Source organism: Tachysurus vachellii, chromosome 6 (assembly GCF_030014155.1).
Source record: "Tachysurus vachellii isolate PV-2020 chromosome 6, HZAU_Pvac_v1, whole genome shotgun sequence".
Taxonomy (NCBI): domain Eukaryota; kingdom Metazoa; phylum Chordata; class Actinopteri; order Siluriformes; family Bagridae; genus Tachysurus; species Tachysurus vachellii.
Genome location: NC_083465.1, coordinates 8010399 through 8082487, shown reverse-complemented (window position 1 = coordinate 8082487; position 72089 = coordinate 8010399). Strand labels below are relative to the sequence as shown.

At 38.1% G+C, this 72089-nt stretch overlaps 1 protein-coding gene and 1 pseudogene across 2 annotated transcripts; both read left to right on the top strand.

Moving 5' to 3' along the window:
• The first annotated feature begins 18079 nt into the window (after positions 1 to 18079).
• Positions 18080 to 19715, top strand: LOC132846772 (uncharacterized; annotated as a pseudogene).
• Positions 19716 to 40319: 20604 nt separating this feature from the next.
• On the top strand, positions 40320 to 71023 carry mlh1 (mutL homolog 1, colon cancer, nonpolyposis type 2 (E. coli)). 2 transcript variants are annotated; one of them, XM_060871997.1, is made up of 19 exons: positions 40320 to 40584; positions 40711 to 40801; positions 45337 to 45435; positions 45823 to 45896; positions 50354 to 50426; positions 53295 to 53386; positions 53470 to 53512; positions 53643 to 53731; positions 55250 to 55362; positions 55479 to 55572; positions 56254 to 56407; positions 56501 to 56799; positions 64095 to 64225; positions 64374 to 64482; positions 64865 to 64928; positions 66961 to 67125; positions 69554 to 69646; positions 69911 to 70024; positions 70665 to 71023. In XM_060871997.1, the coding sequence occupies exons 1-19, from the start codon at positions 40478 to 40480 to the stop codon at positions 70812 to 70814; spliced, it is 2154 nt and encodes a 717-aa protein (XP_060727980.1). In that variant the 5' UTR covers positions 40320 to 40477; the 3' UTR covers positions 70815 to 71023. The 2 variants fall into 2 exon arrangements, with proteins under 2 accessions (XP_060727980.1, XP_060727981.1); XM_060871998.1 differs by lacking the exons at positions 45337 to 45435; positions 45823 to 45896.
• The last annotated feature ends 1066 nt before the right edge of the window (positions 71024 to 72089 follow it).

Sequence of the window (72089 nt, the reverse complement as noted above, 5' to 3'; positions counted from 1 at the left end):
GCATTTGATTTGCGACATATCCGAGAGCATTCAGGCACACTGCAATGGTACATAAAGTCGGGAGCATTACAATGCAGTTTTGAGTGTTGAATAAACTCAATAACTGTCTGAGACACATGTTCACACAAACCAAATTTATAGTTGAACATTGTGTTTGAATAAAAAAGCTTTTTCCCGAGAATTCTGACATAAACACACTGTGTCCTATCATGTTTCATGGAAACAAGGTGAAACTGCCCTTTTCAAGCTTGTCAGATGTGTGCTTATATAAGGATGCACGAAAAACCACGAAAGGAAGGCGCTAGAGCGCTGAGACTGCGGGAAACGCGTTTTCAGCTCCTGAGAAGCACTTTTGTACATGCATGCAGGGATTCACTCAAAACACATGCTGATACGTAAGATTGCATGAAAATGATCATACCACACACAAATCATCAGATTTTCGAGTTGAAATCATAGTTTCATCAACATATTGGCCTTTAATATGAACTATTATAGTTTATATTATTTTGCATAAAATAATGTAAAAAAGCTTTTTCCCGAGATTTCTGACATAAACACACTGTGTCCTATCATGTTTCATGGAAACAAGGTGAAAGAGCCCTTTTCAAGCTTGTCAGATGTGTGTTTATATAAGGTTGCAAGAAAAACCACGAAAGGAAGGCGCTAGAGCGCTGAGACTGCGGGAAACGCGTTTTCAGCTCCTGAGAAGCACTTTTGTACATGCATGCAGGGATTCTCTCAAAACACATACTGATACCTAAGATTGCATGAAAATGATCATACCACACACAAATCATCAGATTTTCGAGTTTAAATCATATTTTTATCAACATATTGGCCTTTAATATGAACTATTATATTTTATATTATTTCCCATAAAAAAGCTTTTTCCCGAGAATTCTGACATAAACACACTGTGTCCTATCATGTTTCATCGAAACAAGGTGAAACAGCCCTTTTCAAGCTTGTCAGATGTGTGCTTATATAAGGTTGCACGAAAAACCATGAAAGGAAGGCGCTTAGAATGCAGGAAACGCGTTTTCAGCTCCTGAGAAGCACTTTTGAAAATGCATGCAGGGATTCACTCAAAACACATGCTGATACCTAAGATTGCATAAAAATGATCATACCACACACAAATCAGATTTTCGAGTTGAAATCATAGTTTCATCAACATATTGGCCTTTAATATGAACTATTATATTTTATATTATTTTGCAAAAAATAATGTAAGAAAGCTTTTTCCCGAGATTTCTGACATAAACACACTGTGTCCTATCATGTTTCATGGAAACAAGGTGAAACTGCCCTTTTCAAGCTTGTCAGATGTGTGCTTAAATAAGGATGCATGAAAAACCGGCGGTAGAGCGCTGAAACTGCGGGAAACGCGTTTTCAGCTCCTGAGACGCACTTTTGTACATGCATGCAGGGATTCACTCAAAACACATGCTGATACCTAAGATTGCATGAAAATGATCATACCACACACAAATCATCAGATTTTCGAGTTGAAATCATATTTTTATCAACAAATTGGCCTTTAATATGAACTATTATATTTTATATTATTTTGCATAAAATAATGTAAAAAAGCTTTTTCCCGAGATTTCTGACATAAACACACTGTGTCCTATCATGTTTCATGGAAACAAGGTGAAACAGCCCTTTTCAAGCTTGTCAGATGTGTGTTTATATAAGGTTGCACGAAAAACCACGAAAGGAAGGCGCAAGAGCGCTGAGACAGCGCGAAACGCGTTTTCAGCTACTGAGAAGCACTTTTGTACATGCATGCAGGGATTCACTCAAACCACATGCTGATACCTAAGATTGCATGAAAATGATCATACCACACACAAATCATCAGATTTTCGAGTTGAAATCATATTTTTATCAACAAATTGGCCTTTTATATGAACTATTATATATTATATTATTTTGCATGAAATAATGTAAAAAAGCTTTTTCCCGAGATTTCTGACATAAACACACTGTGTCCTATCATGTTTCATGGAAACAAGGTGAAACAGCCCTTTTCAAGCTTGTCAGATGTGTGCTTATATCAGGTTGCACGAAAAACCACGAAATTAAGGCGAAAGAGCTCTGACACGGCGCGAAACGCGTTTTCAGCTCCTGAGAAGCACTTTTGTACATGCATGCAGGGATTCACTCAAACCACATGCTGATACCTAAGATTGCATGAAAATGATCATACCACACACAAATCATCAGATTTTCGAGTTGAAATCATATTTTGATAAACAAATTGGCCTTTAATATGAACTATTATATTTTATATTATTTTGCATAAAATAATGTAAAAAAGCTTTTTCCCGAGATTTCTGACATAAACACACTGTGTCCTATCATGTTTCATGGAAACAAGGTGAAACTGCCCTTTTCAAGCTTGTCAGAGGTGTGATTATATAAGGATGCACGAAAAACCACGAAAGGAAGGCGATAGAGGGCTGAGACTGCGCGAAACGCGTTTTCAGCTCCTGAGAAGCACTTTTCTACATGCATGCAGGGATTCACTCTAAACACATGCTGATACCTATTATTGTAAAAATCCCTTTTCAAGCTTGTCAGATGTGTGCTTATATAAGGTTGCACGAAAAACCACGAAAGGAAGGCGCTAGAGGGCTGAGACTGCGCGAAACGCGTTTTCAGCTCCTGAGAAGCCCTTTTCTACATGCATGCAGGGATTCACTCAAAACACATGCTGATACCTAAGATTGCATAAAAATAATCATACCACACACAAATCATTAGATCTTCGAGTTGAAATCATATTTTTATCAACAAATTGGCCTTTAATATGAACTATTATATTTTAAATTATTTAGCATGAAATAATGTAAAAAAGCTTTTTCCCGAGATTTCTGACATAAACACACAGTGTCCTATCATGTTTCATGGAAACAAGGTGAAACTGCCCTTTTAAAGCTTGTCATATGTGTGCTTATATAAGGTTGCACGAAAAACCACGAAAGGAAGGCGCTAGAGCGCTGAGACTGCGGGGAACTCGTTTTCAGCTCCTGAGAAGCACTTTTGTACATGCATGCAGGGATTCACTCAAAACACATGCTGATACCTAAGATTGCATGAAAATGATCATACCACACACAAATCATTAGATTTTCGAGTTGAAATCATAGTTTCATCAACATATTGGCCTTTAATATGAACTATTATATTTTATATTATTTTGCATAAAATAATGTAAAAAACCTTTTTCCCGAGATTTCTGACAAAAACACAGTGTCCTATCATGTTTCATGGAAACAAGGTGAAACTGCCCTTTTCAAGCTTGTCAGATGTGTGATTATATAAGGATGCACGAAAACCCACGAAAGGAAGGTGCTAGAGCGCTGAGACTGCGCGAAACGCGTTTTCAGCTCCTGAGAAGCACTTTTGTACATGCATGCAGGAATTCACTCAAAACACATTCTGATACGTAAGATTGCATAAAAATGATCATACCACACACAAATCATTAGATTTTCGAGTTGAAATCATATTTTTTTCAACAAATTGGCCTTTAATATGAACTATTATATTTTATATTATTTTGCATAAAATAATGTAAAAAAGCTTTTTCCCGAGATTTCTGACATAAACACACTGTGTCCTATCATGTTTCATGGAAACAAGGTTGAAACTGCCCTTTTCAAGCTTGTCAGATGTGTGCTTATATAAGGTTGCACGACAAACCACGAAAGGAAGGCGCTAGTGGGCTGAGACTGCGCGAAACGCGTTTTCAGCACCTGAGAAGCACTTTTCTACATGCATGCAGGGATTCACTCAAAACACATGCTGATACCTAAGATTGCATGAAAATGATCATACCACACACAAATCATTAGATTTTCGAGTTGAAATCATAGTTTCATCACCAATTCGCCTTTTATATGAACTATTATATTTTATATTATTTAGCATAAAATAATGTAAAAAAGCTTTTTCCCGAGATTTCTGACATAAACACACTGTGTCCTATCATGTTTCATGGAAACAAGGTGAAACTGCCCTTTTCAAGCTTGTCAGATGTGTGCTTAAATAACAATGCACGAAAAACCACGAAAGGAAGGCGCTAGAGGGCTGAGACTTTTTCCACCAGAGAAAACAAAGGTAGTTCCGATCAATAGTTCCGATCAATTTCACATGAAATTGGTGAAACATCCTTTCAACATCACACAAGAGCAACGGGATGTTGTCTGAACCTACAAGAACACCAGTTAGATTATTAATTAAATCTGGGCCTTGGAGCAAGTGATCATTGAGGCTGGTCCCCTGGTACTTGGCAGAACAATCGAAGACGACTCGGAGCTTGTCTGGCTTCTTCGGGTGATACACCCCATGATGTGGGATGTACCACTTCTCACCATCCTTTCCATTATCTCGCACTTCTTCTGCATCACCTCTCTCAATGACTTCTTCCATAAACTTCAAATAATGTTCCTTGTAACTTTCATCTTTTAGCAGCTTTCTTTTGAGATGATTGAGCCTTACGATGGCCAACTGCTTATTGTCAGGCAAATGGGGTCTTATTTTGAAGGGGAGAGGCATCTCGTAATGACCTTGGTCGTGGTTCCTTATGCTTTGCTGCAGTTTGTTCAAGAAGAGGATGTCGTCCTGTCACACAGTTTTGCTATTTTCACCAGCGTCCTTGTCAGACTCCAATACTTTAATAACTTCTGCTGGAGTCACTGGGGGAAGCTCTTTAATGTTAACTCTATGACAGATGGTGTTAAAGCCTTGCGATTCATGGTGTGAAGACAGGCGACCAACAATGCTCCATCCCAGGTCTGTGTGGACTGCGTAAGGTTCATCGTCTACTCCCAAAATCACCTGTTTTGGTGCCAAAGCCCTTTTGCAGTTGTAGCCAATCAAGAGACCAATCTCACAATCCTGCAGAGGGGGAATTTTGTCCACTATTGTAGATACAGTAGATGCTTCCACTGTCGTGCTGTGTCACAAGTAGGGATGTGAGTACGGTTCACTGGAATAGAGTCCTTAGTGTAGGCAGGGGGCAAGCTGAGGACAACGTTGGAACTGTAGGCTCTTACATTTAGACCGGACACCCTTTCACTTGACATGACAACATCCTTTGCAGTCATTCATTCATTCATCTTCTACCGCTTATCCGAACTACCTCGGGTCACGGGGAGCCTGTGCCTATCTCAGGCGTCATTGGGCATCAAGGCAGGATACACCCTGGACAGAGTGCCAACCCATCGCAGGGCTCCTTTGCAGTCATGGTTGTCAATTTCAGTCTCACAGGACAGGAGTCAGCTTGTAGCTTGTTGCTCAGCTCACGATCGATAAACACAGTATCACTCTGGGTGTCAAGCAGAGCATAAACAAGTATTTCAGAGCCTGGATTCCTCTCGGTTGATACCCACACTGGCACGATCATGGAAGTATGGAGCATGGAGGTGTGTCTCTTAAGTGGCTCACTAGCGCCCCCGTTTGTCTAAAATGTGAGGTTTCATTTACCTACAGTCCCCAAATGGGTCAGTAACAACATAAACTAGTCAACTGATATTTACCCACTTGATGCACTTTCCCACCATGCATTGTTTTCTGGGAGGCACCGTATAGCGATAAAAAAACGTGTGAGGGCCCGCCATCGCTGCTTGCAGCTATATTTTACTGTGAATTTACAGTCAAATAATTTTCAGTGCGCGTTTTCCGCAGTCTCAGCGCTCTAGTGCCTTCCTTTAGTGGTTTTTCGTGCAACCTTATATAAGCACACATCTGACAAGCTTGAAAAGGGCTTTTTCACCTTGTTTCCATGAAACATGATAGGACACAGTGTGTCAGAAATCTCGGGAAAAAGCTTTTTTACAATTTATGCAAAATAATATAAAATATAATAGTTCATATTAAAGGCCAATATGTTGATGAAACTATGATTTCAACTCGAAAATCTGATGATTTGTGTGTGGTATGATCATTTTCATGCAATCTTAGGTATCAGCATGTGTTTTGAGTGAATCCCTGCATGCATGTACAAAAGTCCTTCTCAGGATCTGAAAACGCGTTCCCGCAGTCTCAGCGCTCTAGCGCCTTCCTTTAGTGGTTTTTCGTGCAACCTTATACAAGCACACAACTGACAAGCTTGCAAAGGGCTGTGTCACCTTTCATCACAGGACGCGGCTGTGAGTTTCCTCCCGCAATGGCGCTATCTTTAAGTTCTCTCATCTCTGCGGATTCAGTGGTAAGTTGTCCAAATTTGTCAATTAAATGACTGATTTTTTTTTAAATATATGTGATAGTGCATGAAGTATCAGCCAAATTTCGTTAGTTGTAGGTTTTGTTGTCGCGCTGTTAGTGATGAACACACTCGTGTAGGTTGGACCGCGGAATGTAAAAAAGAAAGAAAGGAACAGACATTGGTAGTGTTAAGTGTACTGTGAGACCATATTTTAAGCCTTATTTAAAAAAAATAACTATCTGTTAACTTAAGCTTTTCTTGGTGCTTACAACGTTCTCTCTTTCTTTACTGTAGATTCTTCCCACAGCATGTTTTTGCGGTAAGTTAACCACTGGGGAATAAAGTTGTGAGGTAACATTATTCTGTGGCCTGAATGTATATAAATTAGACATTGTGGCTGTTATTATCAGATAGAAAAATGAACGTTATATGCCTGGCTTCAGTGAAACCAGGTTGTAGTGTCATGGATTAGGGCAAAAGTAAATTTATTTCAAACTTGTGCCTTTAGCTGTGTGTGAGAGAGGTACAGAGCAGCCGCTATCTGTCTCGTCAAATGAAAAAATGAAGTGCGCATGTCAATGTTTGACCATTTAAAAAAAGAAAAGAAAGAATAATAATTCGATTGTCTTGTCTCAGAAAAATTCCACTGCCAAATGTTTTTTAATTCCACTGACAAATGTGCAGTTTTCTCACTGTTAGACTAAGCTAAACGCTAGTGCTTGCAAGTACACGAACGTTAGCCTACTGTGATTTTTAGCTGAACGTAATTTATATGTTTATAATTATTGGCTTTTAATCATCTTGTTTGTATTTATGAGCAGTAGTGGGGTGGTGAGCTTTCTAACTAAGTTACACACATCGTTCAATTTAGGGTTGACACCCTACTTGTCTTGTCCCTTAGTTTTATACTTTAACTAATGTGTTTGAGATGTTTTTTAACTTTTAGGTTTTTCAGTTTAGTAACTTTCATGTGTGTGAACCAAATATATTAAATTTGAGTTATTACGGCAATCTGCTATCTATATCCTAAGTAAAAAGATCAGTTTTAAATCTGGTTAGCCCTGTATGTTTTTTTCTCAACTGAATCAAACACAATGTTCAACTGTAAATTTAGTTTGTGTGAGCATGTGTCTCAGACAGTTATTGAGTTTATTCAACACTCAAAACTGCATAGTAATGCTCCCGACTTTATGTACCATTGCGGTGTGCCTGAATGCTCTCGGATATGTCGCAAATCAAATGCTTTGAAATCTCATATGTATAGAGAGCATACAGGGCGTGGATCATCTGTGCAACGTTGTAAGCGGTTTGAAACTCCCTTAAAATGTGTGGCTCAGTTTTGTACATTTACATGTGACACCTTAAGCTCCCTCATTAAACATTTAAAGTCACACATACAGGAAGATTTAGAAGTAAAATGCCCTTTCAGAGGTTGTGATTGCAGCTTTACCGTTGCATCCTCTTTAGCCTCGTGTTTTTCAAGGAAACATAGAGATCTAGATCACGCCTAGTTATGTGTGTCTGATCCTACTGAGCCTCGTAGTCCGTGTAGTCAGCCATGTTCTGATACTTTCCTTGTGGAAGATACTGAGCCAGAAAGGGAATATGCTGTGGATGAAACTCTCTATTTACAAAACCTTGCCCTACTGTATCTTAAATTACAAGGCAAGTTGTTGCTACCATCCAGTACAATACAGAGACATTCAATGAGGACTTTCAAAATGCCCATGAAATTGGCCTGTCTCATTCCTATATGATTTTAAGTCAGAAACTAAAAGAACGTGGAATCCAAGAGGCCACCATAAGCAACATCATTGATGAAATTAGCAGGGCAGCTCTTCTTAAGATGTGTAACAGGGACACTTTGAGCACAGACCAAAAAAGGAAGAGCTTTTTCAAAAACAATTTCAACTATTTTGAGCCTGTGCCTTTTCTTCAGGGCAGTGATGAAAATGGTAAGGAGTGCTTTGCCCAGTATATTTCTATCAATGAGACGTTGGCCACACTGTTCAAAAGCAAGTCTGTAAGAGAACAACATGTTGCCACACGTTTGCAACCAGCTACTGAAAGTCTCATTCTGGATGTGAGAGATGGAGAGGGATTTAAGGGAAATCAATTGTTAAAAACAGAACCTTAATCTGTTGGTGTGATCCTGCATCAAGATGCCTTTGAGGTTGTGAACCCACTTGGTTCAGGAAAAAAAAAAAAAAACACAAAATTTTAGCAGTTTACATGACCCTGACTGACATTTTACCTCACAATAGATCCACAATTGATCATATGCAACTTGTCCTACTATGTAGGGAGAAAGATTTTGAATATTTTGGCATGAACAAAGCTTTTAAATCATTGATCAGTGATCTCAAGCTTCTAGAGGAGCAAGGTATTTTGACTGATGATGGCATTGTAAAGGGAGCTTTAGTTGCCATTTCAGGAGACAACCTGGGATCACACTGCATTGGAGGTTTTGTAGAAAACTTTAGTCGAACCAGCCATTTCTGCCGCTACTGTGAGATTGACAGAAATACATTTATGAATGAACCATACACGTGTGGGACTCCAAGAACTGCACAATCCTATCACGGTCATTTGGAAGTTTTAGCCACCAGCGATACTGTCTCAGCTTGTGGCATTAAGACAGACTCTCCTTTTAACCAGCTCAATTATTTTCATGTTTGCCAGCCAGGGCTCCCGCCATGTCTGGGGCATGATTTGTTTGAGGGTTTTGTGTCTTAGGACCTTGCCTTGTTTGTTGGTCACTTGGTTCAGGAGTAGCACTTTACCTACTTACAATTAAACAGATGTAAAAAACACTATTTGTGCCATTATCCACAGCTTATTCTTCAGTTTGGCCCACTTATACGTCTGTGGACATTACGCTTTGAGAGCAAACGCACCTTCTTCAAGAAGTGTTGCCCGGAAATTGCACAACTTCAAGAATCTTTGCAAAACGCTTGCAGAGAGACACCAACTACTTCAAGCCTACTTAAGTGCAGGCAGTCTGTTCCCTTTGGTTGTGCATGTTGAAAAGGGTACAGAGTTTTATGTAAGTGATTATAATGACAGGATCAGGGCATCAGTTGCTGGTCAAAATTTTGAGTCACAATCTGCAGTAGCTTGCAATGAAGTGACAGTGAAAGGCACTGTATACCGAGAGGGTTTTGCTTGAGAGTAATGATGTAGAACTTTCTGTTGGAAAGATTCATCTTATCATTGCTCTTAATAAGTCTGCAGTTTGTGACTCAAAAATATACTTTTGTGAAGCTAAGTGACATTGGTGTCTATTGCAAATTAGGAGTAGCCCAAAAGGATTATGTTTGCATCAAACAAGAAGATTTGCTGGACTACTATCCTCTTCCATCATACAAAATGTGCGATGTATCACTTATTGCTCTCCACCATTCTTTTCCAGAGGCAGTTTAAGCTGAATGTGTCAATAAACGCGGGATAAAAACGGACCCAAACGCAGGACAGCTTAACAAAAACGGGGTTTAATAACTTAAAAAACACGAAATAGGACACAGACATGACGACGACAGGAGACACTAGGATTCCGCGCTGCACGAAGCAACGCGGCTCAATTAAATAATTCAAATAATCATTATACACAAGGGACAGGTGTGCAGAGGCGGGGCAGAAAAGACAAGGGCGGGGCAGACACGTGAACATGAAACATAAACAAAAGGCACATGGCCAAAGTCCAGGCAGAGTCCTGACAGAATGTGACAGAGATAGCGGGAAAAGGCAGGACGAGTGGAGCAAGCTGCTTTGGTAAAAATGCATACACAAGATATTGTAAATTTATTGGGTGTACTTTATAATAACATGTTTTTAAACAGTGACAGATAAACAAACTACATCTATTGTTACCATAATGCTGGGTTCTTTGGAAAGCTGAATTTTTTTTTCCTTACATACAAAAACACACCTTTTTGGTGACACTGATTTTGTGTCTGCTGTGAGTAAAAGCAGGAGGAATTATGATAATGTCGGTCTTTACTACATCAACGGTCCCAGGAAGTAAACTGTTGCCTACAATCTGTGTTTGTTGAAGTCCAAGAAAAGAGATTTACGTTGGAGACAATAACTTGCGTCATCGTTTGCTTTTGGGTTTGCACCTTTTGCATATCGTTAACATGTACTAATACACACTTACACACCAAAGGAAATGGAAAATTGCGAATCGGACCATAGTTGCTCTTTACATGGTTTAAACGAGGCTTTGATTTTTAGTAATCAAATGTGGAGGTTACTCAAGGAATCTTTTCATCTGTACTTCCTAGTTTCTTGACCAATAGGCTTGCGCATACCATCCTCTCACTGTAACGCAACATTAAGATACTGCAATTTCACTGATGAAGTCCAACTATAGACTGCATAAACGTGAACAACATGAAAAGTGAAGGTTTCTTCTTCAATGTTTACAGGTATTTTTTCACACTTCACTCTTCTAACGGATGTCCCCATCCTTATGAAGTTGCGAGAGGCCCTGGATAAGAACTACAACACCATCCTGAAGTTCTTCCAAGAAGTCAACTACCAAGGAGTGAAAGATGTTTTGACTACTTTTGAACCAGAGGCATCAGATAAGACTGCAATCATTCTACTTCTTCTGATGGCTTACTTCAACGAGCCAAAGGATTCCATTGTGCTTGATGTTGATGTAAGTATATTTTCACTCTCAAATTAGCATTAGGTCTATTATTTTTGGATAAATGCACTGTGCTTGTATATTGGCTTTCTAGTCTTCTGAACACATTCACATGGGTGCCAACTGCTAATCACACAATCATCAAAACCTTTTGTTTTTTGTTTCACTTTGAGGAACTGCTATTTTTTATCTTTATATACATGTTCCTGACCTGTATGTGCATGATTTACATTGCACTGCTGCCCCATAATTGGCTGATTGGATAATTGCATGAATAAAATGATGAACAGGTGTTCCTGATAGTTACAGCTGAAGTGCTTGGTGAGTGTACACTGTACACACTGAGTATCTTATATCACAGAGGTATTCAACTAAAATTTAAAGAGGTCCAATAAGAGAAAATTTCTTGAAGCAAAGGTCCGGAAGATCATAATGTCTAACTAGTTAGTGTGATATATATTTAGCCTAGTATATATATATATATATATATATATATATATATATATATATATATATATATATATATATATATATATAGTATAGTATAAGTATAGCCTAGCTATATATAAGTAGCCTAGTAGTTGTATCAACATATGCAAGCAATCAATACCTGACTGTCAAATCAACTAAAATTCAAAAACCTTTTGACAATATTTATTGTCACGTAACATAGAACTGAACATATGTATGATTTTAGACATGTATAACGTTCTCTCATTAAATACATAAAAGTAGGGGTACATTTCAAAATAAGAGAATTGTGTATGTTTAAATAAAGTGCTTAACTTTCCCTTTTAATGTCTATCTCAGTGAGAGAACTGAGCTCTAGCTTGGCAAGATTTTAAACCTGGGCATGAATGGAGTCAGGGCCGTTCTCATACACATGTGGAGGTGCTCAATAGTGACCCTGGAACCATATTTAGTTTTGATTATGTTGATTGTAGAGAAAGATGCCTCGCAGTTGTATGTAAAGCCAAACATGGTCAGGATGTACAGTATAGGGCTACTTTCCTCAGACCTGGGAAAGCTGTCTCAGGGATGCTGTCTTCAGATTTGAGTGGATATGTCTGTTCAAAACCTTTATGTTTTGTCTCATAATGGCGTTTCACATTGCCATTTTTAATATGAGACACACTGGTGAAGTGGGAAGTGTGAACAGAAATCAGTCTCCGTCTCACTCGTCTGTTTCTCTCCCTTTCTCCGTTTCACTCCTCTGTTTCTCTCCCTTTCTCCGTTTCACTTCTCTGTTTCTCTCCCTTTCTCCGTCGCACTCGTCTGTTTCTCTCCCTTTCTCCGTCTCACTCGTCTGTTTCTCTCCCTTTCTCCGTTTCACTCCTCTGTTTCTCTCCCTTTCTCCGTCTCACTCGTCTGTTTCTCTCCCTTTCTCCGTCTCACTTGTCTGTTTCTCTCCTTTTGTTTTCTACATTTATCGCTATCTTTCGTTCATGTGTAACTTTACTTTAATTCTCTCTCATCTGTCTTGCACTGTTGAGTCGCAGTTTTTACTTCAGGAATGCATAGACTTGATTGGTCTGTGCGTTTCCACTACCACTACCGTAAAGAATGCAAAAGCTGCGCCGGCTAAAATAGAAGCGCTTTGTCAAGTTTTAAATCATAACCTTTTGTATTGGCTGTAGGTCCGGGTCCGGATTGGGCAGCTTCTGGGTCCGGACCCGGACCGCGGTCTGCCTGTTAGTGACCTATGTTATATCATATGTAACCCAAAGTCATGATCGCAATCTAAATTTTACCAATTGTTTACCGCCTAATCTAAGAGAAATCGATGGGGGCAATTCATGATTTTAATTGAGTGCTGCCATAGGTTCAGATTATTAACGCTTAAGTCTCATTTAACTATTATTCTATTGATTTATTTGCAGCCTTGTGCCACAGCCACTGATATTGAAAGGACTGTACCAAGCACCCCTTGCTTGATTGTCCAAGGTGATTTTTATGTTTTCTTTGTGTTTACATGTAAAGTCCATTATCAAATATGTTCTCAGTTTGTGACACCAGAAAAATGTGTTATTAAACACCCAGACAAATTTCAATGATTAAAAACAGCCAAATTAATAAAATAAGTTATCAAAATCTTGGATAAATATGCAGGATTCTCTGCTCTCAAACTCTGGAGAGTCTCTCTCAACTATCAAATACCGCTACAACCTGAATGGATGATCGCAAATGTTACAGGCGGGGCCATGCTCGATGGTTCCAGTGCGTCAGAGAGCCACCGTTTTAGCCCCACCCAAAAAATCCTGAACACAGAAATGTGGAAAAACTGTTTAACGGTGTAACTCCACAATTCAGTAATGCATAGTTCAGTCTTTGTAACATGTTTCAGCAATTAATTTATAATGTGTTTAGAAACAATTCTCTGAAATTATTTTTTATCCTTTTCTCAAGACTATGGCATTATGAGTACATATGGTTTTGTTACAGGTGACAAATTGAAGCCGAGGGCATGGATGCTGTCGCTGGAGGGTCAAGTCGTCATGGGATCTCACCCTGACTTTACAACTGGTCTGGCGGGCACTTTTGCCAGCTACTATAATTTTAATTTAAAGTATGCTGACAGTGGTTCTTGCACTCTTGAATTCATTCAAAGGTAATGTCTACATTAATCCTCTGTGGCCAGTTGCACCAGCTGTGCGTAAGTTACAACTTAACCTAGTTGCGATGTAAAGGGACACTAATTTACAACTTAAGCACTACTAATTTTGGCGTCGCACCAATAAACTTCATTAGAGCATAAGATACAAACTAAATATTTACAAAAGAACGGTTGGAATTAAATGGCAGACTGACTTAACTAAAGCAATAAGCTCTTGTTTTGCTCCTCAGACTTAAATCCTTTATACATATGATATATATGTGACCGATCACGGAAAGTAGGGACACAAGTCAGATCTGGGGCATTTTGAGTTATTCACAGATTCTGCTGGGAGTGACAGTAGGGCTCATTTACATCTCATTTAGATAAGCTATACCCCCCTGTAAAGCTGTTTTAAGATACAGATGCTCTAACTTCTTACCTTTGTGTTGATATAACGATCGCAAGTGAATCCAGTCTGTTTCAGATGTGTGAATAACCCATGAAAACCGTCTAATAGAATACATCCATTGACCACTTTTGTCCACAAATGCGTATAATCCGTGAAATATATAGTCTAGTGTTTACATCAGATTTTGCATGAAAGTCTTGTAATAGAATATAATATAGTTAAATCACTCCTCACCTTTCTTTTCACCGTCACAAACGGAAATACCTATGGCGCAGTTTTTTTACCTGACGGGAGGTTCTAGTGGACCAATCAATGCACTTGTGGTCCGCGTAGATTTGACGTGCTGTAAAAAATCTGGCAAGGTGCACGTCAGGCTACGCAGAGCTACGCAGAGGCGTAGCTACGGCATAGACCTTACACACGACTATAAATCAGGCTTAAGGGTGTTTTGGGGCCCTGGAAAGGTTTTGACATGCTGCAATAAGCTGATCCATACACTTTATGTGCATCATGTTACTTTATAACTTTTTGTGCAGTATAAAAGCAGTGTCCAAATGATATGAACATATCTTTTCACTTCATTGTTTTGTAATGTGCAATGTAGTACTGTAACAGCTGTAAGAAAGGTTATAAAAAACTGTTAGCATATAAGGATGTAAATGGTCTTCCTTCTGGTAAATGGTTTAATAAATACCGTACCGTGGTCATCATAATGAAATACTATTGTACCGTGAATTTTTGATACTGTTACATCCCATATAAAGATGAAATTATGAAAGTCAGAATGTAAAAATGACGAAACTGAAGCATACATTAGGAGGCACTCTGTGATCCATGTCATTGGCACATTATTCCTGTTGGGTGCAGCAAATTCAAGCAAATTGATAACATTTTATTGAGGAGAAAATCCATACCAAAATTATTTATTTAAATGTTTGGGGTTTAACTGGACCAAAGTAATGTCACCTTGTTTGAACTGAGCTAACTTTAGTTTTGCTCTGTACTGCAAAAGCATTGAGCAACTGAAGGCTACTTTTTCATCCCACTTGAAAGAAACTAACAGTTTTTCTCTCTGCCTTTTTGTTTATAGGCGCTTTTTGGGCATTAATTCAGAGACAGGCACAAAGTCAAAGAAGCAGAAAGGACTCATCAACCAGCAAGTCTGTACACTCATAAGAAAACTTATTGATTTTGAATGGATGTCAGTCTAGTGTGATCCAAAATATTTGTTCTTTGTTCAGCTAGAGGCAGTTATGCACTTTATAAACTTACTATGTTCTATATTGTCTCTTTGTTCAATAAAGAAACACAACGAATCAGTTAATGTCAGTCTACACTGTAAAAAGCCTTGTTGCATTTACATTTTAACGAATTTGAATCAACTTGAAATTAGAATTCATTTAAACTTTCTTGACAGGTGAGGAGTTGCTATTAATTATAAAAATAAACTTTAAATAACTTAAGCTAATTAAAATTAATTTTTTATAATTTATAGCAACTCCTCATTGGTCAAGAAGGTGAAATTTAATAGTAAATTCAAGTTAATTAAATTTAAAAATGTAGGTGCAAGTTTTTACAGTGTAACATATAAGCAGTTCTGGAAAATCTTTTTCGAGATAGTCATTGAATAATAAATAAATGTATGAATGTAATAAATGTATGAAATAAATGTATGAAATTTTTGTTTGTGTGTTTATTTGAATTTAACATTGTTTTAATGTTAAGTTATTGGTGTAGCCAGTACTATTACAGTGTACTCTGTAAATCTACAGCAGACTAATGCTAAACTGCATTACATTAACTTTAACTTAACAGCTAAATGCAATTATTATATGGAATAATGCTGCTATATCGCAGTAATCTAAAAGACATTACTTGTAATTTCACAGTAAAATAACATATTACTACAGGAGCATACTGCTAAATCACAGTAATACGAAGGCCTAACTACTGTGAGGTTACAGTAAGCAGCTGTCATTTCACAAGTCTGTTTTGTAAAAATGACACTGTATCATACTGTGAAAGTAATGCAACTAGTTGCCAGTAATTTATTGTGAATTTACAGTCAAATAATTTACAGTGCGTGTTTACAGTCTCAGTGCTCTAGCGCCTTGCATTTTCATGCAATCTTAGGTATCAGCATGTGTTTTGAGTGAATCCCTGCTTGCATGTACAAAAGTGCTTCTCAGGAGCTGAAAACGCGTTTCCTGCAGTCTCAACGCTCTAGCGCCTTCCTTTCGTGTTTTTTAGTGCAACCTTATATAAGCACACATCGGACAAGCTTGTAAAGGGCTGTTTCACCTTGTTTCGATGAAACATGATAGGACACAGTGTGTTTATGTCAGAAATCTCGGAAAAAAGTTTTTTTTACATTATTTTATGCTAAATAATATAAAATATAGGGGGGCACGGTGGCTTAGTGGTTAGCACGTTCGCCTCACACCTCCAGGGTCGGAGTTCAATTCCTGCCTCCACCTTGTGTGTGTGGAGTTTGCATGTTCTCCCCGTGCCTCGGGGGTTTCCTCCGGGTAGTCCGGTTTCCTCCCCCCATCCAAAGACATGCATGGTAGGTTGATTGGCATCTCTGGAACAATTGTCCCTAGTGTGTGATTGCATGAGTGAATGAGAGTGTGTGTGCCCTGCGATGGGTTGGCACTCCGTCCAGGGTGTATCCTGTCTTGATGCCCCATGACGCCCGAGATAGGCACAGGCTCCCCCTGACCCGAGGTAGTTCAGATAAGCGGTAGAAGATGAATGAATGAATGAATGAATGAATGAATGTAAAATATAATAGTTCATATTAAAGGCCAATATGTTGATGAAAATATGATTTAAACTCGAAAATCTGATGATTTGTCTGTGGTATGATCATTTTCATGCAATCTTAGGTATCAGCATGTGTTTTGAGTGAATCCCTGCATGCATATACAAAAGTGCTTTTCAGGAGCTGAAAACTCGTTTCCCGCAGTCTCATTGCTCTAAGCGCCTTCCTTTCGTGGTTTTTCGTGCAACCTTATATAAGCGCACATCTGACAAGCTTGAAAAGGGCTGTTTCACCTTGTTGCGATGAAACATGATAGGACACAGTGTGTTTATGTCAGAAATCTCGGGAAAAAAGCTTTTTTACATTACTTTATGCTAAATAATATAAAATATAATAGTTCATATTAAAGGCCAATATGTTGATGAAAATTAAGCTTCGCGTTAGTTCAGGCAGGCCTTGGACTCAAGTGCACCAGCTGCTAATCAGCCGTTTCCGGCGCGCCCAATCCGGTATGACTTCCGTAATTTACGACCCTTTAAACTCCCTACTCTCGAGCCGCTCTCGCACACCGCCACTGCTGCATTTCCAATCAGCAACGCCGCTCCCTACTCGCATGCTCGTACCACTATTGCTAGCTTTGCTCTCAGTACTCACCATGTCTGATCCAAGCTCCGAAGAAGATCCGCGCCTCGCAGAACATTCCCAGGGCCCTCCGGTTTGCAGAAGCCCACGGCTGGCCATTCAAACATCTCCTCCGATTACTGATTGGCTGATCGAGAAAATCCTCGCAACCCTGTTTGACCGGAATATACAGGCGCTGCTCGGAATCAACCAACTTTTCCATTTTCCCCTGGAAAACATCCCCGAACCAACCCCAACTCAAGCCACTCCTACTTCCGGCCCTAAAAAGGCCACTGCTAAAAGGAAGCACTGCTCACGCGCTAATATCCTGCAAGCCTCAAAGAAAAGGACCGATCGCATTTTCAGAGACGTAATCTGTGAAACGTATCCGGAGCATAGGGCCAAACTCGACACCTATTTAGCTATAATTTTGGACCTTGCTATGACCTACGGCAGGACCCTTTTTGCTAGTACCACAAATCTTGCTCAGCCAAGTCAGCCACGTTCATACATAGGTTCAACCAAAGACTGGACTGGTCGGCAGTGGACCTAGCTCTCATCAGCAGACACTTTACCGGTCATCATGCGCTGTCCTGCTCCCTATGCGGCACGTTCACGCACACCCCTTCTCTATCCCCGAGATCCGCTAAACCTACTACCTCGGCAGATCGCTTACCCAAAGCCAACGACGAAGAAAAGGTCAAACCTATTATTCATACTCCCATGTGTCATAATTTCAATGTAAATGTGTGCAGGTTTCCCAATTGTAAATTTATCGACGCTTGCAGCTATTGCGGAGACGGGCATCCAAAGTCCGTATGTCCCAGGAGGATGCGCGCTCCCTCCAAAAAGTCAAAATAAAGCCAACGCCTGTCAACGTTCCCGAACTTGACAAAGCTTTGATGAAGCATCCTAATCGCTGTTTTGTACGTTTTTTGACTTCCGGACTCGGTTTTACGGCCGGTTTGACTGAGCTCCCCCTTCATTCTTATATCTGTAACAATCATCAGTCCACCCTCAAGGAACCCGAAGTAGTCGATAGTATCCAGGCTAGAGAGGTAGATAAAGGTTACATGATCGGCTCCTTCGACAGTTCACCATTTCCAGTCTTTAGGATTAACCCTCTAGGCGTAGCGACAAGGAAGTATTCGGAGAAAAAACGTCTAATCATAGACTCATCAGCTCCCCATAACAACCCGCACGTTCCTAGCATTAACAGCTTGATCCCTCTCCCTAACTTTACTCTGTTCTACGCTTCTGTCGACAACGCTATCCAATTCATAAAAATAGCCGGAAAATGGGCTTGGCTGGGCAAAGCCGACGTCGTAGACGCTTTTAAAATTATGCCGCTCCACCTGTCCCAATGGCACCTGTTCGGAGTTCAATGGCACCACAAAATGTACTTCGTCGTCAGACTCACATTCGGCTGCCACAGCAGCCCTCGCATCTTCGATAGTTTATCAGAAGCGCTCTGCTGGATTCTCTTAAATAATTTCAAGCTGTCATTCGTCCTTCACCTACTAGATCATTTTCTCATCCTTGACTACCCAAACTCCCAACCAGAGCGATACATTAACATCCTAAAAGAAACTTTCAAAAAGCTAGGTATCCCCCTCTCAGATAAAAAACCGTGGGTCCATCAAACTCATTAGAATTCCTCTGGATTAATTTAGACAGCAACCTCATGCTAGCCTCGCTGCCCGTCGATAAACTCGACCGTATCAGGAAAGCCTTAAAAGACATCTTGCTACGTGATGCCATTACAAAAAAAGAACTGCTCTCTTTTTTAGGACACTTAAATTTTGCAATGCGGATCATCCCGCAAGGTCGCTCCTTTATCTCTAGACTCCTCGATATCTCTAAAACGGTCGAGAATCTGCACGATTCTATCAAGCTGGACGCAGGCTGCAAATCCGAACTGCATTTCTGGTCCCTCCTATGCGAAGGATGGAATGGAATTTTTTTCTTTCACAACGACGCGGTAGAAACTTCCGTTGCGCTGAAGTTCTTTACCGACACCACTCCCTCGAGAGGATTTGGAGGGTTTTTTAATAACCAGTGGTTCGCCAGCGCTTGGCCGAAAGAATTGTTAGCTCTCCCTCCTAACGTCCTGTCCACAGCTTTGTTAGAACTATACCCTATCGTCGTGGCGTGCAACCTTTGGGGTAACCAGTGGTCCAGGAAACAAATCCTCATCTATTGATGAGACAACGAAGCTACTGTCCACATCATTAACAATGGGTGCTCCCATTTATCAATAAGTTCCTAAGGCGCCTTACGTGGACATGCATTACTAATAGCTTCACACTGCGCACAGCTCACATACCTGGCCTCGACAATACTTTAGCTGACTGCCTGTCTCGTTTCAAATTTCAGGAGTTCAAAACACTGTGCCCAGATGCCTCTCCTTTGAGCCTGCCTTGCCCAGCATTCGCCCTGACAGTCCTCGACTAAGCTCCACTCTGCAGTCTTACTGTACCTTTCCGCAGCTTCACTGTACACGAGATCAAGCATAGCTAAATCCACATTAAAAATGTATGACTCCGTTTGGACTCGCTTCTCTAGCTTCAGTGCCTATTTTTCAGTCCCCATCTTGCCAGTTAACATTGCAATCATGAGCGCTTTCATCACGCATTGTTACTTAGCAAAAAAAATGCAACCTTCCTCCATTAAAAGTCAAGTTTCAGGCATCCAATTCCACCTAAGATGCCTGGACCCATCCGTCTGCAGTCTGCTGGGGCATCCATCCATCCAACTGCTCCTTGATGGCATCAGAAAAGAAACACCAAAAGGCAAAGACAAACGACTCCCTCTCACTCTCCCATTAGTCAAAAAACTGATCACTAAACTGAGGCAGGGGTGCTTTAGCCCCTACGTGGATTCACTCTTGGAAGCTGTCTTTCTATGTGCTTTCTATGGGCTTCTCAGGGTCGGCGAATTCACCACACGCACCAATAATTTTGATACCTCCTATGACCTCACGGTGTCTGATATCACCCTTCACGAACATTTCTTTTCTATTTTCCTAAAACACTCAAAATCTGACAGAGATTCCAAGGGCATTCCAGTGATTATTGCCCGCAGTAACACTGATTTTTGCCCTTTTTATTCCATGTCCCGGTATCTGGATTTTCGCCCTCACGCACGCCCCGACGAACCGCTATTCATAACAGAGGAGGGAAAAGCCATTACGAGATCCTGGTTCGCCACCCGTCTACGCTACGCATGCCAATCCTGCGGCGTCTCTCCAGAGCTCTACACTTCTCACTCCTTCCGCATCAGAGCAGCTACAACGGCAGCCTCAGTCACTACGATCCCCACTTTAAAACGTCTGGGCCGATGGTCTTCTGCGGCATTTGAACGCTACGTGAGTCCGGGAATCCAGGACACGCTAGAAGCACAAAAAGTCATGGACTCCATCTGATCATGATATGTCTTTCTGACGTGCCTCTCCCTCTCTTCCTCTCTCTCTCTCTCCCTTCTTCTCCTTCTTCCTCCGTTCCTGCCTAGTTCTTCGCAATTCACCCTGTATGCCTGTATATCAACCTCTCATGCAGCCGAGTCTCTGGGCGCACACTTCCCCAGTCGCTTCCGCTACAGCTAGGGGACAGTCAACTGCTGTCGCCGCAGTTTTGCCGCGGCTTCCCGCACTTCTGTTCGGGTGGACTATCTTAGTAATCACCTTAATGTGTTTCGTTTCACAGAATATCCACCAGGTGTCGCATAAGAACTCTGTTTCTCTTAAACACTCAAAGGTTTTTTAAGATTGTATAATATGTTTATATTATTAATTTACATTTAAAAAATTTATTTTCAACGGTTTCAACGGTTTTCCTTTGGACTCCAATCCTTTGGAGCCAAAGGATTGGACTCCAATCACTGGAATCCCAAAACACATTAACAAATTAGAAAACAAATTAACAAATCCCAAAACACATTAACAAATCCGAAAACAAATTAACAAATCCCAAAACACATTAACAAATTAGAAAACAAATTAACAAATCCCAAAACACATTAACAAATCTGAAAACACATTAACAAATCTGAAAACACATTAACAAGTCAGACAACCCGGAAGAGGTTGGTATAGTTTGTGAATGGAAACTTACCATCATCGGACGAGACACCTTTCATTCACCTGTATATCTTGAATGACAGTCATCTTGTCCAATGATCGGTAAGTTTCCATTCACAAACTATACCTACCGCTTCCGGGTTGTCTGAATCGGTGCACGAAACACATTAACAAATCAGAAAACACATTAACAAATCAGAAAACACAACGACATTTCAGACAACCCGGAAGAGGTTGGTATAGTTTGTGATTGGACAAGACACCTGTCACTCAAAGTATACATGAAGTTCAACAGTCTGCCGCAGGGAAAAGTTGGAATGGATGGATGGAATGGATTACTGTGGATTAATTCTGTTATTTTCTTGAACGGAGAACTTTATTTAAACGGAGAACTTTACACATTACACATAAGATTCCATACCTGTATATCTAGAGTGACAGGTGTCTTGTCCAATGATCGGTAAGTTTCCATTCAAAAACGATACACTACCGTTTCTGGGTTGTCTGACTTGTCGTTGTGTTTTCGGATTTGTTAATTTGTTTTTTGATTTGTTAATGTGTTTTCTGTTTTGTTAATTTGTTTTCTGTTTTGTTAATTTGTTTTGGGATTTGGTAATTTGTTTTCTGATTTGTTAATGTGTTTTGGGATTTGTTAATTTGTTTTCTAATTTGTTACTGTGTTTTGGGATTTGTTAATTTGTTTTCGGATTTGTTAATGTGTTTTCGGATTTGTTAATGTGTTTTGCACTTCCGGCCACCGTACCTTTCACATGTATTTACAGTGATTTTTTTTTTACTTTGCATTTTTCTCATAACTTATGAGTTAGCCCTGTGTGCCATCGTTCTACGTTATATAAAGCATTATGGTCGTGAAGAAATGACATTTTACTCTAATGTATACAAGCTGTATAGAGGAATTATGATACCTTGAATGATGAAACCTAAGAGTTATTATAAGCATAATGCATCCTGCTTCCTTTAGCTTTTACTTTAATAAAGTCACACAGTACATTTTCAATCAGCAAAATGTGAGCAATGTTTACAGGTGTACAGTGAGTTGACACTGAATGCTATTTCACATGAAACTTCTGTTTCTAAATGACCTGCACTTGACCGATTAGTAAGGATAGCATGCATGTTATCTCTATCAGGAGTTTACAATATTTGTCTGAAAAGGTTCATCTCTGTTTCTGGGCTTTTTATTTTTAGTATTTCACATAGATAATGTCATGATTTCGAGTCATGCGATTGCGAGTAAATCAGAACGTGATTGGTTGTAGGTAGACCGTGCCACGATTGGTCAGCGCCACGAGACCGTTGTCCGATTGGCTGGAGTAGACGGTGGGCGGAGTCCACCTATTTGTGGATTCTTGTGCACGTCTTGACGTTAGAAATGCAGTGCAGTGATTCACAAATGCACAGAACGCGATTCACAAATGAGCAGGAAGCCATTCACAAATAAATACAATTAAATATATATTTATAATTTTTTTATTTGCAAATCCCATTTTATTTATTTGTGAATTTCATTTCTTTTTGTGAAATGTATAACATATATTTACGGTTTGCTTATTGTGCATTTGTTGATTTAAAAAATATTTGCGAAACTCTTTATATTTATTTGTGTATCATAGTATATTTATTCAGAATAACGAAACAATTCTGACCCCATAGACACAGCGTCACATGAAAAAAAATAATTAGCACATGGACATGTGACATATCAAAACACTCAGCCCAATAGTGTTAATTTCGTCAGACGAGACGGGACGAAATATGTTCGTCAACAACCTTTTTTTTCATGACTAAGATGAGACGATGACAAGACTGCACCACTGTCCAAAAACGCCGACTAAGACTAAATTAACATGCATTATTGTTGACGAAAAAAGACGAGACGAAAATGTTTTGTATAAAATAAAAACGAAGATAAAATCTCTCTTCATTTTGGTCTACAATTGTCTCTGTTTTTCATCAGCTGTTACGCCTTTAAAATATTCAGAACGAGTTCGCGGCTTCGCGCTGTTTAGTGTGTGCGTAGAAAGAATTCGTCCGAGTGCAATCCCTGGCAAATGGCAAAAAAGTCCATCCCCTGGTCTAGGCAGGCTTTTTGTGTTAAATTATATTTCCTGTCGCTGCGCAGGCTCTTTTATTGTACATGACAGCTTATGTCCCGATGACCGGTCTTTCCATTACGATTAAAAGCAGTATCAATAAAGTAAAAATGTGATGTGCAGTCAAGTTCGAGTGTATGCACTGTTTACACGAGTGTTCTCAACTTCTCACTGATACTTTTGTGATTCGCGGACTGTAAATAGGTTGTATTTTAGGCCCACAGTAAAGTAGGCCTATATTTATTTTATTTATGATTTGAACAGAAACATGAGACACAAAGCAACCAAAACAGTTTTAAAAACCTTTGTAACTTAAGTTGTCAGTCGGAGTCTGTTGGGCCCCAGCTTTTGAATTGTGTTGGTTAAAATAAAATACTCTTCAGAACAGGTTAATCATTTGCGAATGTGTCTCCTAAATCAGAAATTGAAAACCAGACACGTTTAACATTTGCATTCAACAAAGATCATTCAACAAGTGTATTTTGTCAGGTAATTATGACATTTAACCAATGTTTGAGATATGTGAAACACTTTTTTTTTACTGAAATGTTTATCAGTAATAATCTCAGTAATAATGTGTTATTTTAAAAAAAAGACTACAATTTTTTGACTAAAACTAGACTAAAATGACGAGACTTTTAGTCGACTAAAACTTGACTAACAAAAAAAGATATGTAAATGACTAAATATGACTAAAACTAACAAGGACATTTGGCACAAGACTAAGACTAAGACTAAATTAAAAATAGGTGATGAAATTAACACTACAGCCCAATGTAGGGAACTTCCTCAAGAGTATTCGGATGACGTCACATGTCTACTTGCTTCCAAAAGTAACACTGACCATTATGTCCACTCGCCTACAAAAAGCATCAGCCTTTGCGAATACTTGCATCGTCAAAGCCAACATCAAAGTTTGTTGTGACAAACTTTACAAATCTAGTTTTATTCTGAAACTCCACTAGAATAGCTTTGCATGTCTACAGTTACAAAAAAAAACTTATTTATCTTAAATTGGCCCTTTTATTCAGACCCTCAGTTCATTGTCTGTCTGAAAAAAGCCATTTTAGATGGAGCAATCTAGAAGCCTACTGGTTACTATTCTAATAAGCCTACACATGATGTAAAATGTGGAGCCAAATATAATATTGTGTGTACACATTTACTGAAAGAGAGAGGATGTTCTGTTCTCATATTTTGGGGGTATCTAGATGCACCAGGGACACATTTATGTTGAAAAGACATTACAAAGTGCATTTTTGTCAATTATTTTTATTTTTTTCTGAGTGGATATATGACTGGACTGTAATCTTCTATCCCACAGGTGGACTAAGACATGTGCCTGAGAGGAAAAAGCTACAAAAGAGTAAATGCAATGATTGATGCTTCTATCAGTCTGTTGCCATTGCTATTTTACCCTTGGATATTTGATATATTTCTATTGGGTTTTTTAACTACTTACAACAGATAATTAGTCCTAACAGACAAACTATAAAATCCAACGGGCTTAAGGTGTCTAATTTGACCAAAATGCATTGCCAAGTAGTAGAAGAAGCAGCAGTAGAGTATTCTCAATTGTGATCTGTGGCTCAGCAGAGGTATTGTTATTCCAGCAAGAATACCACATTTGAACTGAGAGTAATTTGGTTATATGGTACAAGTTAAACCTGGTTCAACTTTTGATTAAAGATAAACATCACATGTCGTCCTTGTAAGTCTGGTCACTACTTAAGTCTTCTTCTTTGTTTATTTTGTTCCTAATCTAAGAAATGTGAGAAACATGTTTTTGATGTTCACAGATTGCTCCTATCACACTCGCCTAGAGACTTTCCCCATCAGGAGTGTTGTAAGAGAAAGAGTGAGAAAGGTTAGACAGTCATACAAGAAAAGCATAGTGTAGACAGTATGCCGAGTGTAATATAATATTTAGAAACCTCCTTGTGTGTTGGCAATACATACTATACATACCATAATTGTTAGATAGATCATTTTTATGTGTTTAGTCTTTTTTAATTACAGATTAGGAAGGAGCTTGTACTGAAAAATTCATTATCAGATACTGTAAATATCAACAATGACCCTTTGTATCAATGAAACTCAATGCCTATAACCAATCATAATAGCCTTATGCTAAGAATTGAATTTGTGTTTTAATGCTTTCTATTTTCTTGACAGGGCAAAGCAGAAATGTTGGTTGACTGGGAGCCCTGTCCAGTATGGTATGTATTCTTCTGTTTATCAATTATTGCATGCATTATTAATTTACTTTAACTTGTTATTTTTATTTATTTATTTTTTTATTTTTGGCTAAAATGATTTGTTATTAATCTGTTCTGTTTCACAAATGGTGGTGGTAGTTCATAGATGGAAAATTAAACTGTTATACTTATAAAACATGTTCTATAATGATGTGTGCTTTACACTTGTTAAAAGGTTTGTTTATTGGAAACACCCAAGTACAAGTTCAAAACAAATTTCCTTCTTTTTTTAGTGGCAAGGAGAGGGCCCATTCCTGGCAGCCAAAGGATTCTCTCCAAATAAATACAAATGTACAATTGTAATTCATTTTGGTTTCAGCCTATTTATTACATTTTTTCTAATAAATTTTTTTTTCTAATAAATTTTTTACATTTATTTATTTTCATTTTTCTGTGCTGCATTTGAAGTTGTATCACATCTTTCTGTAGAGGTGAAAATATGAAAATCTCCAGTAAATGTGACAAATGGGGTTTAACCCCAAGCAGGCTTAAATAGAAATATACTTAATCCAACTCAATTTCCTTTTCAGGTGTCACTCAGAAACATGTTTTTATATGTCATGATTATAAATTGCACTATATGTTATTTTATTACAGTTTACATAATTAATAATAATTTGTTACATTTATATAGCACTTTTCTGTGTACTGAAAGTGCTTTACATGGAAGGGGAATCTCCTCAACCACCACCAATGTGCACCATCCTCCTGGATGATGCGACGACAGCCATATTGCGCCAGAACGCCCAGCACACACAAGCTTATTGGTGGAGAGGAGACAGAGTGATGAAGCTAGTCAGTCATAACTTGATTTCATGTTCTGTTGTCCGTGCTTTTCAAGTTAACTTAACCTTACAGTCCACTGTTCAGAAAGGCTTGTTTGATTATTATGAAGCTAGAATATGGTTCAACAATAAGTGACCATCTTCATACTATTACATTCTCTCTCCCACACTCTCACTGTCTTCCACTCCAAACTTGTCAGCTGACTGTTGGCGCTTTACTTCTTAAACCAATCATATTTTCGTCTCAACCCTCTTGAACCAAACGTGTCATAGTTGTTAAAAAGTTTAAAGCTGTTCCTTAGCTTCTGTCAGTTGTCATTTCAGGCAAATCGACGTGACCCTCTTCCACCCCATTCACCTCCAGTCGTCATTGCATTCAGCTCCCATGGATCTTCCACTGAGCTCCACATTCATCCAGATCTCAGCATTGCTTTTCAGCCCTGCATCACCACCATTGTCTAGATTCCATGCCAAAGAATATTGGTTTCAACTTATGCATCTTGTCAGTAAATTGTTATGATTACTCTTTAAGCCTTTAGTGAATAAATAGTCATTTGGTGTATTTTCATTAGTATTTTTGTCAAAGAACACAGATGAACTACAATAAACACTTGTAAAATATTATCATTTTTGTTTTTACTTTTCCATGCATCATGTTAACTCAAAACACAGTATGACATTGATATGGTTGATTAAATAAACAAACAACTTCCATTGTTTGAGGTGGATTACTTAGGTGAAATGACAATTTGGGGTAGCATATAATTTAATTATAAATATACTTTTCAGACAACTACTGATTTTTAACCCTAACTGGGCGAACTTCAAGTATGGACGCTGATTTGAACACTTAGTAACAAGTTCATAGGCGCGTCTCTATTGTAGTTTTTTAAATACAGTGATATATTCCCCATATTTAGAAGTTGACAGTATTAAACTGTGGATCCTCTTAAGGGCTTTAGAGGGTGGGAAAGACATTGGTGTTATCAGATTTTAAAAAATATAATTGTTAAATAGGTGAAAATTGCTTGTGAGTTATTTTTGACAGCACCCCCAGTTGGTGCCCAATAGTGACTATACTCACATGGTAGCTGAGGTCCAGAGATCTCTATAACAGCTGGTCCCATGTCTGTAGACCTTTTTGTTGCTGGATTATAAGACTACAAACATGGTCCGAGGTCAATGTTCAAAGATCAGTATTTGGAACGCAGGGGCCATGTAGAACCTTCATACTACATTTACATTTACATTTACAGCATTTGGCAGACGCCCTTATCCAGAGCGACGTACATAAGTGCTTAAATCTCTAACATTGAATACATTAATGCTGGCTCACTAAGTTACATACTTACATGCCATGAGTTTAAAACATTTGTTCAAAGTTACAATGAAAGTGTCAAAGGTTGTGTGTTTTTTTTTTTAATGCAAAAGATAAGGAAAGAAGTGCTAGTTGAAGTGTTTCCTGAATAAGTAGGTCTTCAACTGCAGCTTGAAAATAGCCAGTGCCAGAACAGAGAAGAGTCTTGTAGTATACTTGCCTCTTACCCTGAGAGATGGTGGAACCAGTCGAGCAGTGCTGGTAGATCGGAGGGTGCGGGGTGCAGTGCGAGGAGTGATGAGGGCTTTGAGGTAAAAGGGAGCTGGTCCATTTTTGGCTTTGTAGGCCAGCATCAGTGTTTTGAATCTGATGCATGCAGCTACCGGAAGCCAGTGGAGGGATCGCAGCAGCGGTCAGCTGGGCAGCTGCATTTTGGAAGCTGGGCAGCTGCATTTTGGATCTTTTGCAGAGGACAGATTGCGTTCATAGGTAGACCTGCCAGTAGAGCATTGCAGTAATCCAGTCTAGAAATGACAAGAGACTGAACAAGTACCTGAGCAGCCTGTGTGGACAAAAATGGCCGAATCCTTCTGATGTTGTAGAGAAGAAACTGACATGAGCGAGTCACATTAGCAAAATGAGAGGAAAAGTACAGTTGATTGTCCATGGTTACCCCAAGGTTGCGAGCTGTGGCTGAAGGGGAGATCAGATCATTGTGCAAGGATATAGCAAGATCATGACCTGGGGATGAATCACCTGGGATGAACAGCAGTTCAGTTTTGCTAGGATTGCACTTTAACTGATGAGCAGTCATCCTTGATGAAATGTCTGCCAGACATGCTGAGATCCGATCAGAAGCTGTGGCATCTGAGGGTGGGAAAGAGAAGATATGTTGTGTATCATCAGCATAGCAGTGGTAAGAGAACCCATGTGAGGAAATAGCTTCACCAAGAGAGTGAGTATACAGGGAGAAAAGAAGAGGACCAAGTACTGAGCCCTGTGGGATGCCAGTGGAGAGTCTGCGTGGAGCAGATGTCACTCCCCTCCATGTTACCTGATATGAGCGTCCTTCCAGGTAGGAAGCAAACCATTCCCAAGCTGATCCGCAAATCCCAAGACTCCTGAGGGTGGATAAGAGAGTCTTGTGGTTGACCGTTTCAAACGCTTCTGAAAGGTCAAGGAGGATAAGGACAGATGACAGTTTGGCTGATCTAGCAGCATGTAGTTTCTCAGAGACTTCCAAAAGGGCTGCTTTAAAGCCAGACTGGTTGGGGTCTTGGAGGTTGTTCTGTTAGAGATAGACAGACAGTTGATTATAGACAATGCGTTCAAGAATTTTTGAAAGAAACGAGAGAAGTGATACCTGATACCTCTGTAGTTACTGATGTCTGATGGATCCAGAGCAGGTTTCTTTAGAATGGGAATAACCCTTGCTCTCTTGAAAGTAGTTGGTACCTGACCAGATGCTATGGATCTATTGACGATAGTGGAAATGTGGAAAAAGTTTTAATTTTCTCTTTTCATTACCACAAGCCATCCCAGGCCTAGTTTCAGAGAGCACTTTGAAGGCCCTGTATATAAAAAAGAAGCTTTTTGTTTGTTTTTCCTTTTTATGTGAAAATAGTGACCAAAATTAGTCACTTTCAAGTTTACAATATGACAGAATCTGTTTTATTAGCTAATTTGGTTCAGTCCTTCGCAAAAGTTTTAATTATCACAATTTCATGAAAAGACTTTGCTCAGGCATAGCTTCACAGAACCCCTTTGACAAAAATTACTAAATTGTTTGACATGGCCTAATTTTTAACCTTATTTTCATGATGACATGCGAGATCTATGTTTTCAGTCTCAACCCAAGTACTTCAGGCTTTCCCCCACACCTGTAGTAATGGTCAGCAGAATTGTAATTTAAAAAGGCGATTCATTTTGGTCACTACTTCTGCAAGTTTATTACAAGGATGAAACCCCTTGAGATGAACCATCTAGTTTTCAAGGGGGTCCTTAACACATATCAGGGACGCAAACAGGTGGGGGAAAAAGATGAGAACATTGCACGGGGCAATGTTAAAACAAAGTTATTTGTTTTACATGCTCATTTGTAGTTACTTCAAGGGATTTTTTTCATGTATTATTATTACCCTATATATATCAATAACTGTAATTTTTCACAAAAAATTGTTGCAACATTTTACCAAAGTAAACATTTGGTTACCCCTGTAAGACACCCCCCCCTTTCATAAAAACACATTTTCATTGGATCTATGCAAATCCTATAGATGACCTATTTTGATCTCAAAATGTTCTCACTGAAAGGTAAGGAGTTTGCCTCTATGCATTTACAGAAACTACTGTACATAACAAGCACAGTCCAAATACAGTCACACATACATAGACAAAAACTCTCCCAGGTCTAGCCACTCGCCACCACACCAAGTTTTTTCTCTAAAAATGCCAAAATACATGCAGTAAATGTATAAATACTAATACAAAGCTATGCATACATTATGCATATACTGTACACCTTAGATACACATTACTTCTATATCTCAAGTTTAATGCCAAGAGCAGTTTGTTTGTAAATAAATAAAAAGACCTGCCTTCAAGTAATGTATTAATAATGCAGTGTGATGTCAAATTAAACAAGATTACATATATAAATATGCTTAATTTATGTTTTCTTCTCCAGCTATTTACTTTCATCAACCATAAAACTTTTTGTTTTTAAATAATCTATGGAAAAATAAAAACAGAAAATACTCATCTTTGGAAATAATTTATTGAAAATACACCAAATGCATATTTGTCACACATGTCATAAGGTTGTATTTAATGACACTGGACTGAGGTTAAGGTAACTTGAAAAGCACCAACAAAACAGGGAAACAAGTTATCTGTCAACTGTAATAATATACAATATAAAGTGTAATCATAGCATACAAAACAATGTATTTTTCTGTTACATACAATCTAATGCATTATACAAGTACTGAATGTATTAGCTAAATCTGCTTTACCAATGTACAATGTGCTTGTAAGGACAAAAAAAACAATGACAGATAAATTGTCAACAAATTTACCATCTTTAAGAAAGAATTTATGTTTATGATATTTATCTTCAATGGTGCAGTAATATAAAATACTGCACTGCAGAATACACAAATGTGTGGAAATGCAAGTAATTATGAATGTGGCGCACACAGGATCATCACAATCAAAGGGAGAGTCTCTCTTAAAGAAGTAGGAATACGCTACCCAAATATCATGTCAGTCAAGTAATTACATCTGGTAAGATCATACATGCAAAGTTGACATTTTTGGCTGAGATTGGTAAACCAATACAAAGAGGCTTGTGCATCTTCAAGGATAATTAACGTGCTTACTAAATTGCTTGGTAATCTACATACAAAGGTTGAATTTTCAGCAATATAGGATGCATACATATTTTGATGTGGTTAATCAATCAGCATACTAATAATATACAGATAGGGCGAGTCCATTTCCTTCAACACAATCCTTTGTGTATCTTCCAACTGGGAAAATAAAGAAAAACAAAAAAGCAAGAGGTAGGATAAGAAGGTGAAGTTCAACTGTTTTAGAATGAGCAAGGTGTGTAAAGCATTAATAAATACACAAATAAATTAAGAGTAACAGTAACAAGGGGGTATTCCATCAATGCAGCTAATGTAAGCTGTCCACTTGAAAAAGCCTTGCTTAAATTAACACTAACTTTTCACTGCAGGCTCAAGCTATTCCACTAAATTATTAGCCACGTCTAGTCAACAGTGACTTTAACTAGGCTTGAATAAGCATGCATTGTGCATGTGCACAGAGTACATACTGTAAGCAGCCCTGAAGAGTTGAGTAAATTTTAAGGCTTGAGTCACACAGATAGTGCTGTTCCTCAAACTAATTGATAAACCGATGATCTCTTTCCTCCATCCAAAACTTCAAACAGCTGAAAGTTTAGTGACTTGACCGGCTGACTTTGCTACGAGCTGACTGGCTGTTGAAACAGGTGTACCTTACATTCGAAAACCAGCAACTGGTGAATTGTCGCTATCAGAGTCAAGCTGAGATCGGTCCGTTTACATCACTGTAACGTTCTAAAATGGTTTTGTCTCATTGTGAATCTTTGGTGTGAACTGGGCTTAAGCGACAGTAATGGCACGGAACTCTTACTTAAATTATCAAGACATCAAAATAAGCCAGGCTTTTCCTTTATCCACCTTGATGGAACACCCCCAGTCTATTCTTGAGAACAAACAAACATATGAACAAATAAAATACCTAAAATGTGTTTTCCTCTTCATCCTCACTGGTGTCTGGACTACTGAGGCCACTTGGATCTTCTGCTTCAACATGTAGAAGGACAGAGGCCTCAGGACCTAAAGCAGTCTTGTACTGTTGGAGGACAACTTGCAAATCTTGTTCTTGAGAACCACTGCCAGGCTCTGCAACCATGTGCAGTGTTGTGCAATCTCCAAAACCAAAATGCTTTTTTCCTCTTGCAGTCATATCGCCAACATCACTTTCACTTTTGAGAAAATGATAACAGAATTTTCATTTTTAGGTGAACTATCCCTTTAATAAATTACACTCACTTCAATCATCTCTCTCTTTCTTTCTCTCTCTCTCTCTCTCTCTCTCTCTCTCTCTCTCTCTCCCCCGCATCGTTAATTCACTTCAAGGTTTGTGGGATTCAATAATTTACATTTTTGGTTGACGTGATTGATTGTTGTTGTTATTCTGTTGTTAAAAAGGAAGGATCTAATTTAAGGATGTGTTCATGTCCCGTTAAAGGTGAATGCCTGTACAAAAAATGCCATTTGGTTGCATAGAAACCATTGTACTTTTTTATATATGCTTTTCCATGGTTTTCCATGGTTATATATGCTTTTCTTCTGCCATGTTTGAGGCATATTGAAACTTTTCATGATTTTATGTTGGCCTTATTTCAATTACATTTACATCTTATTCTTTGTAGTTTTGATTTTTTAGATTTTTATTCATTTTTAGATTTTTATTGTATTTACAACTCACCTGTATGTGGACACCTTTTAAAAATAAATGCATATAATCATTTTTGTTGCAAATAAAACTCTCATAGTCCATAAATACTGTAGTTATAACTTTGTTTAATATATACATTTAGTTAAATCATCAAACATCTGTATGACTTGCCAGTGACTTGCTTGACTCAAGCTACGACTTGACTTGACTTGCTTGACATAAAGCTATGACTTGACTTGACTTGACTTGACTCTCACAAAAAATGACTCGGACTTGCTTGAGACTTGAAGGTTAAGACTTGAGACTTACTTGTGACTTGCACATGTGTGACTTACTCCCACCTCTGACGCACACACACACACACATACACACCAACAAACAAAATCCTAATTCAACATTGTTCCTGGAGCTTAAATATTACACAATCATTGCAAATTTAAGGAAAACATTTTATATCAGTTTTCTTTGTTAAATCACTTAATAAAAGATACCTATTTTGTAAAAGAAAAAAGATGATTTTGTGAGGCGAAAAGACAAATAGACCAAAAACCCCTGAAAAAAAAACTGCCACACACTCATCCTCTCAGGAGATAAAATGGTGATGACATATTTTATAAGTTAATTATGTCACACAGATACATAGGGAGACTAAAGTATAAAGCACAAGAAGTCTTCCTAGTTATTATATTTACTCATTTAGTTTTATTTATTACCTTTACTCAGGAAAAATACAGAGAAGCCCACAGGTAGGTTAGACCCTTGGTTCGCTTACTGGACAGTAAATAATGTAAATGTAAATAATGTAATTTCTACAACAGTTTATAATATTGCAACCGAGACCTCCTGAGCAACTAATGGGTTGTCGCAAGTTCGGAGTTTAGCACAGACCTGATTGCCGATAAAGAACGCACATAGCTGACTGACACAACATTGGTTCAAAGAAGGCATGACAGCCTCTGGGCGACTCCATCCACAACAATCCCATGAGACACTGGGTGAACATGCAGATCAATCCCTGGCAGGGTGACCACCGAGTGATGAGACTCCAACCAGGGGTAGAACGTTAGGATTGACGAAGTAGCTCCGTAAGAAGAGACGATCAGGCTAGGAACTCGGAACACCTGGAGCTCGGGAGTGTCATATATAGCTCGACAGAGAGAGACAGAGGAGAAAAATTGTTAGGTAAGATTGTAATCAGGTGATGGACAATGTAAATTATGTACAAAATGCAGACAGGGACTCAGCATAAGAAAAAAGGCTAGAGTCAGAAGATGACACAGACATGAGGGCTTCCTGGGATGTAAAGTGTCCCACCACTTGACAGCCTGCAAACCTGAGCGACTTGCGACTTGCTGTGGACCTAGTAAAAGGACTTCTGTCTTGGGACTTTTCTGCCGGATGTTATCAATTTTTCCATTGAAATAATTCATGAAGTCATTACTGCTACAAAAAGATTTATTCCTAGTTAATTTTGCTACAGTATTAAATAAAAATGTAGAATTATTTTTGTTATCTTTGAGATTTTTTGTAGTTATGAAGGCTTCCCTTCCATGCTAATCGAAATACTGATAATTTACTTTGACCCCATTTACTTTATAATTTCGTAGCTGATTGTTTTAAAGTTTGTGTGTTGTCATTGTACTAGGGTGCAATTTTTTTTCTCTCTAACTCCTTTCCTTTCTTTTCTGCTACAATATCTAGGGTGTAGCAAAACACTGTATATACAGTATATACGTATATATGTATGAGAAGACAACAGTGTAAGGGAGGTACAACAAAATTCTCTATGTGGCAGCTCCACGACATCCAATTGTACAACATTTGCAAGAGCACTCACACCACAATCTAGTAGTAACTAAGCCTCAGGCAGACAGGTCACAGATCACAAGATACAGATTTGAAAAAATTGGTAACCAATATTTCCTACTAATAAGAGTTTTAATAAATAATACAACGCTAACTACGTCAACTACTACAAACAAAGGAGTGGACAAAGAATAAACAACAAATTTATTCAAATTTATTTTTCTAATTTTAAAGGATATGAACTGTGTCGAGAGGTGGAAATCAGAAGAAATAAACTGCTGGCCATAACAAAATTAGGTTTCCACACGTTTTAAAGAACCTTTCCAGAAATACAATGGTTTGAGGGGCTGAGAAGAATTTGGAGTCTTAGGGTGTTTATGGCATTTATGGTTGTTACCATAAACATAGCCTTTATGGTTGTGACCATAAAGTTACATTTTTGTCTCATCACTCCAAATGAATCTGCTCCAGAAGCTGTGAGGCTTGTCTAGGTGCTGTACCCCTTTTCCACCAAAAAGAACCGAGTGCTGGTTCAGAGCTAGCACTGGTGCTGATTCAAAGTTGGTTCCACTGGCGAACCTTCTAAGAACCGGTTTGCTTTTCCATCGGCTAGAGAGCCATCACAGTGCCGAGTCTGACGTCATTGTCACTGACATGTTACACAGCAACGTTAGCGCAGCAGCGGCAAACACAAACACATCAACAATGGAGGATGTTGCTTTACTGTTAATGCTCATGGCATTGTGAACCTACAGTACTTTAGCATCCAAATGCGGTGAATCCAACGTGTACGTGCAGCTCCATGTAATTTGTATAAACGGAGGTTGTAATCGAGAAAGTACATAATGTTATTTTATCATTAACACAGAAAAAAGTTAGCCTTAGCATGTAGCTACCTACTATCATGTGTGCTGATAATTGATCATATTGCGGTAAAGTAAAAGTGTATTAAATATTAGTATAGTTAAGGTACATTATCAAAGGTGCCAACAGTAGCCCCACCCACAGCCCCTTACACAAACAGTTCTTAAGTGTAGACCAGCAACGTTTTGGTGCTACTTAAGAACCACTTTTCCTGGTTCAGAGCCGGTGCTTTGGCTGTCAAAAAAGAAAGAACTGGTTCTAAATTAAGCTCAGGCTCCGAAACAACACTCAAACTGCCTCGGTGGAAAAGGGGCATGGTGTACCGAAGGCGGGCCTTTTTGTGGCATGGGCGCAGAAACTGTGCTGGTCATTTGTGTTCAAGTACCTCCTAATGTATTTCTCTTGAAGGTGTTTGTGGGTTTTTCTTTGTGTCCCAAACAATTCTTCTGGCAGTAATGTTTCTTGGTCTGCCTGACCGTGACTTAGTATCAACAGAAACTCTTATTTTCCACCTCTTTATTAGAGTTTGAACAGTACTGGCTGGCATTTTCAAGTGTTGAGATATTTTTTTATATCCTTTTCCTACTTTATAAAGTTCAACTACATTATTACACAGGTCCATTGGCGGTTCTTTTGTCTCCCCTCTGGTGTATTATCCAGCCAAATTAGTGTACTGTATCACCTCATGAGCTGAGAAACTCACTTTCTATTTATGCAAAGACACTAATTACAATTATAGTCACAGAGGTGGAAACTTCATTTTAATAGCCATTTAAACCTCTGTGGGTCAACCTGTATGTTTATAATGTGGAAAAAAAATTCAGGATATGTAAACTTTTGATTAGGGTTGTTTAGGTGATCTCTGTTATCATTAGGTTTTAAAAAGGAGTCAAACAACTATGTGATAATTAATTCTAAATAGTTCATGTGATTATTATCCTTAAAAAAGGAATTTGATGAAACTGACCATGCAGACATATGTGTACAGAGAGTACAGGAAGGGGCTCAGAACACAAACCTGGGGGCACCAGTGCTAAAGGTGAAGGTGGATGAGGCATGTTTGCTCACCACTACTTTTTGGTCACAGGTCATTGAAGATGGTATGAAAAATGTAGTGGGTCTAGGGTGTCTAGGATGACCAGTCTTTTGAAGCATTTTATCATTATGGAGGTCAGGGCTACTGGGCAAATATAACTGAGGCAGACTGAGGTTTCTTCAGGACAGGAACTCTGGTGGACTGTTTAAAGCACATGGGGATTGTAGACTGCCTTAGGGAGAGGCTACATATCTTGTTGAACATACTAAAAAGGGTGCAGGTAAAGATAGGGAAAAATCATTAAGCTGAAAACAGGAAGTGATTGGGAACTAAAAGAGCTGAAAACTGGAGTATATGAAGAATTTCTAGAATGTTAAATATCAAACATAATTGATGAATTTTCTGGGCAGGAATGGAGTGTGAGACACACCTCATAGACACATTATAAATACATAGGATTTTAGAGTAAAGAAAAATCCACGGTGCTTGTGAGTAATTTCACTTCCATAGTTTTTAGTGCATTTTTAATTTTAATTCATTTTTTAATAAATTTGTGTAAAAGTCTATTTCTGTTATTGGTTTAATGGAGTAAGGTTTAACACGAGAAGAAGACAGACGCATTGTTTAGGTGCATCTGTTAAGTATGAATAGGCTTTGTGTAGCTTGTGTATTAACAATAATATCCATAATCTGGCAAGATCTGGAGATCAGAGATAGGTGGGATCTGCAAAGCAGCATACTGTCATGATTCAGCCTGGACTTTTGGCCATGTGCTATTGTTGTCGTTCCTCGTCACGTGTCTGCCCCGCCTTCGTCTGCTCCTCCCTGTCACCACACCTGCTCCTTGTTGGGTCTTCATTGTCTTGTATATTTAAGTGAGCCCCGTTGCCGATGGCAGGGCGGAATCATTAGTTACGTTTACCCCTCGTCATGTCTAGTCCTTGTTAAATGTCGTCATTTGTATTGTTTTAGTTATCATCATTTTGTCTATGTCTTATTTATTTATTAAACCCCCTTCATTTGAAGCTATCCTGCGTACGGGTCTGTCTCCTTCCAATCCAGGTTGTGACACATACATTATAGCACTTCTAATAGTTGAAGTTAGAGACAAAGGTAAGGTAGACTGCTCAGAGCAGTGTTGGTTCCTTAGGACACATGCACCTGAAGTCTGAGATGGGGGAAAAATAATAAAACATAGGTTTGTTTTTATCATATCACAACTGTTTTAATCAAATCACCCCTAAATGAATCAAATCACATAATTTATCATTATCATTTATTTTTCAATTTGCTTCAAATTTCATGTCTTCTTTTTTTCAATTCACATGCATTTTTTTACCATATCATTTTAATTCTGTTACTTCAACCCCACATATAATGTGACAGAAATATTAAAGGAAGGCCGAACCAGGCCATCACAATTCTTATAGTATTGAACACTACTAATTTAATACCATTGCAACTGTAAACCATTTGTGTGAACCATTTGTAATATGTCATTATGCAAGCTGTAAAAAACAATGCAATGTGAAATGGAAATGCACACCCTAGACTATTGTGAAAGGTGGGTAAACAGATGTCCAATGTTCCCCCACTTTAATTGAAATATCTCAAGGATTGTGATATAAATAAAAAGACTGTGCCAATCAATAGAACACCTGATGTTGTCCATATACACCTGAAAAATACAAGTGTAATTGACAAACAATAGATCAGCAAAAATTTTCTTGGATATTTAAATTTGATCATTACAGTACATTCGAGTAACATTACCTGGGAAGTGGTTTGAATGCAATGAAGGAGAATTCGTGGCCTGCAGAAATCAGGAGAATCAAATAAAACGGATGGTCATGACATCGTATTGTTGAATTATCAAGCACATTTTCGTGTTTATGTGTTGAAAGAAAGATGATATCATTAAAAGAGAAGTCGTGCTGAGTGACACGGAAAAAAGTGAAATTCGTGTCCACGAACACGAATCAATAGATTAGATTTCGTGACTATATCACGATCTGCTGTGAGACTGGGTTGTTTAGCCACAGTGGGATCCCAGTGTACCTCCTGCACCCTGTTGCTGTGAGGGTCTTTAGTTCAGGGTTCAATGGTGCCTGAATATGCCTCTTGTCTTGAATCTCATGCATGGTCACCATGCAAAACCTGTCCACTGCAAAGCTCTCAAAGAATCCTGCTGATTAATGAGCAGCTACTGTAAGTTATTAGCAGCCACATACATCACAGTGCCTTTGACACATGCTTGCAACTTTTCAGCATATAGCCTGTGTTGCTACAAAATGATTTTGGATGAGAGCATGGAGAATATTGGTATAGCTATACTTTACATTAGGGATTTTACGTAAAAGTGCTAGCTGAATGGGCTGGAGTGCGTATCTATATTTTGAATGCACATTAGTGATCACCCAATAAACTGCAGTCATATTCTGTTTCTTTTTAGATGCTCTTAGTGGGTTCAAATTCATCTGTGAATTCACCATTTTATTTACAGTATGTGTTTCACATGCTGTTTTCCTGAAAGAGCTTTGTTCAAAATGTCTGTCCTGTTCAACATTTTCTGTAGCACTGAGCCCTGGCTGACTGCCTCACAATTGAATCATCTACATCTGTTTGTTGTTGCAGAATGTCCATGTGACAAATAAGTCATTGGCAACACTATCAAGCTCTTAACCAGGAAGGTACTGCAAAAAATAGACATATAAGCTATATCATTAGCTATGAGCAGGCACATGTTAAAGTTATCAAGTGAATCAACAGAAGCACCAAAAAAAAAAAAAAACTTGAGCTGTGAATTGACAGAAATACCTACTTAAACATTAAAGCTACAGATAACATGAAACATTATAAGCAGTGTACCTAAAGGAAAAAAAAGCTCTCAGGACATTAACACTGAACTACTGGACAGGTCTTAATGAACTTTTCCAGAAAAATAGTTATACAGATTTTTTTAGACACTCACCTTTTACTTGGTGTGCAGTTGTTTTCAAAAATCCCCAGTGAGTTTCAGCATTCAACAGCCACAGCAGGTAACCCTCACTTTCCTCCCTCCCCCTTACAGAAATGAAAACATACCAAGTAATCTCTAATTACCATGATCATTGCACTGCACATTTTGCATACAGTATATCTTGCAATCAACAAATTTTATATAGTAATGAGAGCAATCTCACTCACTCACTCATTTTCTACCGCTTATCCGAACTACCTCGGGTCACGGGGAGCCTGTGCCTATCTCAGGCGTCATCGGGCATCAAGGCAGGATAGACCCTGGACGGAGTACCAACCCATCGCAGGGCACACACACTCTCATTCACTCACGCACTCAAACACTACGGACAATTTTCCTGAGATGCCAATCAACCTACCATGCATGTCTTTGGACCGGGGGAGGAAACCGGAGTACCCGGAGGAAACCCCCGAGGCACGGGAGAACATGCAAACTCCACACACACAAGGCGGAGGCGGGAATCAAACCCCAACCCTGGAGGTGTGAGGTGAATGTGCTAACCACTAAGCTAACCACTAAGCCACTGTAAAAAATCTCCTAGGCTAAATAATCCATTATTTCTCATTAAAAAGTCATATACTGATAACTATTAGGTGTGTAATATAAATATACAGAAAATGTAAGGCATAAACTAATTAAATTTAAAGTAGATGGGGTATTAAATTGATAAGAGGTTAAAAACACTCCAATATAATAGGTGGCGATATGCACCTTTTCAGATGGTTTGCAACCCGCCATAAGCCTAAAATAACAGAAGAAGAAGAAGAAGAAGAAGAAGAAGAAGAAGAACGACACGACGAGAAAAGAAGAAGACGAAGACAACAACAGATTATATACAATGGTTGACGTATGAAAACATTATTATCTTTCGGTCGTTCTCTAATTGCCTTCTAATTCGCACATATCGAGACAGCGGCTGTAAGGCGTCATGGCCGGCGTGATCCGGAGGCTGGATGAGACCGTTGTGAACCGCATTGCTGCTGGAGAAGTCATTCAACGACCTGCTAATGCGATTAAAGAAATGATTGAGAATTGGTGAGACGCACTGATTTTGTCTTGTTATAGCTGATGTATCATATATATATATATATATATATATATATATATATATATATATATATATATTTTATATATATATATTTATTTATTTTTTTTTTGCAGCCTGGATGCAAATTCCACCAACATTCAGGTGATTATCAAAGAAGGGGGAATGAAGCTGATCCAGATTCAAGATAATGGCTCTGGAATTAGGGTAAGTAAGTGTATTATCCTGCTTTCATTATTTTGCTTTTATTTTTTGCAGGTGATTCTCGAACAGCGGATTGTGTAGTCGGTGTTTTAAATTTAACAGGCGGATATGCATGTATGTTGACTGGTCTAAAGCAAATACTAGTGTATATATAGCATAACTAATTTAAAGGTAAAAAATACTTTATGTTTATATCCGATACTCTCTCTGCGCATCGTGTAGATTTTACGTCATTCCGTAAATATTGTGATTTAATATGCACACTTTCTTTACTTGCATACATACATACAATACATATAAAGTCTGCATACCCCTATTGAAATGGCAGTTTTTTGTGATGTAAAAACTGTAACCAAAATAATTCACATCAGACATAATGTGAAAGTACAGTGAAAACCAACCAGAAACCTTTTTAAGGATATGTAGAACTTAGGGCTGGGCGATATGGCCGAAAACAGTATCACGATATGTGTTTCATATCGGTCGATATCGATAATTATTGAACTTTTTTATGGCCCATTTAAAATAAGGACCAGGAGAAAAATATTACATTTAAACATTTTTATTTTAAACTAAACCTTCCTCTTATCGTAATCCCTTCAGTTATTAAGGCAAAATTGTCAACAACCAGGAAAACTCAAATAATTATAATGTAAACATTAGTCTAAAGTCACAATTAACACTTAACAAAATGTAAGAAAATGTAAGAAATGCTTAATAAAGTAATAAAATAGTGCAAAGTGTTAAATATAAACAGAGAACCCTGAGAATTTAGTGCAAGTTTAGTGCTAGGAAGTTCACTAGCTGTTCACCTTCTGGTGAATAAAGTGTTTTAAAATATGTGCAGTGTTTTTTAAACATAAATAAAACTGAGGAAGACTGAGCTACATCTGTAATATAAAAACAAACCTGATACAGTACAGTAACATTGTTTTAAATATAAAACCTGCAGAAATATGAAAAAGTAACTCAAGTTATTCTTACTCTAATCATACTTGAAGTTAAACTATTCAAGTATATTTTGGTAGACTTATAATTAGGGCTGTAGCTATTGAACATTTTAGTAATAGTGTATTCTACCAAAAATTTCATCGATTAATCGAGTAATCTGATAAAATGTATTTTTGCTTAATTAAAGAGCAATATTAAATATACAAGAGAAAATAAGACGGGTCTCTTAAAATGAATAACTAATTTTCCTTTAATTTTCCTAGGTTTCCTTTTTTTTAGAAAAATTAACTTTTATTTTTTAAATGCATAGTATGCAATGCATACAACAATATTTTCTATCAAAAATAAACTTTTTTGTAAATTATTTTCAAATTACTTTTTTAAAGTATCAAAATTAAGGCACACAAAATAAATAATAATAATAATACAAAAATACTGCCTTTAAGTCAACTTAACTTTCAGAACTAAAAGATTCTAAATCTACAACTCAGGCATAACATAAACCTTTACTGTCTAATTTGGAATGCTATGAGGTATTTTTTATATATATATATATATATATATATATATATATATATATATATATATATATATATATATATATATATAAAATCAGAATAGAAAAGTCTCTCTCTCTCTCTCTCTCAACATGTGTGTGCTTTAAGAGTCTTTAAAGGAGCATGTGATTGCAACGAAGAAAGGTAAACATATCAACATGCTCAGAACTGAGGCTTTCCCTGCGCTTGGAAGCAATGTTTCCTGCTGCTGAAAACAGATGCTCTGATGGTGTCCCAAACCTTGGACATTTTCTGTCGTTTTCTCCTATTTTTTTCTTCTCTTTGCTCATTGACATTGTTATCGTGCCCTTACATTTTGCAGCCCGCACTATAACACGCGCCCGTGCGCTCAAATCAAAAGACCGCTTACTCCTCGCGTCTCCTTCCGCTTTTACGTACAGTAAGCGCGTTGTCTTACACACACACACACACACACACACACACAATAATTGCACAAGAACGTGACGTGAGCTTTAAAATGAATTAAAAGAGGCTTCAAGGCAGAGGAATTTGCCTCGAATAATTTTTGTAATCGAGTTACTCAAGGAATCATTTCATCCCTAGTTATAATATCCAAAAAACTGCCGTACTGGCGAGCTGACTTTTCCTCTTTTATTTACAATTTTCTCGCTCGCTGTGGCTCATTTTCTGCTCATCAGTCACCGGTTACTAAAGAGGAATCCAGCACGAGACAACGATATGGCGCAACCAAACGTGATACTGTTACAATATTGTCTGTTAGCGTGTCACTCCCCAAGTTGCTAGGTTACCAGAGAGCGAGAGACTTTGTTAATGCAACCAAACTTCCTTCACAACCTCTGTTTCCTTCCGACGAAGAATAAAAAATATCGAACATTTTATAGAGCACATTTTCTATCGCTATCGATCACGTGTCTATCACGATACGTATCGTTATCGTTTTATTGCCCAGCCCTAGTAGAACTTAAACAATTACCTGTTGAATCAGTTTGCACATCACTAAACCAGTACCTTCTTGAATTAGCTTTTGTTGTTATTTCATTATTTAGTCTTTTTTGGTAAATGTCTGATGCCATGGCACATATTTACACCTCTCCAAATCATTGAATTCAGGTGCATAAAATAAAGCACCTAGGCATATAGACTGCTTCTACAAATATTTGTGAAAGAATGGGTCGCTCTCAGGAACTTGTCTTGTCAGAGTTTGGCGGTTGCCAAGAGAATGGTACTTGCCATGCTGAAATAACTGAGGAATAATTGATGTCTCCCAGTCGGGAAGTCCCGGATCCAGTTTCAGAGGGAGGTGTTCAGGCTCAGCAGGCTCAGCTTCTCAGTCAGGTGCTGAGAGATGATTGTGTTGAATGTTGAACTGAAGTCTATGAACAGCATTCGTGTTTTTATTGTCCAAGTGGCTGAAGGCCAGACTAAGGGTCATGGCATTGGCATCATAGGTGGTGACGTTTGGACAATGCACAAACTGCAGGGGGTCCAGTGAAGGTGGTAGCTGAGTCTTGATGTGCATCATGACAAGCCTCCTGAAGCACTTCATAACAATGGATGTAGGGTATAGTAATTGAGGCAGGACACTGTAGAATCCTTTGCCACCGGGACGATGGTAGGTAGGTACAACAGCTCTTCTCAGGAAAATGTGAAGATGTCAGTAAAGACATCCGTTAGCTGTTCTGCACATTCCCTGAACTCTCTAGCAGGAATATTGTCTGGAGCAGACTTCCGTGGGTTAACTATACACAGAGTTCTCCTGACATCGGCTGTGGTTGGACAGAGTATCTGATTGTTGGGGGGATGGGTATTCTTCCTTGCTGCTACGTGATTCTGCACCTCAAGGCGAGTGAAGATGACATTCAACGCATCTGGAAGGGAGGTGTCACTGTCACAGACAGGTGAAGTTGTCCTGTATTTTGTGATCACCTGGATTCCCTGGGTGTGTGCGTATTTTGCCTCCCTGATGGCTCGGAACAATTTGGCCTTTGCTGTTCTTAAGGCTGTCTTGCCCCCTGTACTGAAGGCAGAGACTTTAATCTTCAGCAGAGCACATACATTTGCAGTCAACCTGGCTTATGGTTGGAGCGTGTGGTGATGGTCTTGGAGAGATGGTCAGGTGATCAGTGCACTTGCCGATGTAGCTTGTCATTTTTGCCGTCTACTCCTTCAAGTTGATGGAATCACCACTGGTTGCAGCCTCCCTGAACATGCTCCAATCAGTTCACTCAAAACAGTCCTGAAGAGCAGAGGTGTCTCCTGCTGGCCATGTTTTTACATGCTTCAGAACTGGTTTAGAGCGTCTAACAAGTGGCCTGTATGCTGGAATTAGCATAAAAGAGATATGGTTATGGGCTCTGCATAGTATGCACAATGGATGTTTGTGTAAACGAGATCCAGCGTGGATCTCGCATGCTGATGGAATTTGAGATTTGCATGATTGAAACTGTCACAATCTTCATTAGCGATGTGCAATAATTAAACACCACGGATTAAGAATGGGATGTCATTAGGCTCATGTGCAAGTAAAGACAGATGTCATAAAATCGTGTTGCACCATTTTCTCCATTTGTTGATTTACATTGATGGTACATAAAATAATTTGAAATTCTTGCATCCTTTTCCTGATACCTTTCAATAAGGGACCTGATGATTTGTAAGCTTTTTTTAAGGACCATGGATTCAGCAGTGTGAAGAAAATAGTAGAGATACTGCTTATCTTTATTTGGGGTAAATCAGAAAATTTTCATTAATGACAGCTGTATGATAATTACTTTTCAACATAAGATTGGATGTGGTTGGTTTATTCTGATTACAGCGAATATTAAAAGGGTATGCACATTTTGGGTGAAAAATATTTATACCATTTTAACAGAGGTGTGTAGAATATTTATAGTCCTGGTACATGCTAAAGCTGTCCGATATTATTGAATGCCTTTTATTTACCATGCTTTATTTTGAACAATTTTTCTGTTTGTCTGCTTTCCTTTTTTGTTGTCATGCCTTATGATATGTAGCTACATTGTCCATCTTCTACTCTGTGTTTGGCAGAAAGAAGACCTGGAAATTGTTTGTGAGCGTTTTACAACAAGCAAGCTTCAAACATTTGAGGATCTTGCATCGATTGCAACTTATGGTTTTAGAGGAGAGGTATAGTTATATCACTTGTGTATATTAGTGTGGGATGTGGTAGCCTAGTGGTTAAGGTGTTGGACTACTGATTGAAAGGTCATTAGTTCAAATCCCAGGGGCACCAAGCTGCCACTACTCAATTGCTCAGCTTTTTAATGAGATAAATGTAAGCCTTTGTAAGTCCTTTTCACTTTGGAAAAGTACAAATTCAATAAATGTAGTGTTATCTGACTAGTTTTGCATTTATGATTTATAGTGAAAGAACCCAATTAGTAAAACTTAATACTGGAAGTTCACTGGATTCAAACTTTTTTCTGAAAAATGTCAGTGAAGTAACAAAGCAATTATTTGTTTGTTTGTCTTGCATTGCAAGAAGCTAATTAAGTCTTTCAATATTTATCGCAGGCACTTGCCAGCATAAGTCATGTAGCCCATGTTACCATTACCACAAAAACAGCAGATGCAAAATGTGCTTACCGGTGAGTACAACTTCATGTTGTTCATTTACTTTCTTTCTTTTCCAAGGGAAGATGTATTATTTTTAACCTGGGCTCTGTCTCATGATGTAATTCTAATCGGTTTCTTTTGAACTTGATTGTGACTGGCCTTGGATTTTCAGCTTGAGTCATGTCTTGAAACTTGAGGTTGCAGGTACCAGTGTGGTGACCAAGAAGTGACTATTATATTAATGAACTAGTATCAACAATTTACTGATGATACTCAAGTGTGGTTAAGCTAGGCTAGACTAGATTACACAAGTAACAGTGTGTTTAAAGCCAAGTGAAAAGAACATGCTAAATATATTAAAGCAAACCAAGATACACATACAAAATCATCACATAAAATACAAGGTTAAAAAAATTTAAGTAGGCAGAGTGTGTGTCAAACCATATTGTTATACTTTGTAGGTTTGCCTATGGAATGAGGAACACTTAAGGGCACTTTAAGGGCACTTCATTATTTATTTCTTTAATTTTTCAGTGGTTTTAACATAAAATCACACGATCTCTTTCTCACTTACACACACACACACATCCACACAGTTCTATGATGATTGACGGTGTCTCTAGGCATCTAGACCATTCATTAGGCACAGGTGTGCAATCCTTAACACTTACCATCTCCTCCATTCACAAACAAGTGCTCAAATCATGCAGGGTAGCTGTCTGGTCTGGTCCTGATTTGCTGTAACCCAAACAGGGCAGAACAGGGCATTTTCAAGATTGTAGATTCAAGATTGTAGATTCATTGTGATCTGTTATATCCATTTGTTAAATCCAGGTGTAAATAAAAATAAGCTGCATCGCGCAAACTTTTCTCTGAGGATATCGGGTTGGAATAGTCACGGGTAGATGGAAGGGAGGGTGTGCACCATCACCTTGAGGGCTCTGTGAGATTAGTGTAGTCAGCTATGGGGAGTGGTAATCTTCAAGAGGGACTTGTGTTGGATACAGTTCCAGCTCATCCCACTCTGAAATTACTCTCGTTAATGATACAGGGAACACCTCTCTCCTTGGTACACTTTACCTCATAGTCAATGTCCTCTATCTGCAATGTGACCTCAAAGTGTCTTTGCCATTTGGCGAGTAATTTGAAACTCATTGTGGTACTTTGAGCACTTTATCTTGAGGTGCAATCTTGCACCTAATGCAAATTCTCTACATTATTTATCTAAAGTTATGAACATTTTTTTATGCCATTACACATCATCACTGAAGAGGTCCAATACCAGTTCTTTTGATGAACATTATTTACTTTCCAGTGTCACCCAAATGAGTATGGATTCCCTTCTGAGCCTGGTTCCTCTTAAGGTTTCTTCCTCGTATCATATCAGGAAGATTTTCTGTGTTTTGACTGTTGCCTTAGGCTTGGTCGTTAGAGATAAATAGTAACTTAATTTGAAACTTTTTTAAAAACTTTAAATTTTTATTTTATGGTTCTATAATTCTGTACAGCTGCTTTGAGACAATGTCAATTGTGTTTTATACAAATAAATTGTATTGAAAGCTGTTTTTTGTTGTCAGTTGAGGTTCTGTTTGTATATAGAAGTAACAGTTGTTAATAAGGATCTGATAAATTAGAATATCAGAATTGAAGTAGAGTGTACTTTCCTTTTCCCATGACTATATTTACGATTCAAATTTACAAAATTATAAGCGCAACAATGATAAACCCAAAAACAATTAACAACAATCTCTACAGTGCAGTCATTGTTTGACAGAGGTGGGAGTAAGTCACACATGTGCAAGTCACAAGTAAGTCTCAAGTCTTAACCTTCAAGTCTCAAGCAAGTCCGAGTCATTTTTTTGTGAGAGTCAAGTCAAGTCAAGTCATAGCTTTATGTCAAGCAAGTCAAGTCAAGTCGTAGCTTGAGTCAAGCAAGTCACTGGCAAGTCATACAGATGTTTGATGATTTAACTAAATGTATATATTAAACAAAGTTATAACTGCAGTATTTATGGACTATGAGAGTTTTATTTGCAACAAAAATGATTATATGCATTTATTTTTAAAAGGTGTCCACATACAGGTGAGTTGTAAATACAATAAAAATCTAAAAATGAATAAAAATCAAAACTACAAAGAATAAGATGTAAATGTAATTGAAATAAGGCCAACATAAAATCATGAAAAGTTTCAATATGCCTCAAACATGGCAGAAGACCATGGAAAAGCATATATAAAAAAGTACAATGGTTACTTTGCAACCAAATGGCATTTTTTGTACAGGCATTCACCTTTAACGGGACATGAACACATCCTTAAATTAGATCCTTCCTTTTTAACAACAGAATAACAACAACAATCAATCACGTCAACCAAAAAATGTAAATTATTGAATCCCACAAACCTTGAAGTGAATTAACTATGGGGGGGAGAGAGAGAGACAGAGAGAGAGAAAGAAAGATAGAGATGATTGAAGTGAGTGTAATTTATTAAAGGGATAGTTCACCTAAAAATGAAAATTCTGTTATCATTTTCTCACCCTCATGATGTTACAAACCTGTATAAATTTCTTTGTTTTGATGAACACACATGTAGATATTTTGAGGAATGTTTGTAACCAAACCATTTATGAGCCCCATTCACTTCCATAGTAGGAAAAAAGAATACTGTAAAAGTGAATGGGGCTCATGAATGGTTTAGTTATAAACATTCCTTAAAATATCTTCCTTCCGTGTTCATCTAAACAAAGAAATGTGTACAGGTTTGTAACATCATGAGGGTGAGAAAATTATGAAAGATTTTTATTTTTGGGTGAACTGTCCCTTTAAATTGAATGTGTGTGCGTGTGCATGCGAGACAAGAATATGACTGTGCTTGCAACTCTGAAGTTTTTTTATTTTTTTAATTTTTATATATGTGCATCCCCATATATGATCCATACGCTTTTCACTCAAAGCCTAACACTGAAGACCAATTACAAGTGCTATTGCAAAACAGCTGACATTCCCAACCATTTACACTACATTGTGCTTGCAAAAAAATTTACTTTGATAGAACTTTGTCATTCAATTGTGAGCGATGTGGTCGCATTCTGCTGTTCTTCTCTTCTCCATCTCGCACAAAATCCCGGTACCTGAACTTAATTATTTTTGGTGTAGCGCCTTCCATGTTTCGTCACGACTGTTAAGGTTTATTAGTTAGTGCGCGCGCTCCCTCTGCTTGCCTGCTGCATCACGTGGTTAGATTACGTTCTTGCGTGCGTTTAAAAACAGATTTAAAAACAAGATAAAACAAAAAAACAAGTTATTTCGAGTCATTTAACTCAAGTCCGAGTCAAGTCTCAAGTCATGAATGTCAAGTCAAAGTCAAGTCGAGTCTTTTTTTTAATATTTGCCAAGCAGGTCTCAAGTCTCAAATGTGCGACTTAAGTCCGACTCAAGTCAAGTCATATGACTCGAGTCCCCCATCTCTGTTGTTTGAAGACATCTTATGTCTTTCAATTATAGAGGTCATACCACTAGATGCAAATACTCTTCAGCAGTAAATATTGGAATGCCAGAATGATTCAAGAAAAAGTGTGAAATATTTACAAATGTTTGGCTTTTTTTTTCTTCTGGAGGCCTAATGAAATTGTTTTTTTTAGATTGTTTTTGTTTTTTTGGAAGCCCAATAATTTGCAATGCTGAATGCTTTGCTGTGTGTGTGTGTGTGTGTGTGTAGCATCATTTGGGTAGATCATATTTTGCCCTCTGCGTGCGTGTGTGCGTGTGTGTGTGTGTGTGTGTGTGTGTGAGAAATGTTTACAAATGTGTAGCTTTTGTTTTGTCTGGAGGCCAACTGAATTGCAATGCCCAATGCTTTGAACAGTGTTTGACTGTGTGTGTGTAGCATCATTTTGGTAGATCATATTTTGCCCTCTGCTAGGCGAAAGCATATCAAAAGTGTGAAATATTTACAAATGTTTGGCTTTTTTTTTCTTCTGGAGGCCTAATGAAATGCAATGCCCAATTTGTGTGTTTGTTTGTGCGTGTGTGTGGGGTGTGAGTGTGTGTTTTGGGTGCGTGTGTTAGTGTACATTTTACGTGTGCATTTTTGTGTCTGTATGTATGCTCATTGCGCTGAAAAGGGCAAAAGTGTGACCTATTGCCCCACTAAATGTGGCCGAATCAAAATGACCCAAGAGGATCACGAACGCGTAGTATATACTGTTCTGAACACACACATAGTTCAACGAAAATAGACAAAATTAATTTTGATTGCAAAGTTCATAATTTGGAACAATCCTGGTAAATTTCAGGCAAATTTGTGAAAGAAAACCAGTTATGACACATTAAATTCTTCCAGCGGGGTCAAAAAGACCCAGGGACAATTTGAAGGTTAATTCTAAATGATGTGCTCAGTGAGGTGTAAATTAGAACATAATGTTATTTATGCAACATTAATGTTATTAATGTCATCATATTCATTCTTCTTGCTTTTTCATGCACAGATCATGCTACTGTGATGGGAAACTGAAAGCCCCACCTAAGCCTTGTGCTGGAAACCAAGGGACACTGATCACAGTAAATCACCATGTTTCTTCCAATAATGATACATTTGTAAAACATGAGCCTTATTTTGATCAGTTGCAGGGGTTGGATGGCCCTCAGGGGCAAACCTACCAGGAGTAGTAGTACAGTCCTGCAATCACAAGAGACTGAAAAATCATCTGAGTGTTCTCCGTTGATAGAAATGGCCAGATAGTTCTGATGTTGTGATGGAAAGCCCTACATGACTACGTTAGGTTAGCCATGTGAGGCAAGAGGGATAGTTGGTTGTCCAGGACTACCCTTAGTTTGGGTGCAAAGACAGATGTTATCTAGGTTGCTCTGGGAAATCAGGGTTAGGGAACTAAACATCAGTCAGGGAGGAAGATGAGGGAGTTCTCATTTCTGATTAATTCTCTTACAGAATAGAATAGTTAAAGAGTAGATAGGAACCTTTTCTTTCCCTTATATGCTCTTAATTCGTTTTGACCTCTGTGTAACACCTCCAAAAGCCAAGGAGGTGTGAGGAGACAGATGAAAATTAGAGGTATAGTTAGTACTTAATACTGTAGGTGAAGAAAGTAACATTCAAAAATAAGAAAACTACTCTCATTTGAATAGTACTTTTACAGCTGCATAGCTGCATTGTTTATGATGTGATTGATCTTTCTAATCCTGAATCCTTCTCCTCCTAACCTTTGAACTCCGCTACAGACGCATTCCTCTCCTCTCTTTTCTCAACCATGGACCTTCTCTGTCCACTAAACCCAGGAAGACTTCTTGTTCTGCTCCTTGCTTGTCAGATGTGTTGAGCAACAATCGAAGAGAACTAAGATCAGCAGAGAGAAAGTGGAAGAAATCTTAATTCAAAGTAGATCTTGCTTCTTACTGTATGCTCCCGGCTAAATTCTCCTCAGACGTAACTTCTGCCAGGACTTCCTTCTACAAGGAAAAGCTTGAAGCTTCTCTTCAACATCCTTGAAAGCTTCACAACATCTCTTCACTACAAAACCCCCTGGCTACACCTGCTACATCCTCCCCGACTGCTCAAGACTTTGCCTCCTTTTACGATTAGAAGATTGAGGAAATCTGCCAGGCCCTCACTTCTGCCCCGACTATGCCTACATAGCACAGCCAGGATCCCCTTACTCCTTCATCATCACTTTTTCAAACATAGCAGCAGAAGAGATTCCACACGTCATCCAGTGTTGCAATCATACCACCTGCCTACTGTATCCAACCAGTTTTCTCCAGACAATCTCAAAAGACCTTCTGCCCTCCATTACCACAATCATAAATATATATCCCTAAAATCTGGTCATGTAACAACTACCTTAAAGAGAGCAAGGGTTTTTCCCATCCTTAAGAAACCTACTCTTGATCCATCAGACATCAGTGACTACAGACTAGTACCACTTCTCTCTTTTCTTTCAAAAATTCTTGAACACATTGTGTATAATCTACTGTCTGTATATCTCTCGCAGAACAACCTTCAAGATCTCAACCAGTCTGGCTTTAAAGCAGCAAATTCCACAGACACTCTTTTGTCTGTCTCTGAAAAAATCCAAGCTAATCTATCCTCATTCTCATTGCCCTTGCAGCATTTTACATGGTCAAACACTCTCGTGTCCATCCTCAGCAGTCTTGAAATTTGTGGATTAGCATGCGAATGGTTTGCTTCCTAACTGAAAGGTCAACGTGGAGGGGAGCGACATCTGCTCTATGTAGACTATCACTGTTGTCCCGCAGTGCTCAGTACATGGTTCTCTCCTTTTCTCCCTATATACTCACTCTCTTTAAACTATATCCTAACATGGATTCTCTTACCACTTCTTTGCCAATGACACTTAACTTGTATTCTCCTTCCTTCTTTCAGATACCATGTATTAGCAGGTCTGGTGATATAAGTTAAGTTGTGGTTTGGCAGACATATCATTGTGGATGATTGCTCATCAGATGAAACTCAGTCTCAGTAAAACTGAACTGCTGGTCCTCCTAGGTGATTCATACCCCGGTCAGGATCTTTTAGGCTTGCAATATTCCTAAAAATGATCTCTCCTTTGGCCATGGCTTGCAACCTTGATGTGACCATTTTGCTAATGTGATGTGCTGATGCCGGTTTCGTCTTTACAGCATCAGAAGGATTCAGCCATTTTTATTCACACATGCTTCTCATGTACTTATACTGCAACTCACTACTGGCAGGTTTACCTATGAATGTGATTCGTCCTCTGCAAATGATCTAAAATGAGGCTGCACAACTTTTCACCCTGCCTAAGTTCACACATACCACCTCTCTTCTGCGCTCCCTCCACTTGCTTCTGGTAACTGCATGCATCAGATTCAAAACACTGACGCTTGCCTACAAAGCCAAAAATAGACCAGCACCCTCTTACCTCAAAACTCTCAACATTTCTTGCACTGCATCACACTCCATCCGATCCGATCTACTAGCACTGCCTGACTGGTCCTACTATCTCTCAGGGTAAGAGGTAGGTATACAGCAAGACTCTTTTCTGTTCTGGCCCCAAGGTGGTGGAATAAACATCCCCTAGATGTCTGAACAGTCCAGTCACTGGCAATCTTAACATAGATTATCAAGAATTTTTGTTTTATGTGTATATTTAAAAGAAAAAAAATTTACTCTGAACAGAGTTTAGTTATCCTCACAGTATCCTAAGTCTGTAAACTAGTGAATCTGTGTTAAAGTATTCATTGTTACAAAAGTGCTTTAAAGTCTCTACGTTGCTCCGGATAAGGGCTTCGGCCTAATGCTGGAAATGTACAATTTTTAACTGAGTATGTGGGGTTTTTTAAAACAAAAATAATGCAAATATACCTGCTTATTTTAAAGCTGTCTGTGAAGTATGAAGTATATGAATAATTATTTGTACTTTTATATAGGTAGAAGATCTGTTCTATAATGTGCAAACCCGAAGGAAAGCCCTCAAAAGCTCCAGTGAAGAATATGCCAAGATTGTGGAAGTTGTCAGTAGGTCTGTCCATTTTGATGCATTATTTCACAAACTGGATCAACTGTTTATATACATTCATCTGAAACTCGTTTTAATTCCCACAGATATGCCATTCACAATTCTGGGAAAAGCTTTACGGTCAAAAAAGTAAAAATGGCTTTTGTTATATTCAAAATATAAAAAAAAAAAAATATATATATATATATATATATATTCATCAAAGTATAATGCTTAGTAGGTTGTGCAGTAAAAAGTAGTTATATTTTTTGTATTATAGCAAGGAGAGGTGGTGGCTGATGTGAAGACTTTTGCCAATGCCTCAGTTTTGGACAATATTCGTTTGGTGTTTGGGGTAGCTTTAAGCAGGTAATGCACTTTTTTACTATTTAACCTGTGGATTTTTGGAGCGCAGTTATTGGCATTTAAAATACCATTGTTTAGGTCAAATGGTTATGGCCTAATTTCTTATTTATGGTTGGGAGTAGTATGATGATGTATTTAAACATTCATGTTATTTTCCATAACACATTTTGTAATATGTGCGAGATCTTAGAATATAAATAAACAATGTTGTTGTTTCACAACAAAATTAGCTCAGAATAAGACTTGTGCAATTGGTGTAGAGCAAGTGGATCTCACTCACACTTTAAACTGCTGCCGCCTTTGTGTTCCAGTTCACATTAAAAAAAAATTCTAATGATATCCATTGTACCAAGTTACAATTATCACACCTTTTGGTGACTTTTTCTCTGTGTGTGGTGTAGCTAATTTTTAGAAGTGGAAAAAATGGAATCACCAAAACAACACAAATAATAAAAATACCAATATTTCTAAAATAAGGTTATGATTAGCGTATTTTCCGCACTATAAAGCGCACCGAATTATAAGGTGCAGTCACAATTACGGGGTCTATTTCTGTACTTAACCCATACATAAGGCGCACCGTATAATAAGGCGCATGCTAAAACATACGGTCTACAAAAAAGGTAACGGAAGCAAAACAGTGAGTTTAGTTGAACTTTATTCTACTATTTAACAATACACACACATTATTTTTTAAATCAATCTTCTCCAACAAATTCATCAAAGTCCTCATCTATTGTGTCTTCTTAACTTGGCACAGTTCATTTTCTTGCTTCCTCCACTTCCGAACCATAGATTCACTGATGTTGAAATCTTTCGCAGCTGCTCTATTCCCATTTACAACCGCGTAACTGATAGCCTGTAGTTTGAATTGTGCCTCGTAAACATGGCTCTTCACTGGTGCCATTTTCAGGGGTCCTTAGACAAACAAATGTTCTCTTCTTCTGATTTTAATTTGGCGGATGGCAAACCAACTTAAGGTGCATTTACCACCACCTACTGGACTGGAGTGTGGAGCGCAAATGTTGTTTTGCAACATACCGGTAGTATACCTACCGGAGGCATGGCGGAGGTAAGCGTACGTTCTGTACGTATTACGTAATGTTCTCTGATTGGTTTATCGCTGCCAGCGTACGTAGTGTACAGTATGTATAACGTCCCTGTGTCAGCAGGAACTGATCCGACAGTCAATCAAGCGGAGCGCTTACCAAAGTCGCACAATAACATTTTTACAGATTTTTGTAACTCAGTGCACACAAGGCGCACCGGATTATTAGGCGCATGGCCGATTTTTGAGAAAACTTAAGGCTTTTAGGTGTGCCTTATAGTGCGGAAAATACGGTACTACATGTCTACAAATAGACATATTTAATAAAACATATCAAATAGCAGTTTAGTTATGTACTCTGAGAAAAAGAAATTGTTAGATTTGTAAAGATGTACTCAAATCTTAATATTGCAAACTAGCATAATCTGGGAAAGGCTGATCTCTTTTAAAGCCTCATGTCATGTTATTTACAGGGAGATGATAGAAGTGGGTTGTGAAGATCAAAAGCTTTCTTTCAGAATGAACGGTTATACCTCAAATGCCAACTACTCGGTCAAGAAGTGTATCCTCATCCTGTTCATCAATCGTGTGTATTTACCGAACTCTTCATAATTGTTTGTGATAAAGATTCTTTATATATTAATATATTGTTAATTTTTTTTAAAGTGTAATAGACATAACTCTCACTGAGATGTTTTTCAGATCGTTTAGTGGAATCTAGTGCCTTGAAGAAGGCAGTTGAGACAGTCTATGCAGCATATCTTCCCAAAAACACACATCCTTTTCTTTATCTCAGGTATTTATTTAAGAATTTTTATTTAGTACTTAATTTAAACAGCAATAGATCATCATTGCTTAATATTTTTTTAATAACAATTACAAAGGAGTTTGCTCAGTATATTTAAAAGCTAAAGAATATTGCACTTAAGCCAAATTTATAAAACAGTTGGCGAACACATTGGACGTATTAGTCCAAGCTCTCTCTTATCATTACCCAATATTCGTCCTCCCCCTTTACTGAACAGGAGTTGGTAAGTAAAAAGAAATGGTCATGTTGTGTGTTACTCCAAGTGGTTTTAAATTGGTACCCATACTTTAAACCACTATTTTAAAAATTATTTATCAGCATTTAGCAGGTTAATAAATGCTTGCAGGATATACACTAGTTTACAGACTCTGCAAAATGTTTCATCCATTTTCACTAACAATGATTTTTTTTTTTGTTGCATAACAGCTGGTCACTGGTGGAGACCTAGAGCTATTTAAAATGATTAATTAAACAAAAGATGGTTTTCCTATTTTTGTTGATTTTTTTAAAATTAATATTTGATACAGAATATTCAGTTCAATGAGCAAATCTTTCGAATGTTAAAAAAAATTAGCCATATAGCATACTTCATCTACAGTTATATAGCATATGTCCTCTAAAATATTTAGTTACACATGCTAAACTAGTCTTTTTTTCTTATTCCTTAAGTTTAGAAATTGCACCTTACAATGTTGATGTGAATGTGCATCCCACCAAACATGAAGTGCACTTCCTTCATGAAGACTGCATCATTGGAAGCATTCAGAAACACATTGAGAGTAAACTACTTGGCTCCAATTCCTCCCGTACTTATTTTACACAGGTATATCTAGAAACGTCTGTAACTGCATATTCCTATAATTTATACTTTGTGATGAAATTAATAATGCATCATATTTCTTTGTTTTCTCAATAGACTTTACTTCCTGGACTCTCAGTATCTGTCAGCGAAGTAAAAAGCAGTTCAGAAGCTGACCCCACTGAGCGTGTCTGTGCCAATCAAATGGTGCGAACTGACAGCAAGACACAAAAACTAGACGCTTTTTTACAGCCAGCAAATAAACTTTCTTCAGTTCCTTGCCTTATAACAAGTCAACCAAGCCCTGTACCAGCTACTATTCATTTTAAAGCAATAATGAATGAAGGTCCTAAGGAGTGTCTGGTCAGTGCCACAAATGACATGCAGACTGATATCCAGTCAGAGGCTCCCATGAGGTAAGGATGAATGTCTACAGGATAAATGTCATTAAATGTGGTAGTGTAGGTCAATACAAAATTCAAAATGTAAAAATGTTTGACATGAACATGGTATGGTGTTGAGGGGGTTATGGGGGAGGGGAGATTAAGTTTATATGTTCGTTGAGTTAATTAATATGTATAACAACTTTGGTTTCTGTGTATTTTGCATGTAAGAATGTTTAATTTGGTGTTATGTAGCTGTTTTATCATTATGTCTGATATGTGGTATGGCTTTGATTATGTGGTTTGCCTGTATAGACAAAATGTGATTCCCTGTTGTATGTAGCTGATGAGTGGTATCAATATATAGTTAAATTTTGTAGTTTTATTTTTGAGTGTTACACAGTTACAAAAACAACATTGTTGTTTCTTTTAGATTAGATTAACAATTAACATTAGATTGCGATATAATGTTATTCTTTGATATTCAGTTTGTTAGTATGGTTTTCTTGGTGGTGCTGTGAGAAGACCTATTGTGTTTTCATGATTTTCATCATCGTTCTTCATGATTTTGATCCCAGATGTGTCTCTGAGTAAGCATAGTGAAGAAGTGAGGATGGTGTGATTTTAGAAGACTAGATTTCATTAGTAATTGAGGTGTTTCCAGAAGTGCCTAACTGATGTCCCATATGTCATTTATGTGAAAGTCTAGTGTATTTTGTGTAATGTCAGATTTCCCCTTAGCCTATTTTACACATCCTATGATGTATAATGGGATCTGTTGATTATTTTGAATGGGATCAGGTGCAGATGAGACTATTTAGCTATTATTATCAGCACTGTTTTGTAATTTTGTAGCCAAATTTCTTTGGTATGTGACTGATAATTTGATGAATTCTATATATTTTAGATGAAAATTTCTAATACATTAACAGGGAGGTGGTGTTATTATTGCTTTTTCCTAAGGTTTTAACCCATATAGTGTATCTGAGTTGTACAAATTCAATTAACTTCATTTTTCTAGTCCCCGCTTCTCAGCTAGACATGGAAATGATTTAAAGGTGTTGCTTTTACATGTGTGTAGTTTATTTATTTGGAGATGTTTACACTCACTGTATGTTTCTGTTATAAGGGTTGTGCCATCTGGGAGTGTATTTGGTAATTAAGAGTTAATTATTGAATTTTATAATTTTATCTCATTTCCAGTCACCTGTTAATTATTTTATTTATTAAGGTATCCAGGGTAGTGTCAGCAGCCTTCCATGCAGGAAGAACCACATCCAGCAGTAGTACCTAACAACACATGAGGAAGCTGTCTGAAACGGATGCCCAGTACTAACCCAAATTTTATGCAAAATCAAATATGAACATGAAAGTGAGGTCATGGTCACCAGATCACAATGTTATTGACCCACATTGGGGTGTTTTGTAGGTGCACGTCTGGTAACGTTTATCTGCACCAGCATCACAAGGAATACCTTTGGCCACTGTACCAAATTTGTATCTGTCATTCCCAAAGTTTGAAGTTTTCAATTGTGTAAAATGTCCATGTATAACATTAACAAAACCCTGTAAAACAACCTCAGACCCTTATTTCTCCTCAAAGAAGGTTACCCTTGTGATATTATGTGAGCTTCAAATGAGAGACTGGTGTCAATAATCACACTAAGGTCTTTTACTGCTGCACACGATGAAATAGAAAGACCATCCAGAGTTTCTCTGGAAACAGAAAGCTGACTTCTGGCTGCCTGTGACAAGACACAAGTGCTTTTACTAGGACCAGAGTTAAGCAGAAGGAAGTTAGTAAGCTGGTGACTCACATCTGACTTAGCTGAAACGTAGCTGCATGTCATCAGCATAAAAGTGGAAGCTAATGCCATGTTTCTGAGTAATTCCACCAAGGTGAAGTGTATGTATATATATATATATATATATATATATATATATATATATATATATATATATATATATATATATATATATATAGGGAGAAAAGCAGAACCTTGTGGAACACCGAACATTACCTTAGTTTGTTTAGAGTAGTCAACATGTAGATCTATGAACTGATTTATTATTACTTAAATACTTGAATCCAGTAGTAGCAAAAATCTTTTGTATCTGGCATGATCTGTCCAAGATTCTTGGCAGCCCCATTAAATTGACTTTGAATTTGAAGTAGGGCTGGGCGATAAAACGATAACGATATGTATCGCGATAGACACGTGATCGATAGCGATATAAAATGTGCTCGATACGACGTTCGATATTTTTTATTCTTCGTCGGAAGAAAACAGAGGTTGAGAAGCAAGTTTGGTTGCATTATTATTTTTTTTTTTTATATATATAATATGCTTAAAGCACTCGGTGTGAAACCATGCATGACTCTATGTCCAAGTTCCTGTTCATGTTTTTTGCCTCTTTAAATACCACAAAGCATTCCAAATTAGACAGTAAAGGTTTGTTATGCCTGAACTGTAGATTTTGAATCTTTTAGTTCTGAAAGTTAAGTTGCATGACTTAAAGGCAGTATTTTTGTATTATTATTACTATTTATTTTAATGTATGACTTAGTTTTGATACTTTTATAATTCATTTTTTTGTTATTGTATCTCAGAAAAGGGTTCATTTAAAACCCAGAATGTTTGGCACTTAAATGTACTTAATTCTTCTCAGTCAACTTTGTCATTGTTCACAGTACAAGTACAGACAGAGAAACAATGGGTAATGTCTAAATGTTTATTTTTGATAGAACATATTGTTGTATGCATTGCATACTATACATTTAAAAAATAAAAGTACATTTTTCTAAAAAAAGAAACCAATTAGTTATTCGTTTTAAGAGACCCATCTTATTTTCTCTTGTATATTTAATATTGCTCTTTAATTAAGCAAAAATACATTTTATCAGATTACTCGATTAATTAAGAATACTCGATTACTAAAATATTCGATAGCTGCAGCCCTAATTATAAGTCTACGAAAATATACTTGAATAGTTTAACTTCAAGTATGATTAGAGTAAGAATAACTTGTTACTTTTTCATATTTCTGCAGGTTTTATATTTCAAACAATGTTACTGTACAGTATCAGGTTTGTTTTTTATATTACAGATGTATCTCAGTCTACCTGAGTTTTATTTATATTTAAAAAACACTGCACATATTTTAAAACACTTTATTCACCAGAAGGTGAACAGCTAGTGAACATCCTAGCACTAAACTTGCACTAAATTCTCAGGTTTCTCTATGTTTATATTTAACACTTTGCACTATTTTATTACACTTTATTAAGCATTTCTTACAGTTTCTTTCATTTTGCACCTTAAATGTTAAGAGATAATTGTTAAGTGTTCATTGTGACTTTAGACTTATGTTTACATAAGTCTACATAAGTTTACATAAGGAGTTTTCCTGGTTGTTGACATTTCTGTCTTAATAACTGAAGGGATTACGATAAGAGGAAGGTTAAGCTTAAAATAATAATGTTTAAATGTAATATTTTTCTCCTGGTCCTTATTTTAAATGGGCCATAAAAAAGTTCAATAATTATCGATATCGAACCGATATGAAACACTGATATCGTGATACAGTTTTCGGCCATATTGCCCAGCCCTAATTTGAAGTCCCCAGTTCCCCCCTAAGTTCTTACATAAATTTTAAGCAACCTCATATATTTTTTAATGATATGAAACCTATGCCCAATACTGTAAACCATTTCATATATTATGGGATTCTTATTTGAAGTAATATCATCTTTAAGTGATATGGCCTTAGTAAATCATCCCAGGATTTGCTTGCTGATTGGTGATTACTATCTGAATCTCACCTTAAATAAATGCAAGGTCCAGTGATAAATATAATATATTGTAGTAATAATATATACATATATAATAAATTTAAGACCAAGTTTGAAGCTTCACTGCCATTTCACACTGTATGTGTTAATATAGTATGTGCGAAATGGCTGAGATATTGTACAGTATGTGCAAAAACGGCTGAAATGTTGGGACAGTTTGTGCAAAAAACAGCAGACAAGGCGTGCAAAACAGCATGTAAACAGTTTGCTGGATTGTAAGCAGCATGTAAACAGTATGTTGTGTCAGTGTGTGTGTTTTGTGAGGGTCTATGCAGTCCATACAGATGATGTGTGTGTATGTTGTGCTCAGTACAGTACATTTCAGTTGTTGAGAAGTCTGATGGCTTGTGGGAAGAAACTGTTACACAGTCTGGTCGTGAGGGCCCGAATGCTTCGGTACCTTTTTCCAGATGGCAGGAGGGTGAAGAGTGTGTGTGAGGGGTGTGTGGGGTCATCCACAATGCTGTTGGCTTTGCGGATGCAGCGTGTGGTGTAAGTGTCTGTGATAGAGGGAAGAGAGACCCCAATGATCTTCTCCGCTGTCCTCACAATCCGCTGCAGGGTCTTGCGTTCTGAGATGGTGCAGTTCCCGAACCAGACAGTGATGCAGCTGCTCAGGATGCTCTCAATGGTCCCTCTGTAGAACATGGTCAGGATGGGGGGAGGGAGATGTGCCTTCCTCAGCCTTCGTAGGAAGTAGAGACGCTGCTGGGCTTTCCTGGTGATGGCGCTGGTGTGGAGTGACCAGGTGAGGTTCTCCGCTAGATGAACACCAAGAAATTTGGTGCTCTTGACGATCTCCACAGATGATCCGTCGATGTTCAGCGGAGAGTAGTCACTCCGTGCTCTCCTGAAGTCCACAACCATCTCTTTAGTTTTATCCACATTCAGAGAAAGGTTGTTGGCTCTACACCAGGCAGTTAGTTGTTGCACCTCCTCCCTGTATGCTGACTCGTCGTTCTTGTTGATGAGACCCACCACGGTCGTGTCATCGGCGAACTTGATAATATGATTCGATCTGTGCGTTGCTGCACAGTCGTGAGTCAGCAGAGTGAACAGCAGCGGACTGAGCACGCAGCCTTGAGGAGCTCCAGTGTTCAGTGTGGTGGTGCTGGAGATGCTGTTCCCGATCCGGACTGACTGAGGTCTCCCAGTCAGGAAGTCCAGGATCCAGTTGCAGAGGGAGGTGTTTAGTCCCAGCAGGCTCAGCTTCCCAATCAGGTGCTGAGGGATGATTGTATTGAATGCTGAACTAAAGTCTATGAACAGCATTCGTACATAAGTGTCTTTATTGTCCAGGTGGGTGAGGGCTAAGTGGAGAGCTGTGGCAATGGCATCGTCTGTGGAGCGGTTTGGACGATACGCGAACTGTAGGGGGTCCAGTGAGGGTGGTAGCTGCGTCTTGATGTGCCTCATGACGAGCTTCTCGAAGCACTTCATAACTATGGGTGTGAGTGCAACGGGACGATAGTCATTGAGGCAGGACACTGTAGACTTCTTTGGGACAGGAACGATGGTGGTAGTTTTGAGGCACGTAGGAACAACGGCGCTGCTCAGGGAAATGTTGAAGATGTCCGTAAAGACATCCGCTAGCTGTTCTGCACATTCTCTGAGCACCCTGCCAGGAATGTTGTCTGGTCCAGCAGCCTTCCGTGGGTTAACTCTGCATAGAGATCTCCTCACGTCGGCCGTGGATAGACAGAGTACCTGGTCGTCGGGGGGAGGGATGGACTTCCTCTGCGTTACGTTGTTCTGTACCTCGAACCGAGCGTAGAAATCGTTCAACGCATCTGGGAGGGAGGCGTCGCTATCACAAGCAGGTGAAGCTGTCTTGTAGTTTGTGATCGCCTGTATGCCCTGCCACATGCGCCGGGTGTCTCCGCTGTCCTGGAAGTGGCTGTGGATAGTCTGGGCGTGTGCGCGCTTTGCCTCTCTGATGGCTCGGGACAGTTTGGCCCTTGCTGTTCTTAGGGCCGCCCTGTCCCCTGTTCTGAAGGCTAGGTCTCTAGTCCTCAGCAGAGCACGCACATTAGCAGTCATCCACGGCTTCTGGTTGGAGCGTGTAGTAATGGTCTTGGAGATGGTCACGTCATCAATGCACTTGCCGATGTAACTGGTCACTGATGACGCGTACTCCTCCAAGTTGACAGAGTCACCGTTGGTTGCAGCCTCCCTGAAGATATTCCAGTCAGTGCACTCAAAGCAGTCCTGAAGAGCAGAGGTGGCTCCTGCTGGCCAGGTTTTCACTTGCTTCATAACCGGTTTTGAGCGTCTGACGAGTGGTCTGTATGCTGGAATTAGCATAACAGTGATGTGGTCTGAGTAGCCGAGGTGGGGGCGGGGCTCCGCACGGTATGCGCCGGGAATGTTTGTGTAAACAAGATCCAGCGTGTTTTCACCTCTCGTAGCAAAGTCCACATGTTGATGGAATTTAGGGAGCACTGACTTGAGATTTGCATGGTTGAAATCTCCGGCGATGATAAAAAGTCCGTCGGGGTGAACATTCTGTAGGTCGCTAATAGCTCCGTATAGCTCACTTAGCGCCTCTTTAGCATTAGCGCTAGGAGGAATGTAAACTCCGACAATGTAAACAGTAGTGAATTCCCGTGGTAAATAAAATGGTCTGCATCTAACAGTCACAAACTCCACTGACGATGAGCAGTAACTAGAAACAAGCACAGAGTTCTTGCACCAATCCGTGTTGATATAAACACACACACCACCACCGCGAGTCTTACCGCACAGAGCTGCATTTCTGTCGGCTCTAAATGAAGTTAGCCCGTCCAGTTGAATGGCGGCGTCCGGAACTCTGTCGCTGAGCCACGTCTCCGTGAAAACAAACACGCAGCAGTTTCTAATCTCTCTCCGTGTAGAGCGTTCGAGTCGGATGTAGTCCAGTTTATTGTCCAGGGAGCAAACGTTGGCTAGTAGAATGGACGGGAGAGCCGGCCGGCTAGGGTTTGTTTTTAGCCTAGCACGGACCCCCGCCCGCTTACCGCGCTTCCGCTTCCTCGCGCACCGCTTTCGGCGTCCCCTCTCCTGGTCTCTGGTATCAGGCGGTACCGGGGACTGGAGTTTCTGCCAACCTGCAGAAACTATCCATGGTTTAATGAGAATTGCAAAAATGCCAGTAAAGCTCAGAAAATGTTAAGCACAAGCATGCAGTGTCATAAATAATACAAAGAATCTGAGCTGGAAAAGATTCCATCTAGCCAAGGAGCATCCAAAGAAATCTGGGACATAATTTGAAAGGTGAAAGCCAAAGATAAGCTTCGCTTTATGAAAAATATGAAATATAAAACATCAGGGCACCCTATTAATCACAAGCCAGAATGCAGTAAAGCTCTTGTCAGTTTGTGATGGCCCATTACCTTGTTAATCTATTTTATGTTGGATTTTCCTTTAATTTGAAAAACATCAGTGTTACCAACCAGCTTAGTAATGAATACGTATCCATTGACTATTGCTGTGCTAGGAAACGGCCCCATGTTGATGTTGATGAGGAAAAGGCGGATGCGACAATAGCCTGTACTGCATGGAGAAGGGTCATCAGGCTAACCAGTGTGAAGGAACTTCAAAATGAAATCACAGAACAAACCCATAAAGGTTAGGTAGTCGCAGTGCATACTACATACAAATAAGAACTAATTTGATGTAGTAAAATGTAGTTTGATGTGGAAGAGCATCTTTATCATTTATGACCTTTTGTAACATGTCAACTATTTACATTGGTATGTTTATTTTTGTACCACAGGTTTGCAGGAGATACTACATAATCATTCATTTGTAGGATGCATCAATCCCCAGTGGTCTCTAGTCCAACACCACACTAAACTGTATTTGTTAAACACCACCAGGCTCAGGTTAGACATTAAATCTACATTTAATCACGCATTGAATCTGTTCTGCATGCAATAATGTAAAAGAAACATTAAAAATATTGCAATTGCAAAGGATTTGACACAACAGAGAAGCATTTACCGTAATGTCTGAAGTTTCCTATCCATTGCACAGCCATGCATTGCAAAATTGGCTGTGCTATTTGGGAGTGAAGGGTGGGTAATCTCTTGACTGTCAGTCACAGACCCATGAGCAAGTCATGTCATGGCTGTCTGTGAGATGATGATTTAGCAGATGAGTAGGAATTTACAGTTGCCCAGATTAGTGAGAAAAAGGGGCCTTTTAGATAGTCTTTCCAGTCTTAGGTTGGACAGTGAAAACATTTAGCACTTCTTTTTCCCCCAGTCAGGAGCTGTTTTACCAGATTTTGACGTTTGATTTTGGTAACTTCGATGTTCTTTGGTTGTCGGTAAGTGTATGGCAATTTTGCATTTATTAACAGAACATTTTGTTAAATTAGTTTTTCAGAAAAACAATTTGCATCCTATAGGTGTTCTATGCTCCTTATTCTCATTGTTGAACAGAAGCTGCATATTTTAATGTAAAAGTTTTAAGGATTTACATGTATTTGTTTAACAAATCTGCCCTTACAGATTTGCAGTTTACTTTGGTTTTACTGAAAACTTTGATTAGTTGAATTGTTTGTTTAATTATATTGTTTTGTGGCAGTTCTGTGCTGTAATTATCCCAGCATTAAAAATGGAACTAGAATACAGTGATGCCTCGAGATACGAGTTTAATTCGTTCCGTGACCTTGCTCGTATCTCAAATTGCTCGTATCTCAAAACAATTTTCCCCATATAAATTAATTTAAATCCCATTAATCCGTTCCAGCTCACAAAATTCCACTCCAGTTGTTTTGTTTGTGTTTTGAATATGAAAAATGTACAGTACCTGTATTTATAAATGACAAATATTGTATAAAAACATACAGTAATAAAAGATTGTTAAAAAGGGAGGGAGGATTAAACAGGCGGAGGAGTTAGGAGGTATTACACTTTCACTTTCGTTCACTTACTCGCTACTGTACACTCTTAATGCTACTTTACACTTAAATGGAACTAAACTTCACTAAAATTAATGAACTTAAATCAAGCATTGTGTTAGTTCTGGCAGGTCACGTCGTCAAGCGTGCATCAGCTGTTAATCAGCTGTCCACGACGCGCACCAATCCGGTTACGACATCCATATTTATCCGACCATTTAAATTCCCATTCATTGAGCCACTTTCTAGCGCTTCGCTGCTGCTGCGAACTAAACTCCCTCCTCCAAACCCAACTCCACCATGCCGGAACCTGTGTTCCTTGTACCAGTTTATGTCATAAATCTCCACATATTTTTCTCTCTCTCCCTCTCTTTAATTATTTAATTATTTCTTTATCAATTCCTTCATTTATTACTTTCCAAAAATGCGTAAGCGAACATAGCTAATACTATGCATGATTAGTGGTTGTTATACAGGGGGTTTATTCTATTTTCGCTGCGTTCTCCGCTCTGACCACGCATGCGCACGGAAGGCCGCGTGGATTCTTGCCCAGAACAGAACCATACCGCCAACACTAACTGTGTGCATATCATCTAATAAATTCTCTTTTGACAAAGTGATCCTGACAGAACTGAAATTCTCTTAACTTAACTGAGCTTAATTGCTACAATTTCTGTTTTCTTTACATTAATTTTGCTTAATTTTCTTCATCGCTTTTCTCTTCAGTTGTTTTTGCCTTTTTTGTCACTCTTTCCTCACTAACTTCTGACGGTCGTTGTAATAAAAACCTGTCCGGTCGGCATATCAGATGCAGCGTAGTCGCACAAGTTAACATTTTTTAACCGATCCAACGCTCGAAACGGATCCGAAAATTACGGATCCGCAGATGGTCGGCACCTCACGCAGCCCCTTTGCGACTCTCCATAGGAAATGAATGACTTCCTGTATATCGCCCGTCGTTTGTCGTGTGCAGTGGAAAGGCGGCTTTAACCGAGTGAGACGCGGGAAGCTGAGGCGGGGAAACAGAGCACACGTGGTTGTTGGGGATCTTTGTTTTTCGGTGGCTCTGATGCTCGTATCTCAAAAATTTGCTCGTATCTCAAGCCAAAAATATGGTCGAATCACAGCTCGTATCTCAAAAAATTTGTATGTCAAAGCACTCGTATCTCGAGGCGTCAATGTACTTATTAATTGGTGAATTTTACATAATAATGTTAGTCACTGCTGAACAGTATAGCTAATATAATATTGACGCAAGTTTCCTCTTACATTTACACTTTTGGCTAAAGCATTTATCCAAAGTGACTTGAGACTAAAAAGGAATATAGATTTTGAATGTTTTCTGATATGTACTCACTGAACCTTAAAGTCTAAATTCCTAAACAACTGAGTTACCTAAACCTTATAGTAAGAGGCCAATGCAATTTTTTCTTAAAAAGAGTTATGTTTTTTACAGAATCCAGCCCCTCTTTATGACCTTGCCCTCATGGCACTGGACTCAGAAGAGAGTGGCTGGACAGAGGAGGATGGCCCTAAAGAAGGACTGGCCCAGTATATAGTAAATTTCTTGAAGAAAAAAGCTGAAATGTTGGACGATTATTTCTCCATCAAAATAGATGAGGTGAGTAAGTTGTATTATTTATGAGTGTTTAAAATCTAAAATTTTAAATATACTGTTCGGTATTCTGTATAAAGTTCTAACTCAAATTTAATACTTCTTGGACATTTCATATATTTAGAAATTTTTAAAAACCTTTTACTTTTACATTTTTGGCTTCACATTTTATATTTCCTCAGTATCTACAATTGTATTGCATTTTCTAAGCACCTAGGGCTAGGACATAGATGCAAAATGTGTTAAGACCACAAACTAGATTGACACTCAACTGTGAATGAAGAGCCTTTTAATAATAGAACACTTATTAAATGTTATACCGTATGTGCAAAAAATAAAAATAATAATAATAATTCCACTTGAAAAAAATGTAAACATTTAGAGAGTATAAATCCATGCAGTGCAGGCCTAAAACTTCAAGAAATCCAGTATATAACTTCTCACAATTAAATGTTTCAAGATTGATTCATCTATTGTGTATAAGAGAGGTTATAGAGAGGTTTTTGAGGAGGAATGTTTAGGTGGACTCTCCAAATTGGCCATTTTGGCACATTTTGACACTTTTGTGCCATTTGAGGTTTCTCAGGTACCAAACTATAAAAAATCCTTAAAAAAATATTTGAGATATATATAATATAGTTGTTTTTTTTTAAAAAAAACAATCCACATCGTCCTCCCTACCGTATTCATATAAAACCCACTAAAGTACATTGTTTGACTCCACCTGGAGCATATTTATTACATATTGTTTACAAAAGGTACAACACCATAAATCTTGTGAATTACAAAACACCACTAAGAGACTACACTACACTAACTACACGGTTTTGGTTTGAAATAAGGCATAAGATAGACCCAGCAATAAATAGATATTTTAAATTTAGGACAGATAATCTAGGGATTAATGCCAGGGATTGATCTGCATGGTCAGCCCGAAACTCATGGGATTGTTGTGGATGGAGCCGCCTGGAGACTGTCATGCCTTCTTGGAACCAATGTTGTCAGTCAGGTGTATGGTCTGGTCTGTATCAGCAATCAGGTCTGTGGTGAACTCAGAGTTTGCAATGACACATTAGTCCCTTAGGAGCTCTCATATCATCTCTGGGTGTTTTTCCTTGCCACCATCGCCTCCAGCTTGCTCATTAAGGATAGGAATAGATATATAGTATTTTAAATTTTCAGTAAATATTTTTAAATTGTATTTTTACATTTTTAAACTTTAATTGTATATATTCATTCATTTCTTATTTTTTCTTCTTATTATTATTGTATATTTATTTCTTTTTTCCCCTCTCTCTTCTGTTTCCATATTTCTGTAAAGCTGCTTTGAGACAATAGGAAGTGTTAAAAGCGCTATACACACAATGAAATGAAATTTGAGAATACTGTGAAATAATTTTGCACCAAAATAGTAGTTTTTATTTTGGTGCAAAATTATTTCACAGTATTTTCAAATTTCATCCATAACAAACGAGTGTTTACATACCTTTCAGAAGATATAAGGTATTCCTGATCACTACTCAGATGAGAACGGTTAAACACTGTTAAAACATTAGCCCTGCTGTCATTTGTCTTTTTGCTATTTTTAATATAAACCTTTAAATGTCACTATATGCACATTGCACTCTCATATATTTAAAGTGCCAAGCAGGGATTTAAACCCCTCCTTGTTTATGCACTGCAATTTCCCGGCAGTCCCCAAACCCATGCCAATTAAAGTGGTATCCAATAGTGAGCCACCCAATTTTGTGTCCAAGGTGCTGGCCAATTGCATTCCTTGTTATGTAAGCCTCTACCAGAAATTGAAATGAGCTGGTGCCACAAAAAAATGGTTTTATCCTAGCGACACAGATATGGGAATACAGGAAATGACTGACTACCTTTGCTGTTTCATAAATCATATTCCAGTACAAAATTCCAGTGTTATGGCTGTACAAAAGCATTTGCTTTGGGTTCAGTAAGTTTTGGTCGCAGAGTGCACCAAAATCACACCAAGGTTGTTTTTGTAACATGTAGCCACAAAACTAGCTTGAGTCAGTTTTGTGGCACACATGATGTGTCCTTTTTTGTCTGTGTGTTCATTTAGCCGCTTGGTGTTAGAATTGTTTTATTTGGGACTTGGTATAGGAAATGCTCTTTCTAGTCTTACAGCTGAGCTTCTTCCAATTTTTCTGGTATGCTGCATGTGTTTCACCTTCAGGTTTTATATGATATCCTTAAGAAAGAATTTATGATTTATGCTCTGTTTCACCCCCTGGGGTGCTTGTTTTATTCATTGAATTTGATTTTAAAAACGTGCAACATCTCAGCATATTACGTTTGTTTTAGATGCATCTAAAATTTATTTTCTTGGTATGTGTTGGAGGTTGTATTAAAGACCGGAATTATTATTTTGTGATTTGTGTTATCTTTTTTTATTCAATTTCATTTTTAGGAAGGGAATCTGACTGGTCTTCCACTTCTGCTGGATAAGTATAGTCCTGCAATGGAAGGACTGCCATTGTTCATCCTGCGCTTAGCCACAGAGGTCAGAGTATGCTACTGATTTAAAACAACTGATTACATTTACATTTACAGCATTTGGCAGACACCCTTATCCAGAGCGACGTACAGAAATACTTAAGTCTCTCTTATGTTGGATACATTAACTCTGGTTCACTAGGTTACATTCTTAAGATACCATGAGTCTAAAACACTTCAAAGTTTTAAATTATATTATTTTATGATTATTACAAATGTGTTCAACTCTACATTATATAGTGTTGCTAAACCCTTCTTTTTTGTAATTTAGGTGAACTGGGACAGTGAAAAGGATTGTTTCCATGACTTCAACAAAGAATGCAGTTACTTTTACTCCATAAGAAAAGAGTACACACTGGAGCCAGAGGCAGGAACAGACCATGTAGTAAGCAGCCCCTGCAGGTCTTTAATAGGGGCCATTGTTGTTTATGCTTCACTTAAGTACAAATAAAGTTGTGTTCGTTCAAATCATGTTAGAAAATTAATTCCTCTGAAACAAATTCCAATATTTGCTCTAATGTATCCTTATTTATAATCCTATAATTCTAGTCTTAGGCACATCTGTACAATTTTTATTTACAAATCCAAAATCAATATTCTATATTGTTCAAATTTGTCACTTTGTATAGGAATCTATTGGCTTTATTGTTAAAGATAAATCTTGCATCAATCTATCTTGCATCTATCATAAAACAGCAACCAATAATTTCAGTAAAAAAGAGCTGAAAATTAAAAACTCTTCAAATGCACTAAATCAAAGCTTTAGTTGTAGTTTAATTCAGGTTTTTATTTTGTAAAAACACAGAATAATTTTTATTTGCATTTACTTCTTAAACAAATACCTTTAACACTTATGTCACCTCTCTTGTTTTGTCAGAACTGTATGCATTTGCAAATATGATGCACATGTAAATGTCACTATGCAAGTTTCATAAATTATTATTCATGTAAATTTATATTATGTCCTAATTTCTATGAAGATTTGATGAATGAGGACCACTGATTCAATCTGAATGTTTTTGTAGGATGCAGAGCTGAGCTGGCAGTGGAAGGTTGAACACATTCTCTTCAAAGCAATGCGCTCACTCAACCCACCAAAACAGTGTAGTGAAGATGGCAGTGTCCTCCATATAGCCAATCTTCCTGACCTCTATAAAGTGTTTGAGAGATGCTAAAAACCCACTGTTAGTTTAATATATTTGTAATATGATGTGTGTTAAGCTGTTTACCTACATTATTCATATCCATATTCTGTCATCATATTTGATGGGCTTTGTTACTTGAATTTTGGCTTTTGATAATTCATATTTGTATTCAGATGTTTATACTTTAAGAAAATTTCAATTTCTAATGTTTAAAATCAATAAACATTTTATTAACAATTTTTTTGAATATTTTCAGTTTTTGTATTACAAGTACATATCGATGCAGACATCAGACAGGTTTTTATTAATCTTAATAATATTTCTTAATTATTATGTTATAGTATACTGCTTATGACAGTAGGTATTATCATGAAACATCTTTATAGAACTCCAGAGACAACATAAGGAAGAAACATTGAGAGGAATTGAGCAAAGGGAACCCATTGTCTTCTGGATTGTGACACTCAATTGTGGGATCTTTACAGTACTGTATACTGTAAAGTTCAACAATACTGTGTGTTGAAGGGATGTTCAGTCCAGTATGCATATGTTGTGAGTAGAAGTCTTTGGATGAGTACACCACAGTCTCTTTGATTCTGTCAGCAGTTCTTAGATTAAAACTGTAGTATGCAGGTGAGGCTGTGCACAGCAGAAAGTGGGAAGGAGACATAAACTGTGTATTAGAAGTGCACATGGTTCAGTATCCGCAACAGTAGAAAACTCCACAGCTCCAAGAAAATTAAACTGAAGTCACGGGTAGTTGCCACAGAAAATTGCTCTCTCCTTATCCTTCATGATTGATTGGTCTCAAGTTTTCTTTTTTGTTAGGGCCCTTGTCACATAAGGCAGTAGCTGCATAAGGCAGTACCTGCAACCCTGTCAGGTTGTACAGGTAGTCCAGTTCCTCTGGCATGTTTCAAATTCAATTTATTTGTATACTTCTTTTAACAACTCCCATTGTCTCAAAGCAGCTTTACAGAAGTATGGAAACAGAAAAGAGAGAAGAAGAAAATATATTAATAATAATTATAAGAAGAAAAAATAAGAATAAAAATAAATAAATTAATATATAAAATTTTAAATATTAAAAATACAATATTAAATATTAATTTAAAATTTAAAATACTATATATCTATAACTATCCCTAATGAGCAAGCTGGAGGTGACAGCGGCAAGGAAAAACTCCCTGAGATGATATGAGGAAGAAACCTTCAGAGGAACCAGGCTCAGAAGGTAACCCATCCTCATTTAGGTGACACTGGACAGTAAATAATGTAAATAATGTCCTTTCTACAACCGTTTAT

Excerpts from the sequence above, each read along its gene's own strand:
- mlh1 (XM_060871997.1), top strand. The coding sequence starts at position 40,478 with ATGGCCGGCGTGATCCGGAGGCTGGATGAGACCGTTGTGAACCGCATT. Across the intron at positions 53,513-53,642 it reads AAAGCTTTACGGTCAAAAAA|CAAGGAGAGGTGGTGGCTGA; the intron begins GTAAAAATGGCT and ends TTTGTATTATAG. Across the intron at positions 67,126-69,553 it reads TCTCCATCAAAATAGATGAG|GAAGGGAATCTGACTGGTCT; the intron begins GTGAGTAAGTTG and ends TTTCATTTTTAG.